This window comes from Lactuca saligna, chromosome 6 (genome assembly GCF_052625555.1).
Source record: "Lactuca saligna cultivar CGN05327 chromosome 6, ASM5262555v1, whole genome shotgun sequence".
NCBI classification, from domain to species: domain Eukaryota; kingdom Viridiplantae; phylum Streptophyta; class Magnoliopsida; order Asterales; family Asteraceae; genus Lactuca; species Lactuca saligna.
This window is the reverse complement of record NC_136422.1, coordinates 122061866-122133954: the sequence shown is the minus strand read 5'-3', so window position 1 is coordinate 122133954 and position 72089 is coordinate 122061866. Positions and strand designations below refer to the sequence as shown.

The 72089-nt window shown below is 36.6% G+C and overlaps 2 protein-coding genes across 2 annotated transcripts; both read left to right on the top strand.

Annotated features, from left to right (window-relative positions):
• The first annotated feature begins 28581 nt into the window (after positions 1-28581).
• Positions 28582-62813, top strand: LOC145002863 (uncharacterized). Its single transcript, XM_078962048.1, has 8 exons — positions 28582-28666; positions 60583-60617; positions 60774-60788; positions 60905-60916; positions 61027-61047; positions 61110-61128; positions 61701-62181; positions 62228-62813. The coding sequence occupies exons 1-8, from the start codon at positions 28582-28584 to the stop codon at positions 62811-62813; spliced, it is 1254 nt and encodes a 417-aa protein (XP_078818174.1).
• A 2979-nt stretch (positions 62814-65792) lies between these two features.
• LOC144999894 (uncharacterized) lies at positions 65793-69057 on the top strand. Its single transcript, XM_078959051.1, has 6 exons — positions 65793-67012; positions 67271-67380; positions 67478-67817; positions 67971-68159; positions 68298-68398; positions 68502-69057. Exons 1-6 carry the CDS (start codon positions 65969-65971, stop codon positions 68956-68958), a joined length of 2241 nt encoding a protein of 746 aa, XP_078815177.1. The 5' UTR covers positions 65793-65968; the 3' UTR covers positions 68959-69057.
• The last annotated feature ends 3032 nt before the right edge of the window (positions 69058-72089 follow it).

Here is a 72089-nt window from a genome sequence, read left to right as displayed (position 1 = left end):
TTAATAGTTCAAGAATTTGGTTTGACCTACACAGGGTTTTGAGTTCGATTTACAAATGGAGTTTGAATAGATGAACTCATGAATTGAATGAACTACACATAATTAACACACGAAAGAGATATGCCCTATATATATTAAACATATGGTTGTGTTACATCCGAGTTTAGACAATTTTTTTTTGACCTTTATAAAGGTCTCCGATTACAAAAAGTTTAAAGAAAATAATACTTGTAGCCGAAGTCCTAACTTATAACAAAATTTGAAAGTCGGGCAAGTACTACTTGCGGCGCGGGTTGCGTTTGGAGCTTGACTCCGTGTCTGACTATTTTGACTCCATGAGGCGCCTATCAAATGCGGCTTGTTGTTCCCTCATTTCCGTTATTGCTGCAATCGTGGCATTCAGTTGTTCTTGGAGGGCATTAGTGCGGTCTAGGCAATACCCTTGCAACTTGTCCAAACGGCGGATATCGGAAGTGTGCACTTGTACTTCCACATTGACCTCCCGGATCCGGTTGGCTTGAACTCCGGATTGATAGCACTGGTTGGCTAACTTGCCAATCATGACTGGGAGTGCTCGGTCCGCTAAACCCCCGCCTCTGACATCGTAGAAGTCTCGGCACATGTCGTAGGGGGGCGTAAGATTTGTTGTTGGCTCCAGTGGTGAAGGTGACTCCCCCACGTGGGAGTTGGTCCTTGGAAGTTCCTCACATAGACGGGAGGTTGTGGGGCCGGTGGATTGATTATCTCTGGCTCCAAATTTATACCAGAGTCCTCTCCTTCATCCAACTCTATAGGTTCCTCGTCTTCTTCGGGATCTTCTTCGATCCATCCTCCATTACCTTGGTTGGGGTAGTAGGGGTCACCGGGGTGATGGAATCCAACCATTGAGTTTATACGAGAATAGGGTTAAGAATTGACTATAAGCTAAAGCATATGAAATTTACCCTTAAGTTTAATGGTTGTAGATACTCAAATACTCCCTTGGTATTCTTTAACGATATGCTTTTGGTAAGTTTTAAATTTATTGTCCACTGCAGACACTCCTTGACATATGTTAGTCAGCACTCGGACAAATATAGTTGATCAGGCTATATTCTTTCCAGTTCCGATTACATGTCCCAAGGCGTACCTGCACTGCACAACTTATTTATAATACTTCTATAATGATCTATTTATGAAACTATTATTAGTATGCAATGAATGTACGCCTATTTTTACAGGAACTAAATAAATTTAATTTCAAAAGTATGACTCTTACTCAGAGTGTTTTGCCTAGTTGTGTTTATAGTTGTATACCAAAAATGGTTTTGATATACTAAATTCCTTATAAACAACGCTCTTATACCAATCTGTCACACCCCCAAACTAGAACGGTGGAAATGTTCGGGGGCGGAGGACATCATATTCAGTATCATAGCAGTTCATAAAAAGGAAAGTACACACCACCATATATATAAAGGTTTTCAAAATCTCTACATAATTGTATTCGTTACGTGATCAAAAGATAAATACATAAACATCTTTCAAAAGAAGTAATTAAAGTCAGCGCGTAAATTCCCAAAAGTTGATTTCCAAACCTGCTTAGCAGTTTCCTGAGAATACAAGTTATTTCAAAGAAAAAGTGTCAACAATTAAGTTGGTGAGTTTATAAGCGGTTTTGAGAAATTGTATGCCATTCCAAAGTTCGTGCGTTTTCCCAAGAAAATCCGTTATTTTCTTATAAAAGTATGAAATGCATGAGAATGTTTGTGTTGTAAAATGTAGATAGTTGAATCAAGAAAATCCCTTATTTTCCTATTAGTTTATTGTTTTGTATACAGGAAAATCCCTTATTTTCCTAAAGTAACAAGCAGTCTAATGTCCAAGACCAGAAACCGGAAGCAACTGACTTGCTTTAAAAGATTGGGGCATAGTTTCATATAGTAAAACTATAAGAAGATCGCAGTTGTTAGATGAAGAATTGTTCTAATAGCTACTCATTCATAAATCGGAAGTACTATAATAATTGTATATCCGATGAGTTTTATAACCATACTAAACATAATATGCCTGTAGCGACATTCTTTAGGCGTCATAGCGTTATGACAAACTGTCACCCCAAAGGACGGACTGTAGCTAACAGTCAGGGCGCGGGATCATAACTTCCCATATAGATCTATACACATTTGACACGTTCTCCCTATGGGAGACTCTGGTTATAGACAGGACTTGAAGTGGTACCTTTTAGCAAAAAGGTAGTATTTGAAGATGTAAACATCTCATGCATTCTCAACTAAGTCTGTATTAAAGTAGTAGTTTTGTATGCAAAGTTTATTCTTTTTCACAATGTTTGACAAAGCATAAGTCATAAGTTCTATGAATGCATAAAACGGTTTAACAATGATGGCTACTTCGGATACTATGTACTTTGTATAAATCTAATGCATGCAAAGTATAACAAGAGTTTTCGTATAGTAGTTATGAATTACATATGATTCATTTGATAAAAATGAGTAAAGTGAAACTTTATGTAACCCACGATAATAACCATGTGTTTACTTGTATTCTCCCCCCCGAAATGTATTAAAAGTACATTATAAAGTATTTGAAAGTGTATGAAAGGGGGTATGAACTCACTTAATTAAAGTGGTTGATTTGAAGTAGTCGAGAGAAGAATCGAGTAGAACTTCGACAAGAAGAGTTGAAAATAGGGGAAAATCTCGGGATTTTGGGGAATCTCGGGAATCTCGGGAACACAAAACATTCCTTCGGGACTTGAAGGTGAAAACCGGGGCTTCGGGAGCTTAACCGGAGAGTTTCAGCACGAGAGATGGAAGAATGGAGCACCTAAACCCGGCACCCCAAGAGTTCTATTTATAGGGGCATTTCTGGTGTGCCACGTCGTTGGTAGCAAGTCTTATCCTCTTCCGTTGATTAGATGCCCTCAGTCACTTGCCGGGTCGCGGCCAAGCTGTGCCACGTCGTGGGGGGGCCTGACAGCCTCGAATTTTGGACCCCGAACTTGTAAAATCCGTAACTTTCGCATACGAGGTCCGTTTTCGACGTTCTTTATATGCGCGCGTAGATAAAATATTATCTATAACCCTCGTTTAGACTTCATCGGCAAATTTTGACATTATTTTTAATTATTTATTTTTAACGGGTTGGGACAAGAAAAGTCCGTTAAAAATCCGTAACTTCTTCATCCGATGTCCGTTTTCATCAGACTTTTCGCCGTTGCGCTACTAATGTTGAGACCTTCGATTCTCATTTAGGTTGTTTTGGTCAAAAGTATCTCGAGCTCTATTTCGAGTTTTTAGCTGTCTACTGTTATACCTGAATCTTGGAAAAATCATAACTTCCTCATACGAAGTCAGATTTGAACGTTCTTTTTATGTACGCTCACGGTTTGATATTATCTATAACTTTTATTTAGATACTTAAGGCTAAAAACTATTGTATTGAAACTTCGCGTTTTTCGTTTAATCGGTGTTGCCGGTTTTGTCAGAAATCTTAGAATGGTCATAACTTCTTCGTTATAACTCGGATTTTAGTGTTCTTAGTATTTCTATACACCTTGACACATTATCTAGCATAATAGACATCACTATAGAGACTTTTACACATTTCATTTTTGAAGTTAATTTTATTATTTCAAAAGTAGCTACAATACTTGGCTTTTTAGGTCATTACATAGAGTTGAAATATCGGGTTGTCACACACACACACACACACACACACACATATATATATATATATATATATATATATATATATATATATATATATATAAACACACACACACAAAATAAATTAATATATTGTTATCATTCTACTTTTATTCCACAAATAACTAATTACGATTATAATGTAAATTATTTTAAAATAAACTAAATAAGTAATTAGATTTACATAATAATTATATAAATTTCAGAATTAAAACAACTAATAAAACAAAAAATTATGGTTTAAATTTTCCATTATTAACATAATACTAAATTTAGTGTATAAAGAGGAATAATATTGGTTTTTAAATGATTTTACAAAATGATTATTTAAAACCAATCATTTAAATGATTTTTTTTTTTATATATTTTTATGATTTTTAGGTTTTTTTTTTTTTTGTTTTTCATATAACTCATCCATATATATATATATATATATATATATATATATATATATATATATATATATATATATATATATATATATCATTACCTATATGCTAAAGTGTTTTATTACGGTACACGTCGATGAGTTCTTCTGTAACAGTCCGTCATTTCAAGTCAGTAAAAATCGAGTCCTGTAACCTCTTCGAGAAAAGAATTAACTTGTATTCTTAGGGAACCGCTAAGCAGGTTTGGGAATCAACTTTTGGGATTAACGCACTAGCGTTAATTACTTCTTTCGAATGATGTTTATGTATTTAACTTTTGAACATGTAATGAATACAATTATGTAAACATCTTGGAAACTTTAATATATATATATATATATATATATATATATATATATATATATATATATATATATATATATATATATATGGTGGTGTGTACTTTCCTTTCTATGAACTGTTATGATACTGAATATGACGTCCTCCGGCCCCGAACGTTTCCGCCGTTCTGGTTTGGGGGTGTGACAGATTGGTATCAGAGCTTTGTTTATAGGGAATTAAGTATATCAAAACCATTTCTTTTTGGTATACAACTATAAACTCAACTGGGCAAAAGCACTCTGAGAAAAGTCATACTTTTGAAATTAAATTTATTTAGTTTTAAGGTAAGCATGCACTCATTTTATACTAATATCAGTTTCATAGTAAATAACTTTAGAAGTATTATAAATAAGTTGTGCAGTACAGGTACGCCTTGGGACATGTAATCGGAATTGGGAAGAATATAGTCTGATCAACTATATTTGTCCAAGAGCCGACTAACGTATGCCAAGGAGTGTCTGCAATGGACAACAAATTTAAAACTTACCAAAAACATATCGTTAAAGAATACTAAGGGAGTATTCGAGTGCCGTCAACCATTAAACTTAAGGGTAAGTTTCATGTGCTCTAGCTTATAGTAAATTTTTAACTCTATTCTCGTACAGTCTAAATGGTGGGATTCCATCACCCCAATGACCCCTACTACCCCAACCAAGGTAATGGAGGATGGATCGAAGAAGATCCTGAAGAAGACGAAGAGCCTATAGAGTTGGAGGGAGGGGATGACTCTGGCACGGATTCGGAGCCAGAAATTATAAATCCACCAATCCCACAACCTCCCGTCCACGTGAGAAACTTCCAAGGACCCACTCCTGTGTGGGGAAGTCACCTCCATCATTGGAGCCAACAACAAAGCTTATGCCCTCCCTACGACATGTGCTGAGACTTCTATGATGTGAGAGGCGGGGGATCAGCCGACCGAGCACTTCCGGTCATGGTTGGCAAACTCGCCAACCAGTGCTATCAATCCGGAGTGCAAGCCAACCGAATCCGAGAGGTCAATGTGGAAGTACAAATCCACACGGCCGATATCAACCGCCTAGAGATGTTGCAGAACGACATCCACATTCGCGCCGAAGCATTTCAAGCACAAGAAAATGCAGCCTTCGCAGAATTGAGAGAACAACAAGCTGCGTTTGATAGACGCCTCATGGAGTCGAAGCAGTCCGACACGGGGTCGAGCTCCAAACGCAAAACGCGCCGCAAGTAGTACTTGCCCGACTCTCAAATTTTGTTATAAATTAGGACTTCGGATAAAAGTATTATTTTCTTTAAATTGTTCTGTAATCGGAGGCCTTTAGAAAGGTCAAGAACTTTTGTCGAGACCCCGCTGTAACACAACTATATGTTTAATATATATAAGGGTATATCCCTTTTCTTGCTGTTAATCATGTGCAATTCGTTCAATTCATTGGTACATCTATTCAAACTTTACTTTCAAGCTCAAAACATTGTGTCGGTCAAACCCAATTTCTTAAAACTATTAGAAATTAACTCAATATCATTCAACTCTGAACTGCCAAAACTTATACATCTTTCATTTTCCTTTGGCAGTGCGATGCCTCCTCGTCCAAACCTAAGGCCTAGGCCGGGCACGGCACCACCACCACCTCCACCACCAACTTATGATCCAACCATGGTCCAGGCTGCTATCACAGTAGCAGTAACTGCAGCCCTCTCGCAAATAAACTCCCACGGAAATGAAGGGGCGGGAAGCAGCACGAATCATCCAAATCATGGCACTGGTCATGGCCAAGTAAGAGAATGTACTTACAAGGAGTTCTCTAACGCTAAGCCAAAAAGTTTTAATGGAACTGGGGGAGTCATTGCACTAATGCAATGGTTCGAGAAGGCCGAAACGGTCTTCGAGATCTGCTCATGCCTGGAAGCAAGCAAAGTCAAATTCGCTGCTTGCACTTTCGTAGATCGAGCCCTCACTTGGTGGAAAAGCCATGTGAATTCGGTGACGCTCACTGTCACCAACGCCATGAGTTGGGACGATCTAAAGGTTCTACTACTGGAAGAATACTGCCCAAGGGGCGAAATGCAAAAGCTTGAGCAGGAGCTCTGCAATCTGAAAATGACTGGGTCTGACCTAGTCGCCTACACAGCTAGGTTCAACGACCTCGCTGCACTGTGCCCTACCATGGTCAACCCAGAATCAAAGAAGGTTGAAAGGTACATTTGGGGGATGTCACCCCAGATTCAAGGGCATGTCCTAGCTTCCAGCCCTTTTACCTACAACAACGCTAAACGCCTGGCTCAGCGACTCATCGACCACAAAGTAAAACACGGTATCATTTCAACAACCGCAAATCCACCTAGGGAGGCTCAGGGCCAGAGTAGGCCTTGGAACAAAAGGAGGGGACAAACCCTCTAGGAAAACCCCAAGAAACAACAAGTAATAGCGACCCACGGTATGACTGTACCTGCCAACCCTGCCCCCACAAGCTCATATAATGGGAAACTTCCTAAGTGCAACCGATGCAGCTTCCACCACCACGGTCCTTGCCATCATTTTCAATGCACCAAGTGTAATAAGAAGGGACATACAGCCCACTATTGCAAAGAGCCAACCCAACCATCCGTCCCCACTACTAATACCGGGGTAAGTCGCGCCTGCTTTGAGTGCGGAGACACGGGGCACTACCGCAGGGACTGCCCAAAGGCAAACAACCGGAATACCGGCGGAAGGGGCTGAGTTTTCGCAATGGGACAAGATGAAGCCATTGCGGACCCTACTGTTGTTACGGGTAAGTTTCTTCTCGATAACTCGTATGCATGCATTTTGTTTGATAGTGGAGCGAAAAGGAGTTTTGTGAGTCACAACTTTAAAGGCCTGCTAAAATCAATACCATAATCATTAAGTGAACCATTCATAGTAGAAATGGCCAACGGGAAAACCGAAGGCACTTAGGAGATATACTTAAACTGCACCCTAACTTTAAATGATAATCCCTTTTCAATAAACCTCATGCCAGTCTCGATTAAGAGTTTTGATGTCATCATTGGCATGGATTGGCTGAGTTCTCATCATGCGGATATTCTATGTTACGATAAGGCCGTTCGCCTTAATCTGCCAACCGGCGAAACTTTCATTGTCTTGGGCAACAAACCCAGTACCACTCTTCGTATCATCTCAAGTATCCAAGCTCGGAAATGCCTACGCAAGGAGTGTCACGCGTTCTTGGCACATGTTGTAGATGTGAAACGCGAAGTCCAGGACATCAAGAATGTGCCCGACGTATGCGATTTTCCCGACTTTTTTCCCGAGGACCTTTCGGGAATACCTACCGCAAGACAAGTTGAGTTCAGAATCGATCTGGTTCCCGGAGCTACCCCAGTAGCCAAAGCACCCTATCGATTAGCCCCGACAGAGATGCAAGAGCTATCCAGCCAACTGAATGAACTACTTGGAAAAGGATTCATCAGGTCGAGCTTCTCGCCATGGGGAGCACCCGTATTGTTCGTGAAAAAGAAGGATGGATCATTCAGAATGTGCATAGACTACCGAGAACTCAACAAACTTACCATGAAGAACCGATACCCCCTACCCCGAATCGATGACTTATTCGACCAACTCCAAGGAGCCAACTACTTCTCCAAGATCGATCTGAGGTCGGGATATCACCAGCTGCGAGTCCTGGAGAGTGATATTCCCAAGACGGCCTTCCGAACACGATACTGACATTACGAGTTCGTAGTGATGCCGTTCGGACTAACCAATGCCCCAGCCGTATTCATGGATCTAATGAATCGGGTATGTCGTCCATTCTTGGATAAATTCATGATAGTGTTCATAGACGACATACTCATTTATTCAAAGAATAAAGAAGAGCATGGTCAACATCTGAGGAAAGTTTTAGAGACGTTACGGACTGAGAGACTGTATGCGAAATTCTCAAAATGTTAGTTTTGGATTAGAAAAGTGGACTTCCTCGGTCACGTGGTCAGCAAGGAAGGAATCCACATGGATCCATCAAAAATCAAGGCTATCAAAAACTGGTCTGCACCAACTACACCAACAGAAATTCGCCAATTTCTAGGACTTGATGGTTATTACCGAAGGTTCATTCAGAATTTCTCCAGCATCGCAAAGCCTCTTACCGCCTTAACCCAGAAAGGTATGACCTACAATTGGGGAGAAAAGCAAGATGCTGCATTTCAGACTTTGAAACAGGCCCTTTGCAGTGTGCCCATCCTTTCTCTCCCAGAGGGGATCGAAGATTTTGTAGTGTATTGTGACGCTTCGAAGCAAGGGTTGGGCTGTGTACTAATGCAGAGGGGAAAGGTTATTGCATATGCCTCACGACAACTGAAAACGCATGAGGTCAACTACACCACTCATGATTTAGAACTTGGGGCGGTGGTCTTCGCTCTTAAAATCTGGAGACACTACCTATATGGTACCAAATGCACTATCTTTACAGACCACAAAAGCCTACAACACATCTTCGACCAGAAGGAGTTGAACATGAGACAACGACGTTGGGTCGAATTGCTCAACGACTACGAATGCGAGATTCGCTATCATCCCGGAAAGGAAAACGTCGTGGCAGATGCCCTTAGTCGTAAGGAGTACTCTGGCCGAAGAGTGAAGTCATTAGCCATGTCGATCTATTTGCACTTGTCAACACAAGTCAAGGAAGCTCAAATAGAGGCCTTGAAACCCGAAAACGTGACAGGTGAGACCCTTAGGGGAATGGAAAAGAATTTAGAAATCAAGAGTGACGGAGCACGCTACCTCATGAACCGAATATGGACACCCAAGTTTGGTGGACTTAGAGAGGTAGTTATGAGCGAGGCACACAAGACTCCATACTCCGTACACCCCGGGTCAGACAGGATGTATCAAGATCTCAAACAACTCTACTGGTGGCCAAACATGAAAGCAGAGATCGCTACATATGTGAGCAAGTGTTTGACTTGTGCCAAGATCAAAATAGAACACCAGAAACCCTCAGGACTACTCCAGCAACCTGAAATTCCTTAGTGGAAATGGGAGCAGATTTCCATGGACTTCATAACGAAACTGCCCAAAACTCAGGGTGGCCAAGATACTATTTGGGTAATCGTCGATAGATTAACCAAGTCCGCTCATTTCCTACCGATCAAGGAAACTGATAAAATGGAAAAGCTATCGAGAATCTACATCCGAGAGATCGTACGACTCCATGGAGTGCCAATGTCTATTATCTCTGACAGAGACAGCAGATTCACGTCTATATTCTGGCAATCATTGCAAAAATCCATGGGAACAAGATTGGACATGAGTACAGCCTATCACCCCCAAACTGACGGACAGAGTGAAAGGACGATCCAAACCTTGGAAGACATGTTACGAGCATGTGTAATCAACTTTGGTAAAGCATGGGATGTTCACTTACCTTTGGTTGAGTTCTCTTATAACAATAGTTATCATACTAGTATCAATACTGCTCCATTTGAAGCCCTTTACGACCGTAAGTGCAGATCACCTCTGTGCTGGACGGAAGTGGGCGACACACAATTCGCAAAAGGTCTAGTCCCTGATAGCACCCTCACTGGTCCAGAGATCATCAGAGAAACTACTGAAAAGATCGTGCAAATACGAGAACGACTGAAATCCTCGAGGGATAGGCAAAAGAGCTATGCCGGCAAAAGACGTATACCCTTGGAATTTCAGATTGGCGATCGTGTACTACTGAAGGTCTCACCCTGGAAAGGCATGATACGCTTTGAAAAATGTGGGAAGCTAAATCCTAGGTACATTGGACCCTTCGAAATAATTTCAAGAGTTAGTCCAGTGGCCTATAAACTCCGACTTCCAATCGAGCTTAGCAAAGTACATCCAGTATTCCACGTATCAAACCTGAAGAAGTGTTTGTCCGACGAAACACTGGTAATTCCACTCGATGAGATCGAACTAAATGAGAATCTTAACTTTGTGGAAGAACCCGTCGAGATCATGGATAGGGAAGTTAAACGAACTAAACAGAGTCGCATTCCAATAGTAAAGGTCCGATGGAATGCTAAGAGGGGACCTGAGTTCACGTGGGAACGAGAAGATCAAATGCAACAGAAGTATCCACATCTCTTCCTCAGCCCCTAAGACTCTTCTTTTGTATTAAAATTTCGGGACGAAATTCCCTCTAACGGGGGGATGATGTAACAACCCGTCATTTCAAGTCAGTAAAAATCGAGTCCTGTAACCTCTTCGAAAAAGGAATTAACTTGTATTCTCAAGGAACCGCTAAGCAGGTTTGGGAATCAACTTTTGGGATTAACGCACTAGCGTTAATTACTTCTTTCGAATGATGTTTATATATTTAACTTTTGAACATGTAATGAATACAATTATGTAAACATCTTGAAAACTTTAATATATATATATATATATGGTGGTGTGTACTTTCCTTTCTATGAACTGTTATGATACTGAATATGACGTCCTCCGCCCCCGAACGTTTCCGCCGTTCTGGTTTGGGGGTGTGACAGATTCCCTCCTCTAATAAGAAACATTGTGGGCGGCCATATTTTAACATTTATTGCTTCACCACCTCATAGATTGCTAGCTCTGTCTTCTCAGTTGATACCTCCTATACTACCGCCTCTCTTCCTTGTTTTATTCGCACATCATCGATGTATTTTCAATTTTATTCGGAACACATCTCTTTTCTTCTTCATGCCTCTACCATGGTTCCCAAGCTCTAATATTTTGAATTTACATGACACCCTTCGTCCGGGACAGCTGACGCTGATATTTCGCTGCCTTGTTTTCTCTAGCAGTGCTTTTTCTCTAAAACTTTTAATTGATTTTGGAGTTGTGTCGTGTGTCATCCGCTGTAGAAGCAATCCAGGCAGTTGACGTTGCGACTAAGTAGCTTTCTGGCAATGACAACATAAATATGTTTATTTTCCTTCTCCATCCTTTTTCTTTTATCGTAATCTTCAATTTATGACGCGCAAGTGCAATAAACAAAAGGGGTTTTCTCTCATACATCTGATGGTTGACGAAGGAAGATAGCTGATGTTGTTGGTTCAGGAATGATTTACTGATGGAATTATCCGAGAATAAGGTTTGATTTTGGATTCTTAGTTATAACTTCCTTGATTTTCTTTGATTGTATTGGTTATTAATAACTTTGATTGTGCAATTTTGATGTTTCTTTAGGATTCAGGTAACAAATAACTTTGCTGCTTCAATTAATGTGTGGTTTTTTAGTTCTAACGATAATTTACTTTTAGATTATCTTTCTATGTAATGATATTAGTGCAGAAATTGTTGGTTCTTTTTTATTGTTATTTTTTTTTTTGATCGAATTGAGAAATACTTGTTGCATAAAGTATTTATTGTTCCTTTTGCTACAATTAAATTGTTTGTCTATATTGAATTCAACTCATTTAATCTTCTCAATTGGTTCTTAACTATCTTGCTTAACTTTGAAACTTTTGCATCGGGTTTCTTGCACATATTATGTTTGAAAAAAATATCACAACCAAGTTTGGATAATAGCCTATCTTCTTAGTTCTTTCTTCTCCGTCCATCTCAATTGGAAACACGAAACTTTTAATTATGGTTTCAAGGTCAAAAATTGGTTTCTAGCTTTCAGATTTAATTACCATATTACGGAAATAGCATAGAAGCCAAATGTAGTTTACCTAAAAACCCCAGTGATTTTGATTTCTTTTTAATGCATCTATTTTTTCAAATGAAGAACCAGGGAATGATGTTTATTGTTCGCTAAATAATGTCATGATTGTTGGTAGCGGGTTAATGTTCATTTACTGATACTCCGTCGATTTGTGAAGGTGATGAACAAGAGGAAGAACCAGGGCTATAACTCCAAGTCTTCGGTAATGTTAAATAGAACAACCTAGCTACAGTCCCATTTTATTACATATGTTTATCTTCTTCCCTTTGTTGAATAACAACTGATTTCCTCTAAATACATGTAATTATTAAATATCTTAGTGTTTGAAGTCTAAGAACAAATTGCTCTACAAAATCTATATGATATGTTGATTTTATATACATGCTTACAATTTTGATATTTAAGTCGACACTCCCTACCAATCAAGTCGCAACAATTATTGTTATTCTGAAATGTACATTTTCTTTTTTATATTTAAGTTGTGAATTTTAAAGTAGAATTGTTTTTGATAAGGATTGATTGAGCTTCTTGAAAGTCTTCCTGGGCAAGACAACCTTTATATTAGATGCACAAAAATCTTTAAGGTTATCAAATATATGATCTGTAGGTTTTATGTACATGACGATTGATTGTACCGAATGATCATTTCCATTTTTTTTTTCTAATTATAAACAACTCTGAATTTTGTGATTTTTGGGCTCGCTATGACATTATAGGACATGCAATGCAACTGAGGTCAACGTGATGGGCTATGCCAACTCGGATCAAACTACAACCGGTCTTATGGCATCGATTTTCACCTACAAATGTGTGCATTTATAGTTGAACAATGGAAAGGAAACCACATGGTATTAGTAAATCTTGATACTTGGATGGCCTCACAACTTATAACTGAAGCATACTTGAAAGGTTGAAGGCAAGGTACTTAAGTACTTAACTGTAGTTCTATCTTTACTTCTATAACTTATAATTTGTAAACTTCTTGTAAAAATATATTTATGCTCTATCGGTACCGGGGAACTACAATGAATCGTGCAAATAAGTTTGTAAGTGTCTGATCGTATTAAAGGAACAATTGTATGTGTGAACATTTGTATATGCTTCTTTCTGATTGAATTGAAAATACAAAGCAAAAAACTAGACGTTGAAGTAAATGGCAAAAGAAGCATGCTAATTGACAATAATACCCCTAAAGTAAACAGAGACACTTGGCCTTAGACAGAATTAAAAGAGGTTAACACAAGATAATGACTCCAAAAGTGTAAAAGAAGTATGAATATCAAAATATTTGTATAAATGTAAAATATTGGACATCAGAAATGATAAAATTGCCCCTGAACTAAATAATGGCCAAAACAAACAAAGCATTGAAGATGAAAATAGTAAGTAAAATCTCCATTATGCCGATACATACATATAAGAAAAATATCCTTTTTCTCACGATTTTGATTTCTACAAAAAAAAAAAAAGATCAAAATGAAGGACCTAAAATCACACAAAACAATATAATCTTCAAAGTACAATGTCGTGATATGATAATATTTGAAGTATACTGCTATAAGTAGACAAATTTTCAAACTAAAATGCACAAATAGGAAAACAATCTACAAATAAACGAACCTATATTACCGTTTCTCACAAGTATCCCTAACTTATTAATACACTATAATCTAAAAATCTACCCAATTATGATATTCTATCTTCATTACATAAAATACTCAAGTTACACTCGATAGGATTCTGAAAACAAAGCACTTGAAACCAATTATGGAGCGCTACTGTAGTATTTGGGTTCTATTAATATGACATTGAATATCAGGATCCCAACTACTGTTGGACATAAATTCATAATTTTTGGTTAGATTTCAAAGGTACTCAAGTAAAAGATAAGATATTGTTGCTTATCATTTTCATATGTCATTATATATTTTAGTATCTCTGTGCACTTCATTGGTGGATAAAATTACATGTAGAAATGTCATTCTTTAGTCTACCTGTCTCTCTCTAAACCTTCTTTTTTAACAGTGTCTAAACCATCTCCTGTTGATATCACTCTTTTGTAAAAAATCTCTATTTTTTTTGTCGTTTTTCCATAACAATGAATCCTTAGACCTGTGCTTCTATCATCTTCAATGAAGTTATTTATTGACTTTCAATTTGATTTGTGGTTTGCCTAAAAAGGTTTTTCATTCTTATTCTTGTGTTTTTGATAAAACTTAGATCTAAAATCGATTCTTTTGGGCCGTGATTATCACGGCCCACCTAAGTTTACTATATATATATATATATATATATATATACAAAATAAATTAATATATTATTATCATTCTACTTTTATTCCATAAATAACTAATTACGATTATAATGTAAATTATTTTAAAATAAACTAAATAAGTAATTAGATTTACATAATAATTATATAAATTTCAGAATTAAGACAACTAATAAAACAAAAAATTATGGTTTAAATTTTGCAGTATTAACATAATACTAAATTTAGTGTATAAAGAGGAATAATATTGGCTTTTTAATGATTTTACAAAATGATTATTTAAAACCAGTCATTCAAATATTATTATTGTAAAGCAAAAACACAACTGTCAAAATAGCTATTAGATATTTCATAAATAAAAGATAAAACTCTCATTTGTAAGTATTATAAATATTTATCATTTGTACATGTTAAAGTAGTAATTGTACATGTAAAACTCTCATTTACGATATACCTAAATAATCAAATGCATAACAAATCGATAACATTAACTGAAAATGTTCAAGGTTTAATGTTGGAAGTTCGATCTACAATTTGAGAATTGATTCAAGATTTACTACAGTTCAATTTGCATTGCCTATTTTGGAGGATTAATTAAAGTTGATTGCTAATATTAGTGGGGTCACTAATATGGTTGATGGTATGATCTTGGTCAATGTGATATGTTCTTCTCAATCATGAAATCAATGTGGATAGCCTGCAAACCATGTGTTGAGTAATACCTAAGTGAAGCATTTTGACACATTTATAACAACATAAATTCATTACCTTGCATGGGAGAGTTTGGTAGGGTCAATCAATTATTACAGGAAGACCTTATTACAATAAATTAAGAACATTAGGTTCTGAATATGCAATATTGTTTTGTATATTAATTGCATTCTTTATGCTAAAAAAATCATTCAAAGGTTTCTTGGTAATGATCATTAGAAAGTACAAAACATGTCAAATAACATTTTAGTTTTATTACATCTCAAAGTTATTTCATATGCTATTTCGAGAACATCTAAATGGTGTGTCACATACCAAAATGAATAAAGATTTTAAATAAATTAGGTTTGTCAAAACTTAGTTTTTCTTTTTCTTGTTCAGGTATTCATATCAGGATTTTATCCTTTTGCAAAAAGTTTTCTCCACATATGTTCATCAAGGTAGGCATTCAAGGAATCTACATGTAGTTAAAGAATTCCAAAAAAAAAATATATTTTTTTAAAAGTACAATGCTATTAATGATTTTTTTTTTTGCAAAGTTCAACGCTATTAGTGAAATTCGCTTCCAGAACATTGCCCTACAAATGAGCTTTACTGCAGGAAAAAACGAAACGTTTCAATCTCATCTAAAAGTAATCCAAAATAATATATTTTTTAAAAGTATAATGTTGTTAATGAACTTTTTTTTTTGCCAATTTCAATACTAAAAATAATTTTTCCCTAGAAAATTGTCATGTTAATGACCTACTAAATAACATTTAAATTTATATATTACATAAATGGTTCACTTGTGAACAAAAAAAGTACATTAATGGTCCATATTTGAAATGTTTTTTTTTACATAAATGGCCTATATGCGAATGAAAATGAAAATCTACTTTCCATTAACAAAATGTTTTTAAAAAATCCTATTAATGAGCTCTAACGTATAGAAAAATAAAACTTTTCTAGATTAGCCAAAAAGAATACAAAAAAAATCATTTTTTGAAACTACAATGCTATTAATGTATTTTTTTTGCAAAGTTTAATGTTATTAATGAATTTTTTTTTTCCAAAAAACAATACTTTAAATGAGCTTCAATATTCAAAAAATGTAACTTTCTATATCAACTAAAAATAATCCAAAAAATTCATTTTTTTAAGAGTATGATGCTATATATGATTTTTCTTTCAAAATCCAATTCTAAAAAAACAATTTTTTACAAGAAAAGTTGCTAATATAAGGCTAAAAGAACATACTGTAAAATACTTATCGATGTACATGAGCAAAAGTTAAATTTTTCCATTAATACCCAATAAGGCATATAAATCATGCCTCATTCTGTAATGAATTATAACGCCCCACAATGTGGAATCCTCTCAGTAGTAGCATCCTAGAACTCAAACCATATTGGATAATCAATATCGAGAGAAGCTGCAATAAAAAAAATAATAATTGTCACCATTTCATACATATATTAGAGATTATTGGGGCGTTAGTGTAATAACTTGCAATTAAATATAATTTTCAAAGAGAACATGGTGTGAGAAATTAATCAAGGTGACCAAGGGCCAAATGAGGCGTTATATCTAAAACATAAACAAAGAAATGTTAGTGATGAAAAAGAAAACTTTAAGGAGAAAACATACAATTTTAAACCATGAAAGATAATAAAAATCCACAAGTATATTTTTAAAGTAATTTAAACCGGTATATTTTTGAAGTATTTAAAAAAAAGTAATTTAAACTAGGTTGTAGGTTTATCCCAATATTGTTCCCTTAAGCATTTAATCGAACAGGTAGCAGACAGGTAGACCAAAGAAAATTTCCAACTATCCAAATCAAGGTCTCAAATCCTAACACATCCTAACAAACGAAAAAACAAATCATATTTGTGATTTTAACAACCAAAAGCGGAGGATATGGCATAACTTGTGTATGATTTCATTGTTTATAATTGGTTTGTTCAACTTATTGAACATTCTGTAAAAAGTATGAAGAAAATGGGGAATCCCATCGAAGGGTCGGATTCAAATTTATAAATAGCATAACTACGACAATTAATTTTCAAACCACAAAATTTTACACCCTCATAGCATAAAAATCAAAATATATTTTACATACATTCACATTAAAACCCAGATGAATTCGACCATTTGTGATTTTTGTCAACTCCAATTTTGACGTACAAGAAATCTAAAAAAAATCAAGCAACTGGAGTAACAATCATTTTCATGTTGTCGCAACTTTAGCACAAATATCGATGAAGAGTACAAATATCAGTTATCAAGAAATAAGCATATATGAGATGACTAAGAAATTATCAAGTGGAATTTGAGTTACTTGTTTTCTTACCTTTCCTGATGTGATTATAATTCCAGTTGTTCGACTAAAAATCTAAATTGTTAAGTAAAAGTCAAAACAACCTGCTTTCTGTGTATTTTTTAGAGAATGGAGAATGGAGATGATCAATAGCCTGATAAAAGAAATCATCAATGGTTTATCGAAATATACAAAGCGGAAGGATACCTATCGGTTTTAAATATGGATAAATCCCTGATTTCTCGCATATGTAATGCAATTTAAATTTCATTTATGATTTTTTAGAATAATTAATCGTTACATAAAAGATTGATTGGGATTAACAATTTGAAAACGGTCTGTAACTCTTACAATTCCAAACACCTTAAAATCATAAATTTAGATCAAAAAAATATTATGACATATTGAATAAGCATAATCAAAATGTGGTAATTATGTTGTTGACATAAAAGGTAATAAACAATTTATATTAAAAGGACCATTATACCCTTTCCTCTTTCATAAGGAACCAAAAGTTAAAAATATTTGTTTGCACTCTTTAATAGAGTGTAATATTTAAAGAGTTACCAAATTACCCATGATCCACCTTGTAGCCATCGTATGTAGAACATTTAAAAATATATACAAAAAAACGTTATAAAAAATAAAATATTATTATGATATATCTTCTAGGGTACATATGATTATTGAAATTAATGCCAACAAAAATCTTTAATATTCAAGTGGTTCTAAATACAACTACCATCCAATTTTAGGGTCATTGACTTCACTCTACTCCCAAGTAGAAACTGTCCCTCAAATACTTAAAAAAAACTACCTAAAAGATTAAAATATACACACAAAAAGATGAAAAGGTTAAAATGAACTTTCAAATATAACAACAATATTTTATAGACAATACTACAAACAAGCTAGAAACATGCAAATAGAGACGACAAAACATCATAATTAGATTAACACCATACACTCATTTAGTCTTATCTTTCTTCTTCCCTTATAAGAGTTTATAAAACATTTTCTATTTTGTGATGGATTTCTGAATTAATTTTTTGAGATATGTGAGGCTGCAAAGAATGGAATAACAAAGAAATGAAATGGATATGTAATCATAAAAGAAAGATAATAGAATGAGTAATTCCATTCCAGAAACATGTTTGTTAGGCATGAAATGGAACATAATGAAAAATTCATGCGATTTTTATGTAATATATTGCTTAAATTATAAAGATAATCTTTCACATATCTTTGTTTAGTTATTATTATGTAATTAAAAATAGTTTATATTGCAACTTTTATACTAATATTTTCTCTTATTGCTGAGAAAACTTTGATACTCACAATGTTCCCAACACTATTTTCAAAAGTGTAGGGTGTACCATTTTATCATTGAGAAAGTAAACTTAATAAGAAGATTCAAATTAGTTAAACAAAAGAACAAGGTTGTGCAAGGTTCTTACTATACTTCTTGGCTTGCCCAGACAACGTAAGTTAGCCAAAAAAAACCCCACCAATTAACCACTATTAATCAATCTAAACATTTTCCAATAAGATTTATCGATGTAATCTATTTACATGGTATACTAAAACTTTGTCTTTTCTTTGATATTGAGTCTAAAAGATGTTTTTTTTTTATAATATTAAAAAAGGATTGGTGAATAACATATTTCTGAAAGCGTAATTTGTATTTTTATAAAAAGATTTTTTTTACAATAAATCAAAACACATATCACCACTCGATTTTGCTGAGTTGTAGAATACGTGCATCACTCACTGGTATAAGGGTTTGAATTTAATCTCCAAATTCAGGAAGCAATCGAATGAGTAAAGCATTATAAACATTGACTGGAGTATATCTTCCATTCACAAGTTGGTAAGCCACAAAAAAATCATTGACTATATATATATATATATATATATATATATATATATATATATATATATATATATATATATATATATATCAACATATACAAATTCACTACCTAGTGGACATATCTTCCAAATCGAAACAATGGATGAGAGGTAGTGGTGTTGCTATGTCCATTATTTTGCTCTCCAGATACCTATAACTTAAAAAATCAAAATCAACAATATAGATCATAAGAACAAAAATCGAAACAGATCCAGAAAACATAACCATTATGGATTTAAACTTAAATCGAAAGGTTTTATAGATTGGAACTTCATAGTTGAAACTGAATAAAAGAAGCATATTCTAAAACATGCCCAAAATCGATCTAAACTACGATCAAATTAAAGTAGGATTCAATTTTTTTTATCTATATATCATTCCTCCTTCCATGATGATCAAATACAAGACTAATCCACGTAGATTGGAGCCCACATATATTTTATGTCTTCTTCTCCCCATTTTCTTCTGCACTATAAAATTTAGGTTAGATAAATCATGTAAAGAAAGGAAGGAGAGAACGTAGGGGTACTGGTAATGAGGGGTGGTGCAGGGTATTTGTTTCATTTTATTTTTGATGAGATTTAATTTTCATTAATAGAATTCCAAATTTAATTCATTTTATTTTTAATGTGATTTAATTATCATTAGTAGACTTCCTAATTTAATCCATCTTACTTTTGGTGAGATTTAATTGTCATTAATAAAATTCCTAATTTAAAATGTAATATATATGTAATAAAATTTGTGGACAAAAACAAAAGGGTTGACAAATATGATATCAGTAAATAATCTAATGGTGGGAAATATAGGACTGAAATCCAATTAATGGCCCTGGTTTCTTCAATATAAATTAAAGGTTCTTTTTTAATAATATTTAGAGATTCTATAATTTTTTTTTTATTTTTCTTATAAATTCAAACTTCTTAAATGTTTCGAATTTTATATTTAATTTTTCTTTTAAATAAATTTATGGAATACATGGGTCTTGCACTTAGTTTATTATACCTTTATATTATTTGTTGCAGAATTTTAATGTGGGCTATCATGATCGTATGTTCTACATATAAAAACTTGGCAAAAGTTGTTATAGTAGATGGCTTCTACCGTGAGTAGAAAAATGAGGAATATTTGTGAGGACGAAGCCATTAAGGGTTTAATTAATTAATATAAACTTCAAGGCTTAAGGGGCTTAAGTGTAAAGTTTTAAAAGTCAAATTTTGTGGATAATTACTTAGTGACCAAATGATTATCCAATAAGGATTTCTAAGTGAGAAAACCCTAAATTCAGCGGCTCCTCTCCCACTCAAAGACACAATCATATTATCGTCTACATGTCGCATGGAGTGCTCTGATATGTTGCTCGCCTCGAACAAAACCCTAATTGTTTTAGGTTTAGTGCTTTAGTTTTGGTGAATGTTCATGATGCCTTCCCTGGGTGCGCTACGAAAGATGAATCATTTGTTGGGTTTTAATCATTGCTACAATTGGCGAGAAGAAAACAAGAGACTTTGAGGGTATGCTACTTTTCATTCTATGGTTGTTTACAGTTCCTTAAAATTTCTTTGAACTTGAGATCCTGATGAATTTTGGGATTTGTTTGTTACTTATGCTTCCCTTGTGCGCCTTTGTGGTCTTGTTTGAATCTCAAATTATCCTTTCTTCGTGAAATTCTTTTATATATGAGAAACTTAAAAATCTTGTCTTTTTCCTTAGTTACTTTGTTAAAAAAAAACAAAAAAATAACAATTACCCAAAAATAACTACGGAGACCGCGGACAAATCCAAATCGTGTGTGATTTCCTATCTTGTTTGTGGTCTCGTGGTAGTCCATAAAACATTTATCTTTTCACACATAATCGCATATCATATATATATATATATATATATATATATATATATATATATATATATATATATATATATATATATATATATATATATGGTTATGATCTTTGAAAACTCATATATTCATGTGAACTCGAGAATCATTTCGTCTGTATATTTTAGATTTTTTTTTTAAATTTATTAACTTCTAAAACATCCATATATAAGAAGTTTCGATAAAAGAATTTCCAAAATATGTATATATGCACATTATGTAACGCATATATGTACAACTAAAATATGCTTATATGTACATTTCATGTGTACATATTATTTTTTTTTAACAAAAGGTCTAATATATGTAAGTTTAAAGGTGCATCAACTTTTATTTTTGAAAAAAATCTACAACAAAAAAGGTTCTCGAGTTCTGAAAAATAAATGAGTTCTCGAAAGATCATATATATATATATATATATATATATATATATATATATATATATATATATATATATATATATATATATATGCACATTATGTAACGCAAGGGTTAGAGAGAGAGAGAGAGGAAGAGAGTTAGCTTCAAATGTTTCTACTATCTATTGTATGCATGTAGGATTGATTATGGACCAATCATTTTAGTAATTTTAAAAAAAGTAATTCATCATATTAAATGCTGAAGATTTAATTAATACTCATTATATCTTCAACATGTAATATGCATTAATTACGTTCTTAAAATAACTAAAATAATTGGTCCAAAATCAATCCTATATGTGTGTGTGCGTATGTGCGTGTTTATATTACTATAGTCCAACCAACTTTTATTTTAGTTTAAATGGTCATCAAGATTATGTTCTTGCTTTCTAGGAGTGTAAGCTGAAGTTTTTCAAGTCTAAAAGATCACTTTGTGAAGGAGTAACTTGGTTAACTATTGTCATTTCATCAAATAAATATGCAACATTGACATTCCTAGAACCTCTTCTCCTTCAACATGAACTTCTTATTCTTCCCTTTTTCTCTTCTCTACGTAAACCTTGTGCAACATGTACGCCACTATAAAGGCAACTTCAACTTCATTCTGATGGCTACCTCTACCATCAAATCATCCACTACCACCAGATTCTCCATCCATTTAACTAAATTTCAATGTTTTTTATGGATTTGATTTAGTTCAAATGGAGATCACTTCTACCTCATCATTGACTACATTTGTTACCGAAATACAATTAGGCTTTGCCATCAATAATTTTTCATTTTCTGTCCTTGTGCTAGAAGTATTCCGGGGACCAATTTTTGTAGGGCTTTTATATTTTCTCAGTTTGATTTTTACCTCCATCTTCTATCACTATATATGCAATGATTTTTCAAGGTTTGATTTTTGTTGTGTTTAATTTTTGTTAGGTTTTATTATTTCTACCATCTACTACCATTATCTCTTCAATTTTTTTTTGTTTAGGTTTGATTAAGATTTTATTTGGGAATCAATGGTTGTGGAATACATTTCTGAACTCTAATTTTATTCTCACTGGGAAATCAGTTTTGTTTTCACCGTTATAATCGATGATGGTGTTGGTGATGGAGATGGAATATATATATATACATATACTTATATATATATATATATATATATATATATATATATATATATATATATATATATATATATTCTTGAAGGTATACCTAAAATCCGAATATTGTAGGAAATTGACAGCATTGGCATGTAGAATTGATAGTGGTTGGAATTCATCTTGATTCTTCTTCTACAACTTTGTATATGCATGCAGGAAAAAATATAAAGAAATGAAATTGGTAAATATATCTATGTGGAATCAATGTGGTGTAAGTAGGCAGGTACATCATTGCTATGTAACCAGCCATGATAGCAAGAATGGTTAATTGGCACGAGTAAACGGATGTAAGCAGGTCAATATTGATTTTGTGCCCTTTAGAAAGCAAGAAATTAAGTTCAGGGACCATATTAACCCATATATATATATATATATATATATATATATATATATATATATATATATATATATATATATATATATATATATATATGTTGACTACAAAACCAAAGCTAAAGAGACGAAATTGCATTCTTGAGAAAAAGAAAATAGAATTTTAATTTTGGGTTTGCTCATTTTTAGTTATTGGATTTTTATGGGAGTTTACTTTACTCATTATAAGGTGGCAATAAATTTTTTAAACAAATCCAGTGACTAATGCTAGTTTAAACAAAGTATAATGACTAAAATAAAACATTTAGAAAAAACTCAAGATGTAATTTTCACCTTGACGATGTCTTTCGATGTTGATATATTACTTGCACTAACTATTATTGGTATGAGTGACTAAAGTAAAAAAACATAAATAAACAAGTTTAGTGACCAATTTTAACTTTAATAAAGTACGATTACTAAAATAAAACACATAAAAAAGTTTAGTAACCGAAAATAAGCTAACTGTTAATTTACTACTAGTCTATCTGAGATTTCAAATTAAAATTCAAGCTCTACCCAGTTTCCATACCAACCCTTATCCCACTTTATTATAATTTCAACCTAATATGGCTAACTTACAATAGGAAATTAAATCATACATGCAATTATTGTTTGATTAAGGTGTTTAAGTTCATAACTAAATTGGTATATACTTGCAAATAGAAGCAAAATCCTTTTTGGGTTTCCTTAATAACCAAAAATAGCTATACATGATATTAGGAGAGAGTGAGATAGATAGATGGATAGATAGATAGATAGAGAGAGAGAGAGAGAGAGAGAGAGATGATTTGTTAATATATTAGGTGATTTATATTAATTGGAAATAGATAATTGATATGTTAGTTTATTATGTGATTAATAAATTAACATGAAATCAATAGTTAAATAATTGATTTGTTAGTTTATATGGTTAATAAATTAATAAGAAATCAATTAGAATTAATTAATTACTAATTAGAATTAATTAGAAATTAATTCGAGACTACTTGGAAAAAATTAAAAGTACAAGGGGTGAACTGTAATTAGTCAATACTTGAACAAAACAAGAAATTATAGAACCTTCATGGCATTGATAATTTTGGAGGGCTTTTGAAGCTTCCTAGATACAGATAAAAAAAAAGATTTGAATTAAGATTAAATATATTATTTAATTAATTCAAATATAACTTCACCTGTAAGTTACCTAAACCATAAATAAGACACCAAATATTAAATCCTAGACTTTTTTCTATTGATTGTGCATAATAGTGACTGGATTAAATGTAAGGTTTATAGAAATTAAACCATATAGCCTTGAAATTTCGACCTGAGTAGGGTTTCCTATAAACTTAGCCACTGTTACACCCACGAAAACATTCAGGGGCGGAGGACGTCATATTCAGTATCATAACAGTTCATAGAAAGGAAAGTACACATCACCATACATATATAAAGGTTTTAAAAATGTTTACATAATTGTATTCATTACATGTTCAAAAGATAAATACATAAACATCTTTTGAAAGATGTAATTAATGCCAGCGCGTTAATCCCAAAAGTTGATTTCCAAACCTGCTTAGCAGTTCCCTGAGAATACAAGTTATTTCAAAGAGAAAGTGTCAACAATTAAGTTGGTGAGTTTGTAAGTGGTTTAGAAAAATTGAACGCCATTCCAAAATGGGTGTATGTTTTCCAAGAAAATCCCTTATTTTCTTATAAAAGTATGAAATGCATGACAGTATTTGTGTTGAAAAATGTAGATAGTTGAACCAAGAAAACCCCTTATTTTCCAAATAGTTGTTTGGTTTGTATACAGGAAATTCCCATATTTTCCTAAAGTAATAGTTTGTTTAATGTCCAAGACTAAAAATTGGAAGCAAGCCACATGCTTTAGAAGATTTTAAACATAGATTTATATAATAAACCTATCAGAAGATTTCCGTTTGTTAGATAAAGAATAGTTTTAATAGCTACTCGTTCATCAATCAGAAGTACTATAATAATTGTGTATCCGATGAGTTTTATAACCATACTAAACATAATATGCCTGTAGCGACGTTCATCAGGCGTCGTAGCGTTATGACAACTGTCACCCCAAAGGACGGACTGTAGCTAACAGTCAGGGCGCGGGATCATGACTTCCCGTATATATCTATACACATTTGACACGTTCTCCTAACGGGAGACTCTGGTTATAGACAGGACTTGTAGTATTACTTTCTAACAAGAAGGTAGTATTTGAAGATATACACGTCTCATGGATTCTCAACTAAGTCTGTATTAAAGTAATAGTTTTGTATGCAAAGTTTATCCTTTTTCACAACGTTTGACAAAGCATAAATCATAAGTTTTTAGAATGGATAAAATGACTTAGCAACGACAGGTACTTTGAAATCACTAAATACTTTGTATAAGTCTAATGCATGCAAAGTATGACAAGAGTTTTCTATAGTAGTAATGAATTCCAAGTGATTTATTTGATAAAAACAAGTGAAGTGAAACTTTATAAAATACACGATAATAAATGTATGTTTACTTGTATCCCCCCCCCCCCCCCCCCCCCCCGGTAAAAGAGTAGAAAAAAATTTAAAATGTATTTAAAATGTGTTTGAAGGGGGTATGAACTCACTTGATAGTTTGAAGAACGTGTGACGAAAACCGAGCAGAACTTTGGCTTGAAAAAGCGGATTTTCTCGGGATTCTCGAGAATCTCGGGAGTATAAACGACCTTCGGAACTTGAGCTAAGCGACCAGGGCTTCGGGTTTGCACGGGAACGGAAAACGAGGAGAAACGCAAGAAGAACGAGAGGAAATGAGCAAGTTTTCCCGGAACCCTCGCATCCCTTTTTATAGGGGCTGAGAGGCCTCGGTACGCGGGGCGTACGGGCATATAGGGGGCGTACCCGTGCGTCATGCATGACCGAGTCCTCGACTGCCCCGGAGTTCGAATGGGATGGGGCGTAGCTCGCATAGGGGGCGACGTGGACGAACCGGGGCCAAGGCCTTGAGTACGCTGGACGTACTCGTGTACGCAAGGCGTACTCGCGTGACTCAGACTTCGGATAATACCGAAGTTTTCAATAAAAATATATATTAATTATTTATCAAACTTCAAAAATTCATATCTCCTTCATACGAACCCCGTTTTCGACTTTCTTTATATCCACGCGTAGGTGAGACTAAGATCTACAACTTTCATTTAGATTCCATCGGTAAATTCCGAAATTATTTTTATTATTTATTTTTTAAAAGGTCGGGGTAAGAAAATTCGTTAAATATTCATAACTTTTTCATACGATGTCCGTTTTGGGTGTTCTTTTTATGTACATTTGTAGTTTAACGATATTTATGACTTTGGTTTAGACACCTAAGGTCAAAAAGTATTTTATTGAAACTTTGCGTTTTTACGTAACTTCGTATTATCGGTTTTTGTCGGAAAACTTAGAATGCTCATAACTTCTTCGTTATAACTCGGATTTTAGTGTTCTTTATATGCTTGGAAACCTTAAGACGATATTTACTACATAGCGTACTCCAAACAGAGCTTTTGAATACTTCATTTTTCGATGATATTCTAATCCCTTTTTCAAAGAGGTTACAAGACTCGATCTTCAATGACCTGAAATGACAGGTTGTTACAGCCACCACCCTTTATTTTTGAAAATCCTAGGGTTTCCTTAGGGTTTTCTAGTTTCCTTAATTATTGTTTTAAAAGCCTTAATATTTGATTAATTAAAATTGGATAACCCCAAACCCTAATTTCGAAAATTATAAGGGTTTTGGATAACAATTAAATTTGAATTATTTTATTAACTGTTTAATAGAAAATAATTATTTAATTCCTAAATAATTTAAGGTAATTTAATTAAAAGTTAACTAAAAGATAAAGATTCAATCATAATTGGTTTAAATTTAATTAATTAAAAGTTTAAACCTTGTATTTTGAAATGTTTTGAAATACACCTTTTATATATATATATATATATATATATATATATATATATATATGGCTAGGTTATTGTGTTCCTAGCATCTATTGTGTGATCGTAAGCAAAAATCTGGACCAATAGATGAAATTAATCAATGTTCAAGATCTGAGAGTGTATAATATTACAATGGGATAACTTGTATCATATAATCACACAAATTTCAGCATAAGAGTATTTTGCACAATTAACAATTTTTTAAAAAAGGAAATTTTCGGATATTTAGGGATAATTAATTCTCCTAATTTTAAAAATATGAATTTTTTAAATTATTTTAATTTTAATTCCAACATAATTTGTAAACATAACCGATTTGATTCTATTAGAATTTTTTTGTTCCAATGATGTTCTTTCAGAATTTTATTCTATTAGAATATTATTGAAAAATAACAAAATCCTTGAATCTTGGTTTAAGAATAACAACATTCTAACATATTCTTATACATCCGAACATAAATACAAATTTATACATATTCTTACAGACTAAAAGTCTTATACATTTTAATATAATTATACATATTCTAAAAGAATATAAAAAATGAATAAAATTCTAAAAAATAACAAAATTTTGCTAGAAAACTAATGTTCTCTATATTTTCTTCATTTTCCACATCAATGGCAGCCCCTTAAAAACCTAAATCCAAAAAAAAAACAATCAATTTTAAAATATTAAAACTCTCAGTATATTCTAAAAGAATAAAGCCATATATTATAATAGAATGTGATAGACATTAAAAGACTTTTAGTTTACTCTAACAAAATGTAATACTCTAGTCATTTGATCAAGTATTCCCCGAGTTACTTAATCCAAATAATCGACTTAATCTAATTAAGCTAACGCAGAGGACAATACTTTGGAAAAAGGTTAGCTTATTACAAGCTAGAATGTGGTAAATATTACAGTTCAAAGATCACAAAAATTTCTAAACAAAGTAAAAGTGCTAAAAATACAGTTGTAACATCGCATGTTTGAAGGACTATAACTCAAACAATATTAATCAAATTAAAATGACATCAGAATCTAACTTGTAGCTAACACAAAGGAGAATATGCATAAACAAAATTTAGATAAGTCCAATCTAGTATGAGAGAGATATGATAGTTCAAAGATTACAAAAAAATTGGCTGAAATATTTGATTCAAGCATTTTAACAAACATTTGGCAAGCAAAATCAGATGCTCAAATCTTTATACTCCATTTGATGAAACATACAACATATGTAATTAATAAATACATGAATCTAACTAAATTTACAATAAAAGAGTGTATACCTTCAAATAGTAATGAGTAATTTGAGATTTCATGCCATAAAATCGAGATTCCATTCTGACATAATTAGATCTTTGCCTTTCGTTGTTAATTTGGCGCCTGAATTGGTGGTAATTGGCTGTAATGTTGGTAATCATCACGAAGATGATGAAAGCATGGAGGCAAGTTTAAATTGGGTAAAGAAGATGAGGTGATTGTTCATCAATTTATCATGGCGGCTTGGCCACACCCACCGATAATCGAAAATCAAGGAATAGGTGGGTTGCGTTCTGTTCCTGCTAGAAAGGGTACAAAATGTATATGAAGAAAGTTAGGGTTAATGTGTTAGTCAAATACATTTGGTCAAAGAGATTTTAGTAACGTCCAATATTTAAGGGACTATTTTTGGTTTCTAAAGTTGATTATATATAAAGTTCCAATAATACCCTTATATGCATTATTAAATATTTACTTTTTTTTTTCTAAAATTTCATTGGTCCTTAAATGTATACAATAGTAGTAGCATTTGAACCTACCTCTCTCTCTCTCTATATATATATATATATATACATATATATATATATATATATATATATATATGGAGAGAGAGAGAGAGAGAGAGATAGGTTCAAATGTTTTTGACAACTATTGTGTGCCTGTGTGCACCAATAGGAATTTAGGAATAATTAAATAATAAAAAATGGTAATAAGGGTAATTATGTAACTTTAGCATGCTAATTAAAATAAAATCCCTTAATTCATGGAAATTGCCATAAAAATCTGTTTGACCAACTATTTAACCCTAGCCTTCTATATCATACGTAATATGCCTCCTCCAATTTTCTTATGGACGAATGAAGATCGTCTGATCAAAAGAGGTAGTCAAACCTCTTGCTGGAAATCTGTTTCCCCATTCCATTGATTAAGAAGATGTTATTCTCGGTGGCTCCATCTCCAATCGAAGCTAGCTTCAACATCAAGGCAATTTTGGAGTCACAAGAAGTCAGTGTATGTTTCTGCATCATTGTTACAGTTCCTTCGATGATCGGTTCTTTAGAGCTTTTCCAAATCGAGCAAACTTCGTATGCCCTTATTTATCCGGTAACAACTCTTCAATTCTCATTAATTATGGATCGTTAACTTGTGATTCAAATTATCTATTTCTATTGTTCGCTGAATTGGATGGTTAAGTAACGGAAAACCTAACGTGTTCAAGAAGAACGAGCTATGCACATAAGGTGCTCGACTAAATTCCTGAAAGAAGAACCAACTTGCTGTCTTAGTGAACTGTTGGCGGAATTGAAAATATTCCGATTTGCACACCAACTGTTTGTTAAAATGTCTCAGTGAACTTCAGTTACTTATTCCAAAATTTGTTCTTTCTTGCTTAATGAGTCACTTTCAGTTAGAAGGAAGCATAGAAAAAGATGTTAGTTCGTATGGTTCCAGCTCTTGTATCAGGGCCTTATAATGTAAGTAACATTCTTTATTCATGTGTTCAAGTTGATGAGTTTCAATTTCTTTTATGTGGATGCTCTTCTTTCTTACAAAATAATGTTTTCAAATCTTATATGAAAACCACGTTTCTATGCTTTAATGGGTCTGCCATATATTTTGTTTTTCTTTCGGTTATGGAATACAATTCTAGGTTGTTTGTGCCTTTTTATTTTTCATCAACACAAATTAATTTACTCTTTGAACCTTGTGGTATGCATTCTAAATCATGTTGCTGGAAATTATGTTTATATGTAAACTTTTGCATGTAAATCAAATATGCTTTTTGGCTTGTTTGATGATAATATCTAACAAGTGTTTGTTGAAATGCCTGAAAGAGTATTTAAAGAATTTAACCTTGTGGTATGCATTCTATGAGAATTACTATCAGAATAAAATCGATGTATTCTGCCAGAATGTATTATATGTATTATATCATATTCTATGTATTCTACCAGAATATATTAAGTTATAGATAATTGTAAGTAACATGTTTTTAACAAGTATTAGTTTTTGTTGTATTTGTGATAGGAATGGCTGGAAGAAGGCGTTGAAGGCCTTGATATTTTTTTAGAATATGTATAATTATATTAGAATTTAAGAATATGTATGAATTTGTATTAAGTTTGGATGTATAAGAATATATTAGAATTGATTCAAGAATTTTGTTTTTCTTCAATAATATTCTATTAGAATAAAATCCTGAAAGAGCATCATTCTAACAAAATAATATTCTATTAGAATAAAATTCTGAAAGAGCATCATTCTAACAAATAATATTCTGATAGAATAAAATCGGTAAAAAACTGAAATTGAATTAATTAAAAAATTTAGATTTTTTTTAAATTAGGAGAATTAATCATCCCTAAAAATCCAAAAATTTCCTTTTATAAATGTAGTTAATTGTCCAAAATACCCTTTTACTTAAAATTGTGTGATTATATGCTACATGTTACTCCATTGTAATATCATACACCCTCAAATCATGTTCATTGATTAATTTCATCCATTGGTCCAGATTTGTGCATTCGGGCACACAATACTTAGTAAAAACAAAATAACCTAAGCCTATATATATATATATATATATATATATATATATATATATATATATATATATATAGAGAGAGAGAGAGAGAGAGAGATAGGTACAAATGTGGATTGACATCTATTGTGCAGACAAGTGGACAATGCTATTCTAAGAGAATGATAAAACAAATATGTTGTTTGGTAATGTGAATACGTTCGATCTTACATAACTATTGTGATTATCATGCATTCTCACTAATTAAATTATCTATAAGGTTATTTTAGATTTTTTTGTAACAAGTATAGAAACCATGCCAATTTATAACTTTTTAATTCATTTAAAAACAAATAGTTATTACAAATTTGTTTTCAAAATAGTTTCATATAAAAGTATCCTAGAAATGAAGATCATAAAAATGTGAGGAGGTGCATAATGATGCGTTCGCCTTCCCGCGATCACCTGAAGTACCCGAAACAAAATCCAAAACTATAAGCCCGAAGCTTAGTGAGTCCCCCCGCCCCAACCAAGAAAAAAAGAAATACTCACACAAAAAATAACACACATATAACAATAGCATACTATGGGCCCAATCAACCATCGGGATGTAATGCCTAAGGCCCTCAATCATCGGGTTGGAATGCCAACATACTATGTGTCCAATCATCCTCGGGATGGTACCCCCCGCCCACAACCATCAGGTTTGAATGTTCACATACTATGAGTCCAATCATCCTTGGATGGAATACTCTCAGCCCACAACCATTGGTTTGGAATTCCCTGGTCTGATGGCTCTCGCACAAAGAAAATAAGCCTCAACCACCAAGCAATAATGTGCACATATATCAGATTATCACATACAATCTACAGATAGACAAACCGATCTATAGATCACTAAGCATGACGACATCCTATCTATGAGGATACTGATCTAACTGATCATAACCACATAGCAACATCCTATCTACCAGGATACCGATCAAACAGATCACACTAACAATAAAGCAGGATAACAATCCAAAGGGTCAGCCTTGGTGCCTTCGACCCTTAAGTATAGTGAGGGAAACTCACCTCATAAGTAGCCCGAGATGATAATGTCAAACTTCCCAAATACAGCTCCAAACTTAATCACCAACATCCACCAATGGTCGACTTCAATAAGTTTTCAAATTACTAAAATACCCCGAGAAGTCAAAGTGGTCAACCCTTGGTCAATGTCAAAGTCAACGGTCAAGGTCAATAGTCCATGTTGACCCAACTCCTCGAGTGTATCTCACTCACTCGTCGAGTTCCTTCAGAACTCAAGAAACGATGAGAACCCTAGTCGACTCGCCGAGTTTCCAGACAAGTCGTCGAGTCCATGTAGTGTCCAAAATGTCGGGAAAACACTAACTAACTCGTCGAGTCATCTTATTAACTCGCTGAGTCCATGCAGAAACCAAAAACAACCAATCTTCATACGACTCGTCAACTTGACCATGCAACTCGTCGAGTTCCTTCAGTCCATTTTGCATTCAGATGCTTTTATGTGAAACCAAAGCTCCAAACTGTAGATCTAGGATCCTAGGGTGTTGTTATCACATAATGTTGCTAACTTTACGTATATGCAAGGATGCATGAAGCTAAATCATTGATAACTATCCTTAGAAGAAGATTTTGGACATGAGGAAGGGCCAAAGCTTCATAAAGTTTGATGCTTTATGTCCATAAGGGCCTAGAGGAGTCCAGATCTGAACCATGCCCTTATGACAAGTTCAAATCCGAAAGTTACCGCCACTTTGCACCAAAATGCCCATATTCTCACCTAAGAAGAGATCTAACAAATGGAAGGTCAAACTAAGGACTTTTTACCTTCAAATGCAAGCAAAGACGATGTAGACACTAGATCTACAAGCTTCTTCTCATTCCAAGCTTCTTAATCTTCAAGCTTCTTCATCAATGCACCAAAAACACACTTTAGCCTCTAACACAATCAAGAATAGGTTTTAGATCAATTAGAGTTGCTTTTGGCCGTCAAAAAGTGTTAAAGATGCTGGAGGAAAGGGCTTAAGTTACTATAAACAGGGTGCAAACCATAAAAATTATGGTTTTCATTTATAGCCTCTACTCGTCAAGTCGGGGTCCTCCAACTCGTCGAGTAGAAGTGATAAACCACGCGGGCTGACTAGGTTCGATACGATGAGTTGGGGGCCTCCAACTTGTCAAGTTCCCTCAATAAAATGAATATAAAGCTTTCTATAATTATACATGGGAGTCGGGATGTTATAACTTTGCTCCACTTGAACTAGACTTCGTCCTCGAAGTCTGTTGTGGCAAACAACTACCATGTCACCAACCTGGTACTCTAACTCAGATCGGCGCCTATCGGCGTAACTCTTCTACCGACTCTGAGCGGTCTGTAGTCATTATCTGATCTAATGAATCCTCTTGGTAGTCTGCAAAACTACCTCTATCCGTCCCATCACCTTGTGACCAATCTCACCCCAACTGATTGGGATGTGACATTTCTGTCCATACAACAGCTGATGTGGTGGATCACCACTACTGGAGTGAAAGTTGTTGTTGTTGTAAGAGAAATCTACAAGAGGTAGGTAGGAGTCCTAACTCCCACCGAAGTCAATAACGCAGGCTCTTAGCATATCGTTGAGAGTCTGTATGGTTCGCTCACTCTGGCCGTCTGTCTGTGGATGATAGGTTGTACTGAAGTGCAGTCACGTCCCTAGTTCCTCATGGAACTTTTTCCATAAATGGGAGGTGAACCAAACATCACGGTCTGCGACAATAAAGACCAGTACCCCATCGCGAGCAATGATCTCGCGAATATACAAGTCGGCCAACTTCTCGGCCGATGAACTCTCCCGTATCACTAGAAAATGGGCGCTCTTGGTAAATCAATCCACGATGACCCAAATTGCACCGAAACCCTTATCCATCCTCCATAGCTTGGTGATGAAATACATCATGATCTGCTCCCATTTCCACATGGGAATCTCTAGAGACTGTATTTGACCATGCAACATCTGATGCTTAGCCTTGACCATCCAGCAGGTCAAGTGCCTCTCGACGTACCATGCAATCTCCCTCTTCATCCATGGCCACCAGTAAATCAATCGCAAATCCCGGTACATCTTGATGGCCCCCGGGTGAATAGAGAAGCGAGACTTATGAGACTCCTCTAGGACAATCTATCTGACTCCATCAGAAATCGGAACCTAGACCTGACCGCAACGGGTCAAAAATCCCTGGCTATCCTACACAAACTGGGTGTTCTCACCCCTAATCCTCTCAAGCTTCCAATTCTCCTGTTACATACCCTCATCCTGAGCTTCCTTGATCAAGCTCACAAGTGGAGAATCTACTAATATCCTTAGACACGTCGTTGGAGTAGAAGATCCACCTGACATGCAACTTAGAGCGTCCACAACCACGTTCGCTTTAGCCAAATGGTAAAGGATATCACAGTTATAATCATTGACTACCTCGAGCCACCTGCGCTGTCTCATGTTCAGGTTCGGCTGATCCATGATGTGTATCAGACTCTTGTGGTTTGTGTAAATGGTACAGCGGACCCCATAAAGATAATGCCTCAAAATCTTAAGAGCGAATACCACCACTCCCAGCTCCAAATTGTGTGTGGGGTATCTCGTCTCATGCGGCTTTAATTGTCACGATGCATATGCTATAACCCATCCCTGTGCATGAGGACCGCTCCCAGTCCTGTGATGGATGCATCATAGAACAATACAAAATCCTCAACTCCCTTCGGGAGAGTCAAGATTGGGGCCTCGAACAGTCGTTGTCTGAGGGTCTTAAATACCCTATGCTGCTCATGGCCCCACTGGAAATCCACCCCTTCCTTTTCAGACGAGTGAAGGGTACTGCAATCTTGGAGAAATCTTATATGAATCTCTGGTAGTACCCAACCAATCCCAAGAAGCTCCTGATATCCGAGGGAGATTTCAGAACTTCCCACTACATAACCGCCTTGATCTTGGCCAGATCGACCAAAATCCCCTCCTAGTTAATGAGATGTCCAAGCAACTGAACCTCTCGTAAACAAAACTCACATTTTGAGAACTTGGTATATAGTCGTTCTTGCCTCAAGACTCCTAATAGCTACCGCAGATGCTCCTCCTACTGCTCACTGGTTTTGGAGTACACTAAGATATCATCTATGAACACGATTACTGAGCGATTGAACATCGGTATAATGACCCGATTCATCAGGTCCTTAAACATTGTCGGTGCGTTGGTGAGCCCAAACGGCATCACCACTAACTCATAATGTCCGTAACAAGTTTGGAACACGGTCTTCTTCATGTCCTCCTCCCTAATTCTAACCTAATGGTTCTCGGACCTTAGGTCTATCTTGGAGAACCAAGATGCTCCCTACAAATAATCGAAAATATCTTCTATCCTTAGAAGTGGATAACGGTTCTTCACTATCAAATTGTTCAACTCCTAGTAGTCAATGCCCATCCGATGTGAACCATCTTTATTCCTGTAACATCCTGAGTCCAGGAGTGCAATTTCGGGGTTCAAAGTGTAAATTTGAAGGGAAACTAGGCGAGTCCATGGGTGGACTCAGCGAGTAGGGTCGCGACCAGGTCGCGTGTTAAGTGGCCAACTCGGCGAGTGCCAGGGTGGACTCGGCGAGTAGGCGCTGAGTGAAGAAAACCCTAATTTCAGGGGATGAGCCCTATATAAAGGACATTATACCCTCTCCCCAGCCTCCTTACCTTCCCTTGAAGTCCAAAAAACCCTAGAAGCGTGATTGTGAAGGATTTGAGTGCATTTGAGCCTTGGAGAAGAGATTTGGAGGAAGATCTTGGAGAGTTAGGAGGCTTGAAGCAAGGGGCTTTGCTTAGATTCGGATTTCCTTGTTGTTGAGGCTTCCTTTTGAGGTATTATCTCATTTTTGGGCTGCTATTCATCTAGATTCATCATTTTTGGGATGTGTGGGAAGTTTAGCTTGTGGTATTTAGAGTTTGAAGGTTAGATCTGAGGTGGCTACCTTAGATATGGAATGGAGATGGTCTAGAGTGCAATAAAGTCCCTGTTATTGAGTGTTTGGTGAAGCCATCTTGTCCCAAACCCTATCCCTAGAGTGTAAAATGCCTAGATCTCTTTATATTCACGTAAAGTTTTCCAATTTACGTGATGTAAGGGTTGTAGCAGGATAGATCTACGTTTTGGATCGATTGCATGGCCTGGAAGGCTTCTGTATGGGTTAAGAGCTAGTGGTAATCGGTGAGTCATAAGGGTGTACTCGGGGAGTTTCTTGAAGGAGGGTAGGAACTCGACGAGTTGGAAGAACAACTCGGCAAGTTGGTTGAAGATAGCCTTGGACTCGGCGAGTCTGGTCTTGAGGTTTTAGCCTTTCCTGGTTAAGCTAAGAATCGGTGAGTCAAGGGATGACTCAATGAGTTGAAATGGGTCCTTTACAGTGTTGGGGGACTCGGCGAGTAGAGTCAACCAGAAGGTTGACTTTGACTTTGACTTTGACCAAGAGTTGACAAGATGACTTTTAAGGGCATTTTGGTAATTGTTGGCTTTTTTTGAGTTTAGTGTTGATGCTAGCCAGTGGTGGAGATCGTGTCAGTGGTCGGAGCATCTCGGTCTTATCTTTCCAGTCAGCGGTTGTGAGGTGAGTTATCCTCACTATATCAACAGGGTCTAAGGCACCAAGGCCAACCCTTTATCGGATTGTAATCCGGGTATTGTTATGTTGCTTTTTTACTATGTTTGCATCCTGGTAGTTAGGATGGTATTCGTTAGATACCTGGTTAAGGTCGGTATCTTGGTATATAGGGAGATGCTATGCTAGTGACCGGTTAGGTCGGTATCCTGCTTAGAGTATGTTGTGTTACGTGATCTGCTAGATCGGTTTGATTGAATGAGAATTGTTATATGACTGTATGTTTATGTGCACATGGTTGTTTGACTGGGGTTGGGTTGAGGCGGGACCTGCTTTGTGCTGTAGGCCAACATACCCAGGGTGAATCGGTTATTCCGAAGGCACAGGGAGCGGTTCGAATAGGTTGTAGGCCCCACGAGGGCGGACCAGATGTGCTGAGGCTCGGAGAGTGGACCAGGCCGACTGAAGGCCCGATGCGGGCAGACCAGTCATATTCTAGACTCATAGAGTGGACCAGGTCGGTTGAAGGCCCGATACGGGCGGACCAGTCATACTGTAGACTCAGAGAGTGGACCAGGTGGGTTGAAGGCCCTGTGCGGGTGGACCAACCACACTGCAGACTCGAGGGACATGACTAGACTCGGTGGGTGGACCAGTTGGACTGAAGGCCTGACACGGCGGACCAGTCACACAGTAGACCCGATATGCATGGTTGTTCTGCGATTTGTTGTGATATAGCATGTTATGTGTATGGTATATGTGGTTGGTATTTTGGGGGTGTCTCACTAAGCTTTCGGGCTTACAGTTGTGGTTTAATGTTTTTCAGGTTCTTTAGGAGACTGTGGCAAGGCAAAGGCCTGATTGTACCGCTCCTCGTGTTTGTGATTTATGATATGTTTCTGGGAATAATCTGATAATAAATGTATTGAAAACCTTTTTGTAATAACATGATTAAAATGGGTTGTTTTTGAAAAGTTAAATTTTGTTGAAATTTTTGGTCGTTACAAGTCGTATAAGAGCCTTGGTTTGAGTGAATTGGAGGAACATTCGTGTGAATCCAGTCTCAAATCAGGGAGAGTTTTTAAAAGAGAATTTAAAATGGTTTTCAAATTAAGTAAAAGGAGGACGTGGAGGTACGATCAGCCGGAGCCAGTAAGTAACCCCAAAATACCATGCATGATATTTGTTTTCGAGCTTTGATAGAACAGCTTGCTAGTACTAGGCTAGGGATCTTCAGGATTTCATGATAATGTTGCCTGTTTTATGATGCCTGCTAGCCTAGGGTTTCCTTCTGTACGAGATTTCCAGTGTTCCTCTAGGAGTGAGGATGGAGCGCTTGCTATGTATATTTGTCACTATGGTGTTGTGGTAGTACTTCATGCAAATATAGGTAGGTGTGGAACGTAGTATGGGCTCGTACTACTGAAAGCACTGGACCCATACGCGTATCAGGGAAACCATGACCTCTAGGGTTGAGTTGGGAGTTGGTTCCCGGGTTAGTGGGAAGTATCTGAGATTTGGTGATGTTTTTCAGTATGGTGGTTACGAGGCATGCTGGGAGTAGATCCGGGTCAGGATCGGGAGCAGGAGAGGGAGGTCAGGGCGGGTTAGTACCGCCCGAGGTTATTGGTCAGATGAGCACATGAGAGTTGGATGCTAGGGTTCATGAGATCCTGAATGATGAGGTTGTTGTGTTGTTTCGGGCCGAGTTATCGGAACTGTTTGGGTCGATCAAGACCGCCATGGTTGAGTATTTTGATGAGTGTTATGCGACTCTCACAGAGATGGCTGCCGCGGCGGCTACAGCGGCTGTAGCAACGGCAGGGGGAGGAGCTGGTAGAGGTTTCCAGTATCGGGACTTCGATAATACGAAGCCCCTACTTTGATGGAGTTCAGGACCCGATTGTTGCTATGAGATGGTTGTCAGACGTGGAAGGGTGTTTCTTCACGTGTTCATGCCCTGCTGATCAGAGGGTGAAGTGTGCTCTGAACCTGTTGAGGCTTGGGGAGAAGGATTGGTGGAGATTGAGCACGGGGTCATATTCGGATGCACAGAGGGCTGCGGTTTCATGGGATCAGTTTCGAGATATGATCAGCACCCATTATGTTCCGCGAGTTGAGAGGGAGAGATTGGCTCAGGAGTTTCTTGAGCTGAAGTAGGATTCGGAGTCGGTGACAGAGATCACCAGGATGTTCACTGAGAGGGCGATTTTTTGCCCCGAGTTTGCTTCGGAGCAGGCTCAGATGTCCCGATATCTGTGTATGCTCAAGAGGGATATCAGACAGTTCGTGTCTGCGCAGAGGTGCAAGACCTTGTTAGAGTTGCAGGAGGCCGCCAAGCGGCGTGAGTTGGAGATTGAGTTGCAGTTGTGAGAGTAGAGGCAGGCTCCGGTGTAGTCGCAGCCGGCACCGAAACGGTCTAAGACCATCGATTCTAGATTGGGACATTAGAGCAGCCATACTTGTGGGAAGTGTGGGAAGGTTCACACCAGAGTTTGTCGGTCCGGTGGTGCATGTCGCAAGTGCGGAAAGGAGGGGCACTACGTGAGGGATTGTCGGCAGGCAGTCCCAGGTCGGGATTTGAGGATCTGTTATCATTGTCATCAGGTTGGGCACTTGAGGGTCAACTATCCACAGCTTGTTGCGGGACCGGTGCAGGCTCCAGCTGTTGGGTTTTGAGCATTCTAACACTCCTAAGTGTACATGCAACCCTAAATACCTTGGATCTATGTTTTCTCTATTATACATGCAAATAAGAATATCCAAGGTATTATCCTAATCTAGCATACAAAACAATGAGTGTAACAAGATAGAATACATACCTCTTTGATGTAGAAAGTCTTCATGAAGCTTGAGTGCCTAGCCCCAATAGTGTGGAAGCCTCAAATGGAATCACAATCATCAAAACACTTAGAATAACTTGAGAGAGTTCTACACTTCATGAAATCGGCTAGCCCTCTCTATAATAATACTAGTGGCCGATTTTTGTCAAGAATAAGATCATTATATAGTGTTACAATTAGGGTAAATCCTTAATTGCCATGGCTTTCCATTTCCTTGGATCCATGGGTTCAAATACACCATGGAGCATCCATGGACCATCCTATGGGTTTTAGCCCAACTTGATTATCCATGGAGCATTAGCCCACTATATAAGTATGGATGATTTACACAATCAACCCATATATTTAATTAGTCTTCTTTTGATCACTTAATTAATCCTAGATTAATTCTTGATCAATACTAATTAAATAATCTTATTATTCTTATTATTAATATACTAGAACTTATAATATATTAATAACCATAAGTGTCTTATTTCTCTCATTATAGTCTTTCCAAGCGCATGATGGTATGCAACCCAAATGGACCATGCCGGGTCGGGTCAAGTCTTACCAATTATAGTTATGGACTTAGACATTAATCCAACAGTCTCCCACTTGGATAAGTCTAAAACTATTATTGCGTATGACTTCAGGAACCAACTGGCAATCGTAGCTCTCAAAAGCTTCTGTCGAACTCTGACCTTGTAGATGAACTCTGACCTTGTCAATGACTTGTCCATTAGATAAGGGATCATATAATCCTCTGTTCTCATGATATCAGTCGGACAAATACATGGAACAACGTCGCGCTTATTGTCCAGCAGTTTGTTTCCCGATTTTCGATTCGTTTGACAAAGAACTTAATCGAACACATCAATTCAGTTCTGACCGGCCGGTACATAGGTCACAACAAAATCATCGAGGGGCCCAGATATCGCTTCTATTTCTAGAAGGAACAGATAAACTTCAACTCATATGCTTGTTCTACTACTTGTTGAATTGTACACAAAGGCACGTTTTATAACATCAAGTTACTGATGCGTTTACGTGAAATCAATGCACAACCAACTCATAGGTAACAACTCATATCTCTAGGTTTGAAGATTTATATGATATTACCGTCTCACGATCACTCGAGATAAATTCCATGAAGTGATACAAGTGAGCGTGGGTTTATTCCAATACTCATAACTTATGAGCACTCATGAATGTTGTAGCAACCATTGCCATGACTAAACCCATTTAGCCATCTACAAACCTGATTCATGACAGTCTTGATTCATACCTACTTCCAACATATGAACGACTGTGGAGTGTTTAAATAACTTAGTCATTCGAAAAGAATAACCTAGCAATTTTGGAAGTCAAAACATGCAAAGTGAAACACAATAATAATCGAATCCAATATGGTCTCAGAACCCTTTTGAATATAAATAAAACCACCTTTTATTTATCACCATATTGATTATACATTATTCAATGTTTCAAATAATCAACTTAAGACTTGAATAAAAACAACAATCGTCCCATGCTCCTAGCATGTACACTTTGTTTTTCTAAACAATAGTTATGCCATACCCCAAGTATGCACACTATGTTTGTCTATGATCCTTACATTGTGATGTAGATCAATTGAACATGATTCCAATGATACTCATTTCACAATCCCAAATCCTTATTGTAAATGTGAGAATCCCCGATTCCTATCATTTACCAAAAAAAAACTGTCAGACTTTAAACTTATATGCATTGTTTCTCTTGTAATGATTATTCACAAAGTCACCAAAACCTTGTCACTAGTCATTACAAAGTATTCCAAAGAAGGTCAACTTCTATGGAACGGAAGTCTCATATTCAAAGTACATTGCTTTGAACATCCTTCTTGCATTAAGGTTTTCTAATCTTACATAGATTGAATAACTTCCACCTATGGAGACATTTCCATAGTCCCATTTGACTATCACTTCCGAACAAGAGTTACCTCTTTTCAGAAAATGTCAATATGGTCCTACCAAAATTAACACTAGGCTTCCAAATGTCCCTGAGCAGCCAATCTTTGGCAAACCTCAGATTGTCCTCGACAATTGCTTAATCACTTTATTCATATCCAGTTCTAGACTCTTTCCCTTCTTAATGCCCAGGCATTTGGAAAATTTTAGAAAGGATGAATATTATAGCACATGAAATCGATCCTATATCCGAAGCATATGGGACACGATTCATGATGTTTGACATAAAGACATGATACTAGACCAGTCTTTTGCTACAATATATTTTTTTTATTTGCCATGTTTTCAAAATTTAACTATGAAGAGGGATGCCGTAATCATAATCAAATTTTGAAAATGCAATATATATAGAATTTCTTCAAGTTGAACCATTCCAACACAAAATTCATATATATTCTTGACTAAAGATGATTAAAATCTCAATCTATGCTTTAGAATTGAAATGAAGTATAATTTCCTCTCCCTTAATTATAGCAAAACAAGTTTTCAACCCCTGCAACTTCACGAATTGAAACTTTGTTTTCTATAATTAACATTGCTAACTTGCAACACTAAACATAGTGATCATGCTCCCACTAACATGATGATTATCAACATAACACTTATGCTCCCACTAGCTCTGACATATTTTCAGAAATCTGCTGGACTTCTGAAATTTAGATTCATACATCCTTTCTTAGATAGCTCACATGTGTGTCTAAACAATTTTCAGAACTATGAAAAGGGATGCCGTAATCATAGTCTCAATTGCTTAGGCATTTTCCATTTCTCACAATGTAGCACCTGGTTTCCGGTATGTGAATTTTATTTGAGCATTGCCCTAATTTAGCCTTGGACTCGGCGAGTCATAGGGTCCGACTCGCCGAGTAGGGACGAGACTCAGGACACGTTTTAAGTAGGCGAATCGGCGAGTCCACATCCTGGACTCGGCGAGTCACCGTTGCTGGATGAAACCCTAAGTTTCAAGGGTTTGCACCCTATTTAAACTCTCATTCCGCCCCAACTCGTCCCCATTCACCCCCAGAACTCCCCCTACATCGTTTTCCCTTGTTTCCTTGAGAGTTTGAGGTGTTCTTGGTGTGTTCTTGAAGGTTTTGAGGAGTAAGAGGAGTAGATCAAGAAGAGGAGAAGGAGATCAGCCATCTTTGTGTCATTTCAACATTTCCTTTGAGGTATAACCCGTTTTCCCCTTGATTCTATGCTTAAAACTTCATTTGGGTCCTTCTTGGTCAATTCCCCAAGTTTGTATGTGCATTATATGTCGTAATAAGGCGTTTGGCCTTTGGATCTATGCAAGATTGAGCTCCAGGAGCTCAGATCTGTTAGCTTTTTGGCCCCATGAGGCTTGTTAGCCCTAGATCTACCCTTTTGAGACATTTTGAGCCCTATAATCCATATTGGTGAATATCCACACGTAAAGTTGGAAACTTTACGTGTGATTCGTGTCCTAGAAGTCCAGATCTATGAATGGCATGGACTGGAATCGAGCAAATCGGTATATTTAAGGAGTGCATGGCGACGACTCGGCGAGTCGCATAGGTGACTCGGCGAGTCTGGTCGCGAGTCACCGATTTGGTCCCTTCATCATGTGTCGAGTTGAGCCATGAGTCACAGGGGGTGACTCGGTGAGTTGGGAGCCGAACTCACCCATGTTAGGACTCGGTGAGTCAATGCCCTGACTCGGCGAGTCCAAGGCAATCTTCATAGATCAAGAACAGACTCGGCGAGTTGTTCATACAACTCGGCGAGTCTTAGCATAAAGTGTTCATCGGATGAAGATGAACTCGACGAGTTGTTCATACAACTCGGCGAGTAGGATGAAGGAGTTGAATGACGGTTAGAAGGTGAACTCGTCGAGTCATAGCCCGACTCGACGAGTAGAACCAGGGACCCAGGACATTGGTTTGCTAGGGACTCGGCGAGTGGTGATCCACTCGGCGAGTCGGGTCAACTGAAAGTTGACTCTAGCTTTGGCTTAGAGCTAGACCGGGGGCAAAATGGTCATTTTACCTGAAGGTCAGTTAGCAGTGTTTGATTGAGTATGACGTGGGAATTGCAGCCGGAGGACTCCCGGAGCAGCAGCAGTCAGTTAGTTCCCGATCAGTTCAGCAGCTACTTTGAGGTGAGTTACCTTCCAGTAGTAGTGGGTCTAAGGCCACAATGCCGACCCACCAGTAGGAGATGTATGATAGATGATTGTCTTTGTGATATCATCTAAGTTTGCTATTACCTGACATGTTATATGCTAGCATGATATGTTGTATGTGATAGTAGTAGAGTTTGGTTGTTAGGACCGAAGGGTAGTCAGACACCCCAGATACGTCTGACAGTATGTGATGATATGTATGCATGCTGGCTTGTTATGTTATATGTGATCGTAGTAGTAGGGGGTGAAATAGTCCCCGAGGATCGGTTGTTAGGACCGATGGGTAGTCAGCACCCCAGAATGGCTTGACATGGGTAGTCAGCACCCCAGAATGGCTTGACACGGGTAAGACGGCACCCCAGAATGGCCGTATGGGTAGGTCGGCACCCCAGAATGGCCGTACCGGGTAGTCAGGCACCCCAGAATAGCCTGGCAGTACGTATGTTATGTGTTTGTATGGTATGCGGTACGTTGGGGGAACTCACTAAGATTTGTGCTTACGTTTACAGTTTTGTTTTCAGGTACCTCTGCATCGAAGGGGAAGGAGCCGGCGCGGTAGCGGCACGTCATACACACACTCTTCGGTTTCCGCATTTATGAGATTTACTGGGATTGTACTCTGATATGTTGATGGGATGTATGGCTTGACTTTTTAGAACATGGCTGCGATGTGTTATGGTGTGAACAAACAATGTTTTTATTTATTAATGTTTTCTAAAGTAATACCTTAAAAATGAAATTTTCGGACGTAAAAATTGGGGCGTTACACACAAGTCCATGTTAGTGTGCCGGTTAACCACACGCGCTCCACTAACGACTTTTGAAAATGCAAATAACACAATTGCTATCTACGTAAAATCTACTTAGTGAAAGCGTTTCCTCACCATCATTTTCATGAATTGGAGAGAAACCTTATGACACTTAGATTTTATAGTGTATGAGTTCCTATCCATGCAAATTTGTCAAAACCATAATCACAAGGTAAGGTTAGTGACAAATTCAGCCTTACATGGATTAAACTTATTCAATCTTACTTTCTTGTCACCTTGGTAGCTCAAGGCCCACCAATGCTTCCAAGTTGAACTCTGATAACTCACATGCAAATCCAACTTATTTGAAGTAGGTACAGAAATAAGAATTATGTCAACATGATAGGTTGCAAACCTTAAGTCGTGTGCTAGTGATAAATTACAGGTTTTACTCTTGATTAAATCTTGAAACTCTTTCAGGATCTTTAAGGCTCCCACTGTCCCCTTGCCATATAAGTTTTCCTAGTCAAGAACCATTCCTTGACAAAAAAAATATTCAAGAGATAGTGCGGATTCTTATCAAGACTAACACTTCACACAATTGGTCTTAGTTGGTCTTTGTCTCATTCAAGACATCACAACTTACCAATCTCAAATGTACAAGAGTAGAAACATTTCACACTACATTTGATAAGTGTTTTAAACCTTACTTTATGTCACTCAATGTTACAGTCTTGGAGTATGAATCTAAGAATTGTTTTGGAACGAAGTATGACTCATCTCCTTGATCTTAACCAATTCAACAATTCATGACCTCTCTTCTTAGCCATAACAATGCACTAAGATGTCCTTAGAGTATGAATTTGTGATATGGTTTCTAAATCATTAAGATGATCAAAAAACTGATACTAAAGTACTCTCCCATCTTTTTAGATTTGAGAAACTTTTATCCTTCTGCCTAATTTGATTCTTCTTATTCGCTCTGCAATACATTGGAACCTTTTTCCAATGTCTCAGAGTTATACTTAAGCTTGTAAGTATAATCCTATTTACTGAGCTTCAGTAAACTATGACGAATAGTCTTATCAATCTTTTGTGGTGGACTTAATCAGTGCACAAGACTATGTAATCGATCCCTTAGTCCATTACTTGACTCACATATACATGTGATCAAAGAATTAGTCTTAATTCTCAAAGATGAAAATTCTCATTCATCATACAATACAACTTGTATGATTCCAAGTTTCTATCCAATTGAAACTTGGGTGATGAAAAACTTTCTTCATTTGGTAAATTCAGACACTACCACAAATGAAAGAATCAAATCCACTTTCCAATATTGCTATTACTGGAAACATATAAGCAACAATTTTCCACAGATGCCATTGTAAGGATATTTTTTTTAAAATAAATAAAATTAAAACCCCTTTTTTTTCTTTTATTTTAAAACTTTGCGGAAAAACTTATCCTTACAATCCACATGAAAACCTTGTTGTTATCTATTCACAAGCAATATATTACAACTCCTAAGAAGTAACTCAAGAATCCGGTCTTCAAACTACGCGATAGAAATCCATCTACGCGATCAGATTCAGCATATTCTTTCTTTAAGTTTCTTTACCTTTTCTTTGATTCTTAAAACATCACCATGTGACCCAGTCACATCATGTAATAAGAATCTCCAAATAGAAACTTAATAGAGTTAGTTAGTGGACTTTACCTGAAGTAGAGTCAAACTTATCGACTTTAACATCCTTAGGTAAATTATGGCAGCTTTGCAACCAATGCCCCTTTCTTTGGCAATATAAACATATGGACCCTTTGATAATGGTACACGGGACTATCACAGACTTAGTTTTTCTCTTTACCATTCGGTCAACCGAGTTGACTATGGCCGATCCCTTTCCATTGGGAAAAGAATGCTTTTCTGGATTTCCTGTGTCACTATTGTCAATGTCCATCAAGTTTTTAGGAAGTTGATCTTAACAAATAGATAAAATCATTAAGGGTCTTGTCATAGTCTTTTTCATAGGTGTTCCAAAAGAACTCACTATGTGACTTAGAAAGTGATTGAACCACCAACTTTCTCAAGACTTTGACACCCAACTCTCCCGGCTTGTCAATATGTGACTACATCTCCAAAATGTGACCACACCAAGACCTTTACTTGCCAATAGGGCTCGAGTGACTTTAAACTTTTCAAGAACTTGTGGGTGAGGGAGAATAATTGGAGGAGATAGAGGAAGTGAAGCATGATGTTGAGGAACATCATCTTCATGAGATTTGGGAAGATCATAAATGTCTAAACCATACATGTTTTGGGAGATCTTCAAGATAGTTGATTTAAAGTCCTTAATATAACACCCAATATGAAATATTAAGGCTAGGACCCAACACAATATTTTATAACTTGGAAGAAGGATGCCGTAATCAAAGCTATAAAATATTTGAAGGTAGGCGAATGACGATTCGCCAATTTCCACCATGAAAAACGAAATAATTTATTAGGTTTTAATTGGATTTGAAATTCCTAGATCTTTTGAGATTCATTGAACTTTTCAATGGCATGTTTCAATCTCGAGTGTGCCCTCTCAAATTTTGTGACTGGGATGCCGAGGATCACAAAACAAGGTGTGAATAACCATACCAATTCACTTGGTACCCTTAATATTATCACCTAATCAATGTGCCGGTTAACCACACACGCTCCATTGATCTATGACAAACATTAAGTCACCCTTCGTGGTCCTTACTAGTCAAAGTTAGTGTGCCGGTTAACCACACACGCTCCACCAACGACTTGGTAAGGTACAAAGTGTGAATTCCATGGACTAGCACCAAATTCACATTTTTCCTAAAGTAACTAGATTGGGAATTATTAAGATTTTAGTTACTTTAGTATTTATCATTAATACTTTTAATGAAGGGAGAATTTAAAGTCATTGTCCTACCCGTTCGGCTAACGACCCTCCACCAGTCAAGCAAGCGGTGGGTGAGAGTATACACCCATTAAGTCGCCATTTTATAGGCAACAACCTTATACCCACCTTATAGACCGGCTTCGTGAATTAGGCCTACTAACGGTAAAACGACTTGTTCTTATACATATATATAATAATTAACCATTAATGTTATAAATAGTATAAGTGTTGAATTTTAACTCTTTAGAATTCTAAGGGCTAACTTGGAATTAAAGTATTCATAAGTGAAAACTTTTCAAATTCCAAAACTTGAGGGCAAGTTTTGAAACTATTCAAAACTAATTAATTCCATAACTTATGTGTTTAAAGTAGTTTTAATCCAAAAAACTCTTCAAGTTCCATAACTTATGGAAGACTTTAAACTAATAAGAGAATTAACTTTTCTTTATTTTTATAACTTATGGAATTAATTAAGGTTACACTTTATTTATTAATGAAGTGACTCTTGAATTTCCATAACTTGAGGACAAGTTATGGAGTCATAAAAAAAAAATTCAATGACACAAGACTCTTCATTTTTGTAACCATTACCAACTTTTATGAGTTTTATGAGTCTTTAATGTGACTCTTCATGTAACTTGAGGACAAGTTACACAAACACATTTTATACTCAACTCTTAGATTAAAATGGATTGAAAACAACTATTTCAATTAACTTTTCTATTAATCTAAGCAACTCATAAGAACAAGATAATTCATATCAAACTTCCTCATGTAATTAGTCTAAACCTTAAACTAATACAAAACATGAATCTATTGACAATTATCTTTGAAAATGGATTAGCATGAACATTACCACATTAAAAAACAAGTTTATAAGTTCAAAAACAACGTAGGGTAATGTTCCTAGTCCATTTCTAGCCAAAAACCTCGAAAATATACTGTCTGGGGTCCAACTCGTCGAGTGCATGAACAAAACTCGGCGAGTTGGATGCATTTTGCCTTGGACTCGTCGAGTCCCTTCATGGACTCGGCGAGTCTGCTGGGCTGACAGCATCAAAACTCGATTTTTCAACTCCATTTGCAAGTATAACAAGAAAACAAGCCTAGGCTCTGATACCACTGTTGGGTTTTGAGCATTCTAACACTCCTAAGTGTACATGCAACCCTAAATACCTTGGATCTATGTTTTCTCTATTATACATGCAAATAAGAATATCTAAGGTATTATCCTAATCTAGCATACAAAACAATGAGTGTAACAAGATAGAATACATACCTCTTTGATGTAGAAAGTCTTCGTGAAGCTTGAGTGCCTAGCCCCAATAGTGTGGAAGCCTCAAATGGAATCACAATCATCAAAACACTTAGAATAACTTGAGAGAGTTCTACACTTCATGAAATCGGCTAGCCCTCTCTAGAATAATACTAGTGGCCGATTTTTGTCAAGAATAAGATCATTATATAGTGTTACAATTAGGGTAAATCCTTAATTGCCATGGCTTTCCATTTCCTTGGATCCATGGGTTCAAATACACCATGGAGCATCCATGGACCATCCTATGGGTTTTAGCCCAACTTGATTATCCATGGAGCATTAGCCCACTATATAAGTATGGATGATTTACACAATCAACCCATATATTTAATTAGTCTTCTTTTGATCACTTAATTAATCCTAGATTAATTCTTGATCAATACTAATTAAATAATCTTATTATTCTTATTATTAATATACTAGAACTTATAATATATTAATAACCATAAGTGTCTTATTTCTCTCATTATAGGCTATCCAAGCGCATGATGGTATGCAACCCAAATGGACCATGCCGAGTTGGGTCAAGTCTTACCAATTATAGTTATGGACTTAGACATTAATCCAACACCAGCATCAGCCACATTGAGGATCACGGGTGGAGCGGAGCCCCCAAGGGCTCAGGGTCGTGCTTTCCAGCTTTCAGCGGAGTAGGTCAGGGCAGTACCGGATGCAGCTGCAGGTATGTTTCTTTCTTGATGTCTGGTTATCTTGTGATTAATGTGGAATATTGTTCATTTGCTAGTATCGTTGTGCGGTTTTCGGTATTGTATTCATTGTTCCTTGAGGGTTATGGTATGGTTATGGGTTTAGTGTTGGAAATTTCATTGGTTATCATTCATGAGGTTTGTGCGTGGGAATCTGGTGTTGGTCTGGATATCGGGTAGCATTTGCATTCTGAGGAGTGGTTAGCTGAGGATCGAGTTTCTTTCGTGCGTGGGATGATCAGCGTTGATATGTGATTGCAAAGGTGGCTTGTGTCAGTGGAAACCAGTTCGTATGTAAGTGTTTGTATCGTGAAGGATTGTTGAGGGAGGTCGGTGATGGCGACCGGTGGTTGATAGTCAGTGTTTTAAAGTAGGGGAGAATTGGAGAATTCTCCGGAAGATCGGTGAGCATGAGAGTTGGGTTAGCTGCGTGGGACTCAACAGTGTTTCGGTCAGACAAAGGCGTAGGCTGGTATGAGTAAGTGGCAAGCATGCGGGGCGGGATACAGACCAAGAGCGATTGATTGTGGAAGGCCTAGGATCGGGCCAGGACTGAGTATATGGGATGGAGGTAGATTTCGGAACCCCTAGGGGGCTAGAATAGTATGAATGGGTGGAGTTTCCCGAAGGAGTAACTCAGAATGTTGGAGTGCTAGTTTAGTGGTCCGGGTAGACTGAAGGCTGGTCGGCGTACAAGTCAGGCCGAAGGATCGGAGAACGGTCCAGCCAGACTGAAGGCCCTGAAGGGCGGTCCAGGTCTGCTGAAGGTTCTGAGAGTGGTCCAGTTTGGTTGAATACCTGGTAAGGCGGTCCAGTCATGCAGAAGACTCTGCATGTATCGTTAGATTGGTACGAGGAAATGGATCGAGTATGTCGCGATATGTTAGCGTTATACAGTCTGGCCCCGTGTATTGATCACGTTTAGTGGAGGTAGTGTAAGGACTCGAGAGTCCCTGCAAGCGGATTCAGGGTACGTGTGGTGCATGGGATAGCGGTTATGCCAAAAGGATATGGTGTAGTATTGGGTGAGCACCGTGGCACTGGTGGTAGTGTCCAGGCAGCCAAGTGAATCTCCTTGGTAAGGAAAAAGGAAAGGAATGTAGCTCCGAGAGGGAGTATAAGTTCACGGAAGTGAAAAAGGTAGTGCGAAGTTATATTAGAGTGCTTCAATTGTGGTTATTGCACTGTGTGTGCGGCGGTGATATGGAATCAAATTCGGTTTAGATGTCTACCGAGGTCACGGAAGGAAATTCCGAGGGTGTAAAGTCAAGAGGCTCATAAGGGATGTAGAGATGGAGTCTTTGATTCCCAGCTCGATTTTGGTTAAGAAATTGTGTATGTAGTGGTAATTCATCTTGGGGAATGTTTGGAGGTATTGTCAGTGTATCGGGTTTTCCAACCCGAGGTGCTAGATCCAGTTCAGCATGGGTATGAGATTGCGGAGGGGAACTCATGAGAGTTCCTATGAGATTAAGGGATGTATCGTCCTGTCAGCATGGAGGGGGTAAAGTTGAATTCAGACCGGGTTTTTGGTGGTTCAGGGATTATTTCTAGCTCACATGAGTCAAATGATTGTTGTGACTTGGAGCGAGCGACGTATCAGGGAGTGGTACTCGGTGGTTAGGTGTGGTTATCAGAGAATAAGGTCGGTGGCTAATTTGAAGCGGGGGTCAGAACACTGCAAGAAAAGAGAAAGTTGGGATTCGGGTTTCGATGGCTGTGAATTGAGGAATCCGGTATGGTTAATGCCAGGAGATGCACTGCAAGAGTAGTTCTGGAGTTGTGTTGCCGCAGGCTTCGAGGATGAAGCCTATTTTAAGTGGGAAAGGGGGGGGGGGGAATTGTAACATCCCGAGTCCAGGAGTGCAAGTTCGGGGTTCAAAGTGTAAATTTGAAGGGCAAATCGGCGAGTCTATGGGTGGACTCGGTGAGTAGGGTCGTGACTCAGGTCGCGTGTTAAGTGGCCAACTCGGCGAGTCCCAGGCTGGACTCGGCGAGTAGGCGCTGAGTGAAGAAAACCCTAATTTTGGGGGATGATCCCTATATAAAGGCATTATACCCTCTCCCCAGCCTCCTTACCTTCCCTTGAAGTCCAGAAAACCCTATAAGCGTGATTGTGAAGGATTTGAGTGCATTTGAGCCTTGGAGAAGAGATTTGGAGGAAGATCTTGGAGAGTTAGGAGGCTTGGAGGAAGGGGCTTTGCTTAGATTAGGATTTCCTTGCTGTTGAGGCTTCCTTTTGAGGTATTATCTCGTTTTTGGGATACTATTCATCTAGATTCATCATTTTTGGGATGTGTGGGAAGTTTAGCTTGTGGTATTTAGAGTTTGAAGGTTAGATCTGAGGTTGCTACCTCAGATCTGGAGTGAAGAAGGTCTAGAGTGCATTAAAGTCCCTGTTATTGAGTGTTTGGTGAATCCATCTTGTCCCAAACCCTAGCCCTAGAGTGTAAAATGCCTAGATCTCTTTATATTCATGTAAAGTTTGCCACTTTACGTGATGGAAGGGTTGTAGAAGGATAGATCTACGTTTTGGATCGATTGCATGGCCTTGAAGGCTTCTGTATGGGTTAAGAGCTAGTGGTAATCGGCGAGTCACAAGGGTGTACTCGGCGAGTTGCTTGAAGGTGGGCAAGAACTCGACGAGTTGGAAGAACAACTCGGCGAGTTGGTTGAAGATAGCCTTGGACTCGACGAGTCTGTTCTTCGACTCGGCGAGTTTGGTCTTGAGGTCTTAGCCTTTCCTAGTTAAGCTAAGAATCGGTGAGTCAAGGGATGACTCAGTGAGTTGAAATGGGCCCTTTTCAATGTTGGGGGACTCAGCGAGTTAGGGGGCTGACTCGGCGAGTCAGCGGGCTTACTCGGCGAGTAGAGTCAGCCAGAAGGTTGACTTTGACTTTGACTTTGACTTTGACCAAGAGTTGACCAGATGACTTTTAAGAGCATTTTGGTAATTTTTGGCTTTTATTTCGAGTTCAGTGTTGGTTCTAGCCAGTGGTGGAGATCATGTCAGTGGTCGGAGCATCTCGGTCTTATCTTTCCAGTCAGCAGTTGCGAGGTGAGTTATCCTCACGATATCAACAGGGTCTAACGCACCAAGGCCGACCCTTTATCGGATTGTAATCCGGGTATTGTTGTTATGTTGCTGTTTTACTATGTTTGCATCCTGGTAGTTAGGATGGTATTCATTAGAGACCTGGTTAAGGTCGGTATCCTGGTATATAAGGAGATGCTATGCTAGTGACCGATTAGGTCGCTATCCTGCTTAGAGTATGTTGTGTTACGTGATCTGCTAGATCGGTTTGATTGAATGAGAATTGTTATATGACAGTATGTTTATGTGCACATGGTTGTTTGAATGGGGTTGGGTTGAGGCAGGACCTGCTTTGTGCTGTAGGCCAACATACCCAGGGCGGACCGGTTATTCCGAAGGCCCAGCGAGAGGTCCAGATAGGCTGTAGGCCCCACGAGGGCGGACCAGACGTGTCGTGGCTCGGAGAGTGGACCAGGCTGACTGAAGGCCCGATGCGGGCGGACCAATCATACTGTAGACTTAGAGAGTGGACCAGGTGGGTTGAAGGCCCGATGCGGGCGGACCAGTCATACTGTAGACTCAGAGAGTGGACAAGGTGGGTTGAAGGCCCGATGCGGGCGGACCAGTCATACTGTAGACTCAGAGAGTGGACCAGGTGGGTTGAAGGCCTGGTGCGGGTGGACCAACCACACTGCAGACTCGAGAGACATTACTAGACTCGGAGGGTGGACCAGGTGGACTGAACGCCCGACACGGCGGACCAGTCGCATAGTAGACGCGATATGCATGGCTGTTCTGCGATTTGTTGTGATATAGCATGTTATGTGTATGGTATATTTGGTTGGTATTTTGGGGGTATCTCACTAAGCTTTCGGGCTTACAGTTGTGGTTTAATGTTTTTCAGGTTCTTCAGGAGACTGTGGCAAGGCAAAGGCGTGATCATACCGCTCCTCGTGTTTGTGATTTATGATATGGTTATGGGAATACTCTAATAATAAATGTATTGAAAACCTTTTTGTAATAACATGATTAAAATGGGTTGTTTTTGAAAAGTTAAATTTTGTTGAAATTTTTTGTCGTTACGATTCCCGACAAAGAGAATCGGGGCTCCTCATGGAGAGCTGCTCAGACAAATAAACTGCTTGCCTAGAAGTTCCTGCAAGTGTTATGACAGCTCCTGCATCTCTAGTGGTGCCAATCGGTACGACGCCTTGGTGATAAGGGCCACACCTGGCACTAGGTCAATCCTAAACTCCACCCTCCTCTCCGGAGGAACTCCAGAAAACTCCTCCGGGAACACGTCAACAAAATCCCTGACTACTGGAACCTCTAAAACTGAGGTCTGATCCCTGACCTGCGTATCTACCACCTACGCTAGATAACCAACACATCCGTGTTGAATATATCGTCGAGCCCTAGCGGCTGAGCAGAACCCTGAACCCAACCTGGTGCCCTTGCCATAGATAACCAGTTCTCCCCCACTTGGGGTTCTAACTACCACCCACTAACCCTTAAAGTTGATTATGGCACCGAAGCAACTAAGCCAGTCCATACCTACAATCACACACACATCCCCCATGGGAATCAAAATCAAGTCTATCAGGAAAGATACCCCGAAGATCTCCAACATGCAACCCTGATGGACCGAAGAAGCGAAAATCATGTGTTTGTTGGATATAGAGACTCGCAATGGACACTCTAGCTCTCCCATTAGAAAACCGAACTCCCTATTCAATGACTGAGAGACAAAGGACTGACTTGTCCTCGAGTAAAATAATACCAAAGTAGGTAAGTAGTTTACTAAGAATGTACCTAACATGGTACAACACATATATGCATCAAGAAATATAATCAATGAGATAAAGGATAGAAACGTACCAGCACCCACATCCGGTGATGCCCTGTCCTTCTCGACTGTAAGTTGGAAGACGTGTCCCTAAGCCCTCGGGGGCCCTGATCTTCCCTGACTCCCATTAGTAATCCTTGGTGTAGCAGGAGCAGGAGCCTGCATCGACTTGGCGGCTAGTAGTGGTCACTAGGCCTTCATATGGCCCACCTGTACACAATTGTAACAAAGTCTGACCCCAGAAGCTGAAGTCTATTGCCTAGAATCCCTAGAAATGTGGCCCTACTTTCCTTACTTGTGGTGCACACTACTAGATCGGTAAACCCCGGAATGAGCCTTCCGACACTTCCCGCAAGTGCTGTCGGGCTGAGCTCCAGACCTAGAATTAGCGGTCTTGGACTGCATTGGCGCCGACTGTTACTGCACCAGGGCCTGCCTCTGCTCCCGTAACGGTAACTCGATCTCATGCTCACGTCGCCTAACGGCCTCCTGTAGCTCCAGTAGTGTATTACAATGCTGCTAGCAACAACTAAGGGATATCGGTCTAGAGCGTGCTCAAATAACGTGTCATCTAAGCCTGATCAAAAGCAAACTCCAGGAAAAAAATCGCCCTCTTAGTGAACACGCGGGTGATCTCTGTCACTGTCTCTGTACCCTGTCTCAGATCCAAAAACTCCTGTGATAGCCACTTGCACTGGACCCATGGAATGTAGCGAGCGCGGAACATCTTCCTCAATGGCTTCGAAGTAACCGTAACTCTCTGATCATCAGTATATGACCCAATCATCAACCTCCACTAATCCTTTGCCCCGGACATCAGCAAGTTCAAGGCACATTTGACCTTCTGGTCAGCAGGACATGAGCACGTGATGAAACATCCCTCCATGTCAGATAGCCACCTCACGAATATGATCAGTTCCTAAGTCCCGTTGAAGGGTTGGGGCTTTGTGTTATCTAGGTCCCGGTACTTGAAAGCTCGCCATATCCTCGTACCTACAGCTGCCACGGCTGTAGAGGCTGCAGTAGCCGCAGTCTCTTCAATGGTTGCGTATCTGTCATCAAAATACTCCATCATGGTGGTCTTGATAGACCCAAACATTTATGGAATCTGAAACCCGACAATCTCGACCACCTCCTCGTAGATGATCTCCGTGACACGATCCTCTGTCAACGCTGGCCTATATTGGCTGCCAGCTCCTGATCCTGACCTGGATTTGGTCTCAAATCACCTCGTAACCACCATACTAAAAATACACCAGGAAAATATTAGATAATCTGCATAAATAACGGGGAACCAACTCCCAACTAAACCCTAGGGGTTGTGACTTCCTTGCTACGTGTATGGGTCTTGTGCTTTCAGTAGTACATTCCCATACTACCTTCCACAACTACCCATATTTGTCTTAAGTATCATCACAATGCCCTAATGATATACATAATCATGGCGAGCGCTTAATCCTCACTCCTAGAGGAAGGCTAAGTATCTCATAACTGGTTGACTGACCCCGCACAACTCACCCATGAAACTTCCACCAACCTTGCATTACTAGTGTATGCTAGTCATACATAATGTTGGACCCTGTTGACTTTCAAATATCTGATCCTACCGTAATACCTTCATCAAACAAGAACAGGAAATAAGGCCAAACCTACATTCTCAGGCTATAAAATCCTAATTATGTACAACTATGATGCATACACTAAGCAACTATAGTATTGATGTCAATTTCCTATAAAGAAATCATAGGCTATCAGGCATCATATAATCAGGCAATTCTATCATGCAATTCTTGAAGATGCCTAGCCTATTACTAGCATGTTGTTCTGACATATCACAATATCGAATAACTGCATGGTATTTTGGGGTCCACTTACTGGCTTCGGCTAATCATACACTCTGCATCCTCCTTTAATACTTTGAAAACCATTTTGAAAATCATTTCCTTAGTTTGAGACTGGATTCACAAGAGTGTTCCTCCATTTCACTCAAACTAAGGCACTAATACCAACTTGTAACATCCATAAAAATCATGCCAATTTAAAACTTTTTGATTCATTTTAAAACCAATAATTATTAAAAATTTGTTTTAAAATTACTTTCATATTTAGAGTATCCCAGAAATCAAGATCATAAAAATGTGAGGAAGTGCATGATCACGCCTTCGCCTTCCCGCGATCATTTGAAGTACCTAAAACAAAATACAAAACTGTAAGCCTGAAGCTTAGTGAGTTCCCCCTAAAATACCTGCACAACAAATAACACACATATAATATAACAACATACTACGGGCCCAATCAACCATTGGGTTAGAATGCCCTAGGCCCTCAACCATCAGGTTGGAATGCCAACACACTATGGGTCCAATCATCCTTTGGATGGTATACCCTCGACCTACAACCATCGAGTTAGGATGTCCACATACTATGAGTCCAAGCATCCTTGGGATGGAATACTCTTGGCCAACAACCATCGGGTTGGAATGCCCTAGTCTGTTGGCTCTCACACAAAGAAGATAAGCCATAACCACCAAATCAATAATGTGCATATATATCAGATAATCACATACAGTATACATTAAGACAAACCGATCTACAGATCACTAAGCATGGCAACATCCTATCTACCAGGATACCGATCTAACTGATCATAACCACATAGAAACATCCTATCTACTAGGATACCGATCTAACAAATCACATTAAAAATAAACCATGTTAACAATCCACAGACGTTGGTGCCTTCGACCCTTGAGTATAGTGAGGAAAACTCACCTCACAAGTATCTAGGGATGATAATGTCAAACTCCCTAAATACAGTTCCAAACTCAATCACCTTCCTCCACCAATGATCCACTTCCATAAATTTCTATAATACTAAAATACCCCCAGAAGTCAAACTGGTGAACTCTTGGTCAAAGTCCAAGTCAACAGTCAAGGTTAACAGTCCATGTTGACCAAAGTCGTCGAGTATAGCTCACTAACTCATCGAGTGCCTTTGAAACTCAAGTAAATGTGAGAACCCTATTCGAATTGCCAAGTTTCCAGAAAACTCATCGAGTCCATGCAGTGTCTAAAATGTCAGGAAACCCTAACTAACTCGCCGAGTCATCTTACTGACTTGCTGAGTCCATGCAGAAGCAAAAAACAGCCAATCTTCATCCAACTCGATGAGTTGACCATGCAACTCGTGGAGTTCCTTTAGTCTATTTCTCATTCTGATGCTTTTACGTGATACCAAAGATCCAAACTGTAGATCTAGGCTCCTAGGGTGTTATTATCACGTAAAGTTGCTATCTTTACGTGCATGCATGGCTCCATGAAGCTAAACAACTCATAACTAGTCTTAGAAGAAGGTTTTGGACACGAGGAAGAGCCAAAGCTTCATAAAGCTTGAGGCTTTATCTCTATAAGTAGAGGAAACCGGATTTGAAACCATGCCCTTGTGACAAGCTGAAAGTGACCCCCATTTTGCACCAAAATGCACATATTCTCACCTAAGAAGAGATCTAACAAATGGAAGGTCAAGGTAAGGACTTTTTACCTTCAAATGCAAGCCAAGACGATGTAGACACTGGATCTACAAGCTTCATCACGTTCCAAGCTTCTTAATCTTCGAGCTTCTTCAACAAATGGACCAAAAACACACTTTAGCCTCTCACACACTCAATAATAGGGTTTATATCGATTAGGTTTGCTTCTGGTCGACAAAAAGTGGTTAGGAGGTTGGAAGAAAGGGAATAAGGTCCGGTAAATAGGGTGCAAACACTAAAAATTAGAATTTCCATTCACAACCTTTACTCGTCGAGTCGGGGTCCTCCAACTCATCGAGTAGAAGTCATAAACCACACGGCCTGACTAGGTTTGACATAACGAGTTGGGGCCTCTAACTCGCCGAGTTCCCTTAATAAAATGAAAATCAAGCTTTCAAAAACTATGCCTGGGTGTCGGGATGTTACATTTTTTTATCCTCATTCTGTCAGAAATGAGACACTTCATGAAATTGGCTAGCCCTCACCATTCCTTCATAATGACCAATTTTCGGGAAGAATAAGATGCTTATATAGTGTGTCACAATTAGGGTTACACTGTGTAAACCCTAATTTTCATGCCCTTTCATTTCCATGATCCATGGGTAGAAAACACCATGGAGCATCCTATGGGTTTTAGCCCAACTTGATAATCCATGGAGCATTAGCCCACTATACAAGTATGGATGATTTACACAATCAACCCATATATCTAATTAGTCTCCTTTTGATCACCTAATTAATTCCATATTAATTCTTGATCAATACTAATTAAATATTCTTATTAATACATTAAAACTTATAATATATTGATAAACCTTAAGTGTTATTTCTCTCATTTTAGTTTATCCAAATGCATGATGCCATGCAACTCAAATGGACCATACCACTCGGAAATACATACCAAATATAATTATGGACTTAGACACTAATCCAACAGTCTCCCACTTGGATAAGTCTAAAACTATTTTTGCGTATGAGTTCAAAACCCGACTAGCAATCGTATCTCTTAAAAGTTGTTGTCGTTGAACTCTGAACAAATCAATGATGCATCCATTAGATAGGGGATCATATATTCCTCCATTCTAGATATCATATGGACTATGACATGGATTAAAATCATTCTCTCTATCCATTTGTTGTTTCCCGATTTCCGATTTATGACGACCGACTAATTGACAAATCAAATCAGTTCTAGCATGAGCAAGCACTTTGGGGTGTCATCACTAAATCATCAAGGGGCCTATAGATATCGTTTTTATCCCTTTAAGGGTGAAAGGAATGGATAAACTTCGACTCATAGGCTTGTTCTACTACTCGTAGAATCATACACAAAGGCACGTTTTATAACACCGAGTTACCAAATACGGTTTCGTGCAATCAATTTATAACCAACTCATAGGCAACAAGTCATATCTCTAGGTTTGAAGAATATAATATATTATCGTCTTATGATCACTCGTGATAAAATCCATGAAGTGATTCCGGTGAGCGTGGGTTGAATCCAATACTCAGAACTTATGAGTACTCATGAATGTTGTAGCACCACTTGCTATGTCCAATACCTTGGACATCTACAATCCAGCTTCATGACAGTCTTGATTCATATCTACCTACAACATATGATCAACTATGGATAGTTTACATAAAATAGTCATTCAGGAAGAACAACCAAGTTATTTTGGAAGTCAAAACATGTAAAGCGAAACACAAGAATAATCGAATCCAATATGGTCTCGGAACTTATGAATATAAATAAAACACCTTTTATTTATCATCTTATTGATTACACATTATTCATTGCATATTGTTTCAAACTATAAACTTTATACTTGAATTAAAACAATAGTTGTTACATGCTTCAAGCATGTACACTATGTTTTCTAAACACTAGTCATGCCATACACCAAGTATGCATACTAAGTTTATCTATGATCTTTACTTTGTGAAAGAGATCGATTGAATATAATTCCATTGATTCTCATTTCACAGTCCCAAATCCATACCGCAAATGCAAGAATTCAAAATTCATGCCATTTACCGAAATATTGTTAGATTTTAAACTTATATGCATTGATTCTCTTGTAATGATTATGCACAAAGTCACAAAGACTTCTCAACAAACGTTACAGAGTATTTCAATGGAGATCAACTCCATGGAAACATCCTTCTTGCATTAAGTTTTTATAATTTTACACAAATTTAATAACTTTCGCCTATGGAAACATTTTCATATTCCCACTTTGACTATCACTTCTGAACAAGAGTTGCCTCTTTTCAGAATATGTCAATATGGTCCTTCCAAAATTAACATTATACTTCCAACTGTTCCTGAGCAACCAATCTTTGGTAAACCTTAGATTGTCCTCAACAGACATTACAGAGTATTTTAATGGAGATCAACTCTATGGAACATCCTTCTTGCATTAAGTTTTTATAATTTTACTACAAGATTTTATCCACACTTATTTTTTAATAAATGTAGGTAACTATTAGTTTGACTAACGCATAATATTTATTCATAAATTTTTAGTTAAATAACGTAAACAAAAATTATCTTATTTTACAAAATGATATAGAAATTTAGATATCCACTCATCTCATATAAAATTGTATTATGTGTATCAATAGAAAAAAAATTACATATTAATTTTAAAATAAATTAGATTATAAGATCTTTTGTATTTCAACTTTAATTTTGGCTTCCACTAAATTTGGATCTCGCCTCTGCCTTTTTTTGAATTTCATAATTGCCCCCACCAAATTTGAATTTTCCAAAATTTTAAATTCCACTATTCCACACCCATAAAACCAAAAATCTCTGTGCCTCAGCCCTGCTCCACGATTCTTTCGGCTCTTTTGCCTACATGTGTTCGATTTTTTACCTTCTAGTTTTCCACTCTTTCTTTCCCTATCTTTCTTCTTATAATATCATCATTTAAATCTCGTAATTGAATATTTGTATTCTTTTGATTTTCGTTAAAAATTGCAGATCTTGATTGGCTCTTGTTTGTTGCTAAACCACTTGTATATTTTAAATTCTATGTTTCGTACACATTAGGGAATCAATGTATCATTTAGATTTAATTCATACTGATATATATACTTCTGATTTAGCATCACCTAGAAGTGTATTGTTGATAAAAATGTTTTTTTTTTTCTTTTTTTTAATATTATATTCAGGTACCAATTTCCATTGTTAGTTCAACCATCTACTAGGATGGCCAACAATTTTATCCTCCAACTAGCGACAACACTTACTCTCCGTGTATGGTTCAAGTCTCCTATAAACACCTGATTTAATCTATTTGTAGGGTGTTGTTCAAGTAAATATGTGGGTAGTTCGACTTGAGAAAAGCTGATGAAGATATGGTAGAAGCAACTGTTAAAATTGTTTTAACAACATTATTATTAGGTTATATTTATGTTTTGATAGGGTAGGTTAAAGTTGGATGATGTAATGTTTCTACTAAGGAATTATGTGTTACTTTTAAATATTAATATTAATTTGTGTATTAGCTTAGTTCATCCACCTACTGTATTTTCATTATAATATTAATAGTAATATTTGTATTAACTATATTTTTTATCTACACATATAAAAATCAATACCTACACATAAAAGTATCTTTACCCACACATATGTTATGACACGTTTCACCCGCTCTTTGTGGGTAAGATGCCATGTAACTTGACACATCACATATGTAGCCCACATCATTGTCCATGTCATTAGACATGTCATCAACCATCACAACAAATTGTAATACTTTTATCCACACATACTTACTAGTTTTATCCACACATTAATGTGTAGGTATAGCTCGTTCTATACCCACACATAACGAATTTGTAGGTAACGATCTTTATCTACAGAAATGAGCCAACACATAACGACACTTAATTTATGTGTGGGTAAAAACAATTACCAACACATATAAGGCATTTACCCACTCATAACGTGTGTGGGTAAACACCCAAATTTCTTGTAGTAATGCATGCATGCTTATTATATACATTGTTTTGCCCATCAACTGCAATGGGCTCTAGTTGCAGCGTCTAAAGATGTGACTGAGGTACATAACTTTTTTAAGACTTTAAACTTTGTAGTTAATGTCATATCTTCTTCTTCCAAACGTAACGATCAATTGCATGATGTTCAAATTGCTGAGATTTCTCATTTAACCGAGGTTGGAGAGTTTGAGAGTGGAACATGCACAAATCAAATACGAGCACTGCAAAGGCCTGGAGATACTAGGTGGAGTTCTCATTTCAAATCAATATGCAGTTTGATGAGATTGTTTGGTCCATCTTGTGTAGTATTGAATGAAATTGATATAAAAGGTTCTACATCTTCTCAAAGAGGTGATGCGACATATGCAGTTACACATGCATTATCATTCGATTTTGTCATTGTTATGCATATGATGAAAGAAATAATGGGGATAACTGACAAGCTTTGCCAAACATTACAACAAAAATCTTTAGATATTGTTAATGTTCTGGCCTTGGTTTCTACAACAAAAATATTGATTCAAAAGTTTAGAGATGAATGCTGGCAATCTCTTTTGGATCTGGTGGTTCGTTTTTTGTGACAAAAATTGCATTATTGTCCTTGACATGAATGAAACATATAGATATGTAGTTCGCCAACGTCGTAACAAAGACAATGTAACCACAGAGCATCACTACCGGGTTGAACTATTTATTGCTGCTATTGATAGTCATTTGCAAGAGTTGAACTCCAGATTTAATGAGTATGCAACAGAGCTTCTTCGTCTCAGTGTTATGTTAGATCTAAGAAAATCCTTAAATGTTGAGGATATATGTAAATTGGCAACATCATATTATCCTCTACACTTTACAGATCATGAAAGGAATTTGTTGAAACTTGAATTACAACATTATGAACTAGATGTGCAAAATCATCCACAACTGAAAAATTCTTCTACAATTTCTGAGTTGTGTAGAGGCCTACATGAAACAGGAAAGTCGGGTACTTATCATTTGTTTGATAGATTGATTCATCTTATATTGACTCTACCTGTTTCTACTGCGACATCTGAAACAACATTTTCGGCAATGAAACTTGTGAAAACACGACTTCGAAATACCATGAATGATGATTTTCTTAAAAGTTGTTTGCTTGTTAACATTGAGAGAGAGATTGCTGATACATTTCCTACGGATGAGATTATAGAAGATTTCTATTCCATGAAATAAATACGAGCACAACTTAAAGTGCATAAGGTACTATTTCTTATGTTTATATATATTCTAATTTTCTAAAGCGAACCATATGTATATGTGTTCTAACTAATTATTTGAATACTTGCAGGTTAATGGATGAATATGAGTCGATGCTTATAAATGCTAATAGTTAGTTGAAAACTTTGGAAGATTGTGGTTACTAGAGACAAGTTTTTAATTCTTGGTGATTTTTTCTTTGAAAATTTTAGACATATTACTTTATCCAGGTATAACACTATATTTTAAATATATTATTATGATGATGTGAGCCTGTCAGCCCCCCTTATTCATAAATCTTAGCTCCACCCCTGTTGTTATGTCTCTGCTATCTGTAACAAGATGGGCAAGATTAATATCTATGATCCAGCTTGAAGGGGAGTGTTAGAATGTAAATAACGTATCTATTAGTTTTAGCCTATCTAACCCATGGGCCCCTAGGGTTTCCTTTGTCTAGGGATCTGGCATCTATATATAGTCTTGTACCGCCTCATTGTAAAGTAAACAGTCAATAACGTACTTTCACTCTCAATTTATTCTTGTTTTACACTCGCAAAGCACTATATATTTCAATTGCAATGCACCGGATCACCAAAAATGATTTAACAAACTGTTTTTTCATAGATCTTTAATTAGGAACCAACACATACATGTATGCGTGATTTCCCTTTACATTAAATATTGGCATGCATCATAAAACAAAAAGCAAAATAAGCCAAACCAACTTGAGCTCTCCTAATGGACACAATTTTCCAAAATTCCATTTTGTTCAGAACTCAAACACATATGACAACATAATTTTTCCCCACATATCACTTACAGGGTAAATACAATACTGTGTACGACTGGCTGGGAGAAAATTTCTTTAACATAATACTTTGCGTAGATGAGAGAAAAGATGTCTGAATTGCATAAGTTTGCTAGCAAGTGGAGAAACGTAGATCTTGAAATTACGTTAAGATGCCGACTTCTATAGACGGTAGAAGGCATCGAATTTCAGGCATTGGAGGGAATAAGCAGACAAATACCAGGCTAGTAATGTAGAATAAGAGTTCTCTTACATAGTCTATCAAAGTCTAATGTGTAAGTTTTATGGTAAAGCATCAAATGTAAGAGGATGAGGAGGTTGATATGCTAACCATATAACATTTACACTTATTTGGAACAAAAATTCTTAATTGATTATGAAGAGATAATTAAGTGGTCAAAAGATAGTGGGCAATGACAACAAAAAAGGAACTCTACTCTATTCCTTGCAAAGAGTTCCACGCAAAAGTTGTGAAGAGGTAGATCAGATATGATTTTCAAGTCATTTTAATTGCTTACTTTCCATGTGTGCATGGTTGTTGTTGAGCCCGTGAACACAGTTCTACCAAAGTATAAAGGGAATTAAGGACTCCCGGATAATGATAACTAGTAGTTACACATTCATTGATTGCTAGCTAGTGCTTTGTCTTGCAAAAAATGGGAACAAATATAATATGCTATCAACTTGTAGCCATGTCTACGCATGTGTGGTAAGAATTTTGGGTAACAAGGAGTGCAACCGATGTTGATATGTCAATTGCTATCAACTTATAAATTTGATGTTGATGTGTCAGTGGGGGGTCATTGTTGACTACTTATTCTTATTGCATTTATGTGATGATTATTGCAATAGCTATTAAATATTAAATAACGAATATTAGAAATCTTTTTAATATAATAAAGATAAATAATGTATTTTATGCACACCAGATTTAGTAAATCAACTTATTCATATTTTTCTTATAAATGATATTCTCCGCTGCATTACACCCTTCTGGCCACCTTGATTGAAACCCACATAATTAGAACTCGGATCTCCTATGAGAAGCCATGTCTTACAAGGTGAGCCATTAGGTGATAGCTAATTAACTTGCTCATCATAAACTTAATAATTTAATCCATGTTACCATAATATATGTATATTATTGTTTTCAATGGAGTACAAATGTTCACCGGTGGAACTCAAATGAGCGGATTCAATGAACTAGGTACAAGTATAAACACGTTTTGGTTTAGTTGGATAGTTTTTTAATATGAATTAAAATGGGTAGGGGCAAGATACGTGACTCACCGACGTTTTTTTGGATTTTATAAAAATCAATATGTTGAATATCTTTACAAGGTCTATATATTTTTATATTATTAATAAACATAGTTGTAAAGCATTTTGAATAGTTAATCTCTTTAGTTTGCTTTGCTGCATCCAAAGCTAGGGTTATGTGCGGTCTGATTCTGATAAGTATGAAGTGGAACAGGTAAAAGCCGAACAAAGTGAAAGATGTGAATGTAACAACTTTATGTAATGGTTGTTTAGTGGTATATAAAATAAAAGAAAATAATGTGGATTGACACCAAAAAGAACAAAAAAAAAAACGTTATACCAGAAAAGCTATTGCCTATTATGTATACAGCACGTGTTATCGATAAAGCGGGCTATCGTTAACGTCCAATTCATCAATTATTGGTATTTGGAAAGTGCCAAAATCAAAAGCAAACTAAAAAGCTAGTTCCTGTGGACTGTAGAGTCTAGTGCTTAATCGCTAAGACATCATCATTTATATCATTGCATATTAAGAACTTACATAATTGTTGATTATATTTTAATCATTAATGTATCAACTATTACTTGTATATATTAAATTGACGCGAAATCAATATATAAGATCCTTGGATCTTAGAGAACCCATTACGAGGTCCAATATTTAGCACTAAATAAATCAGAATCTCTGTGTTTTACGTAATAACAACTTAACAATACAATAAAAGCTAATCAGGGTCTAAATTCTAAAAGGGTCCACTTGAGAAACATTTGGACTTTAGTGAAACTTCTGAAAATTTAAGTGTGGGAAATTTGGTTTTCTTTTTCTTTTTTCATATCTTTTATAAGCAAATACAAAGTCCTTAAACTCTATCTCAATTATCCTTCTCTCAACATCAGTAAGGTTTCTTAACTCAATTGTTTTGATGAAGTTTTAGCTTTTGTCTTTTTATGTAAGTGGGTTGTGGATTCAAAACACTATTAGATCATCTTGTTACTAACAGGACTTCTTAGTCTTATTAGTTCAATTCTGATTATAGTTATAATCAAGAGTTTTTGTTTGTAAATGGAGGCATTCATGGAAGAGTTTCAACATCTTAAATTCCAACTGGAAGAGATAAAGTTAGCCACGACCAACTTTGATAACAACAACGTTATTGGGAAAGGTGGATTTGGGAATGTGTACAAAGGAGTACTACGCTCTCACTGTGAGGGGAGAAATGTGGTGGCTTTTAAACGTCTTGATCGTAGATATGGGCAAGGAGACTCTGAGTTTTGGAAAGAAGTCTTAATGCTTTCTCGTTACAGACATGAAAATCTCATCTCTCTCCTTGGATTCTGTGATGAAGATGGTGAGAAGATCCTTGTGTATGAGCATGCATCTCATGGAAGCCTCGATCACCACTTAAGTAGACCTACTCTCACATGGCAACAACGCCTAAAGATATGCCTTGGGGCTGCAATGGGACTGAGCTACCTTCATGATCCAAAAGGGACACAACAAAGAGTTCTCCATCGTGATATAAAAAGTTCCAATATTTTACTTGATGAGAATTGGAATGCTAAAGTTTCAGACATGGGATTATCGAAAGTTGGACCTGCTAATCAGCAGCACACTTTTCTTGTCTCCAATGTTGTAGGCACCTTTGGGTATTTAGATCCGATGTATCTTGCCACAAGCATTCTAACAAAAGAATCAGATGTATACTCTTTCGGTGTGGTCTTATTTGAAGTATTGTGTGGGAGACTATGTTTTGAATATAACAAAGGTCATTTGCGAAGTTTAGTGCACTTGTGGAAAAAAAACTACAAACAAAAGAAGTTGGATGAGATTATCTTTCAAGATTTGAAGCAACGGATTGATCCAAATTCATTGGAAACATATTCAGACATTGCCTATCGATGTTTGCAAAAATCACGTGATGAAAGGCCAAAGATGTGTGAGGTTGTTGAAAAACTTGAGATCGCTCTTCGATTTCAGGAGATTTTTGAAGAATCAATGAACTATGAAGAGATTGTTAAGACTGCAATACCTCCTCTTGTCTACAGATCCATTGAGGAGCTAAAGATTCTTCTTTCAAAAGGAATATTCCTTAACCGGGGTAGAACGGTAATTAATTAGTTATGTCTGTATGAAGTATAAACCACTGATTTATATTTTTGTTTATGAATGATAAATTGTGATTCATGAAATTATATTATAGCTTAATCTGAGGGTTTTCGCATTTTCAAAACCAAATAATGCTTGTAAAGTATAAATTTCTCCAACAATTATATAATAAAATGACATTCCATGCAACCCTACTCTTGTAAAAGTACTCATATCCTACATCAGCCGAATTAACATATGATCTTTTTTAATGGATAGAGGTTTTGGCTAAATAAGAATGGAGAACATTGTGAAACAATATCTGCAGCAGAATGTTTGATTCCTATTCGCACTGTATCTGAGTATTATTATCGACGAACTAAACCAAGGTTACATTTGCTTCTACTTTTTGTTTCCATGTTTTTGAGACTGTTTCATGATTATATATATATATAGTAATGTATTATTTGTTGCAATTTGATGCAGATTTATAGAATCTTCATGCAGATTTGCAGTGAATGGCCATCAACCATTATGTATGGAATTCAAAACACATATCAGACCACAATTTTTGTCACAGTATACTACATACACTGTAAACCTTGTGTTCCAATTGAAGAACACAAACTATTTAGGCCTCTGTTACAGATTGGCTGAGGAGACAAAATCTTGGACCTCATACTTAGTAGAGAAAAGAGACGATGGATGTTTGATGGCAGAATTATATCATTTTACTAGCGACAACAAAAATTTTGATCTTGAAATTACATTTCTATCCGAGGAACCATTGATAGTTGAAGGCATCGCGTTTCTGCCCCTGGATAGAGTAAAACCGCAAATACTGGTTTATTTATTTATATATTTTTTTAGTGTAACAGAATCGATATGGGTCACCTTGTTCGTGGTATCAAATAAATCACATTTGGAGAATAGTTTTTTTTGCAATAATCAATCAATACCTAATGTGTAAGTTGTATAGGTGGAGCAGGAAGTGGTAGGGGATGAGGAGATGGATATGCAAACTGATTCAGACACATATTGGGAAGAAAAGTTGCCACGTGATTATGAAGACATAATCAAAACGTCAAAAGATAGTTTGCAATGGACAACAAAGAAGGAGCTCTACTATGTTCTTTGCAAAGGGTTCCCTATCAATGATGGTGACCAGGTATATTTCTGAAACATATAGTTCGTAAACTTATTTAATTCTCATATGTAGCCAAGCTATGAACATGGTTTTACTAAGTTTATGGGAAGAACTCTAGAATTATAAAACACAAGTAGTTACACATTTGCTGAATTACAGTGGTTTTCTCTTGCAAAAGATGGGAAGAAATGTTATATGTTATCAGCAAGAGTGGCTTTGACTAAAGGCCATTGGAGTTGGCGATCTTTACCTGAATCAAGGTTCTTTCATCTATTCACTCAACCTGTTTTCTTTTACCCTTAATTTTGAATGAATACATTATCCTATTCTCTCATTTTTGTTAAACATGATGTCTTTTTGTAGATTTGGAGTAGTGGCTTATAGTCCTCGATGCAACTTTTCGATATATTGCTTATTCAGAATGTTGCCACCTCAAAAAACGTATGCAGCTTACCTTGTTTACAAATTACAAGCATACCATTCTCGTTTTGAGTTGCCTTTGAAAGTGAGTTATGGACATCATTCATGGTATATCTATTTACTTTGTCCTCAACTCCCAATTATTAGAGGAAAGGTTAATCAAAACACCTACAACCCACTAAAGAGACGCAAAATGAATGGCATTCCACAAAAACGGAATGATGGTTGGATGGAAGTACAAATATGGGAATTTCAAACCACCATGGATGTAGAAGTATGGGAATTTCATACCTCCACTACTTCTGAAAAGATTTTAATGGATTGTGGATTGAACTTTTCTGCTAACGAGTCACTTGAAGGACTTATTCTACAAGGCATTGAGTTTAAACCGATGAATTAATTAATTGTAAATACTAGGGATGAATAAGGCACCATAGAATTTTTTTTTTCAATCTGTATATCATACCAAATATAGCTAGATACAAATTATTTGCTATCAGTAGATTACCAAAAATTGTTCTAACCAACTTATTCAGCTACCAGTAAATTTGGTTGCTACAAATTGATAATTGTATATACTAACTTTATTCTAATTTTCTTGTATAAGAGTTAACATGAGGTAACTTTGTTGTCTAATAAAGAAATTACTTATTTAATTCATTTAATTTACTAAATAATTTTAAAAAAGTAACTTTTTAATTTATAATTTAACGTAGTAATAACTATTGACTAATACGGCTAAATGGCTACTATTCATGCTCTGAAAATTGTTAAACACTAAACACACTTGACAGTTGATATATATATATATATATATATATATATATATATATATATACACACACACACACACACATATATATATATATATATATATATACACATGCGTACATACATACATACATTCATATACACATTTTTTTGAACAGATCTAATTTACTCACAAACTACTCCTTAATTCCACTAATGTCCACGATGTGATTTGAACTGTCGACCTCAGAGAGGGAGGGCAACATCTGATACCGTTAGGTTAGAAGTCTCTTGGTACATACATACACAGATATACAAATACATACATACATATAGGCATACATACCAACATAAATACGTACATACATATGTACACACGTAGATACGAACATATGTACATACATACATATCAAGGGTGTAAAAGTCACTAGACAATGGTCAGGCGGTCAGCACAGGTTAGAGGATTAGTCGTTCAAAGTGGGGATTAAGCGATGCCTTCACAGAGACCATTAATTTTAATATAATTTATTTTTTTTACAAAAATGAAAATTACATAATGTAACATCCAGTTTATGATGTTTCTGATTTCGGGATAGTAGACTATAATTTGATCGAATAAAGGTTTTGGGCATCAAGGGAATACGTTTTAGACACTATTGGATGATGACAATATTGGTTATGTGATTTAATCCCATTAATTATGCATTAGAGCCAAAGGGTAAAATCGAAAAAGTTATATTTCGGGGTTCTTGTATGAATTAATGAATTTATTTCGATATGTGATATGTTAAGAGTAATTAGATAGGATGATAGTGTAAGGTGGATTTGGGAATGTGTACAAAGGAGTACTACTCTCTCAGTGTGAAGGGAGAAATGTGGTGGCTTTTAAACATCTTGATAGTACATATGGGCAAGTAGACTATAAGTTCTGGAAATAAATCTTGATGCTTTCTCATTACACACATGAAAATCTCATATCTCTCCTTGGATTCTATGAGGAAGATGGTGAGAAGATCCTTGTGTATGAGCATGCATCACATGGAAGCCTTGATCACCACTTAAGTAGACCTACTCTCACATGGAGACAACGCCTAGAGATATGCCTTGGGGCTGTAATGGGACAATGCTACCTTCATGATCCAAAAGGGACACAACAAAGAGTTCTCCACCGTGATATAAAAAGTTCCAATATTTTACTTGAAGAGAATTGGAATGCTAAAGTTTCAGACATGGGACTATCGAAAATTGGACCTGCTAATCAACTGCACACCTTTCTTCTCTCCAATGTTGTAGGCACCTTTTGGTATTTAGATATGATGTATCTGGCCACGAGCATTCTAACAAAAGAATCAGATGTATACTCTTTCGGTGTGGTCTTAGTTAAAGTATTGTGTAGGAGACTATGTTTTGAATATAACAAAGGTCATTTGCGAAGGTTAGTGCATTTGTGGAAAAAAAAAAACTACAAACAAAAGAAATTGGATGAGATTATCTTTCAAGATTTGAAGCAATAGATGGATCCAGGTTCATTGGAAACATATTCAGACATTAACTATCGATGTTTGTAGAAATCACGTGATGAAAGGCCAAAGATGAATGAGGTTGTGGAAAAACTTAAGATCGCTCTTCGATTTCAGGATATTTTTGAAGAATCAATGAACAATGAAGAGATCATTAAAATTGCGGTACCTCCTCTTGTCTATAAATTTTTATAGGAGCTAAAGATGCTTCTTTCAGACACATATTAAGAAGAAAAGTTGCCACATGATTATGAAGACATAATAAAAACATCAAAAGATAGTTTGAAATGGACAACAAAGAAGGAGCTCTACTCTGTTCTACGTATCATAATCGAAAGTTCACATAAAAGTGGTTATAATACATACCTTTCAGATTGCTATTGTAAACAATCTTGAATACTTGCTTGAAATACTTTTGGTAGCAAGCACCACAAGTCTCGTACCTCTAATGGCTCACAAACAAACCAAGAAACCAAGGAATACATTAGACAGAGAAAGGTAGATCATAATTTTTGGCCAAAGGCACTTAGCATCAATGGTTAGCCAAAATTTAACCTAAAGTAGGGTTTATATAGGTGTTAGGAAGGTATTGGATAAGGTAGGTGTATCGAAGATAACCCTAATCTCTTAACTTCCTCCCTAATGCATTCAAGGCACCCTTAGAGCCCAAGGAAACTCTAGGAACACCCTAGAATTCATTCCCCACTTTAAGGAGGTTCTAGAATACCCGATGCTCAACTATTGAACATTGTCACCTTTAGTCCCTGCAATTTCATTTAATTCCTTTAATTTAAAATTAATTCCAAATTAATTTCTGATTAAATGTTTATTAAATAGTATGATTTTTAATTAATATATTATTTCCATAATACATTAATAAATCATTCATTTTGATTTCTAATTAATTTATAAATTAATAAATCATTCTTCTCTCCTTAACAATTATCCTTATTCAACTGCAAGGTTTGAAGGCAACCCAAAAGGACATTGTTACTATCAATTCAAGCACATATCAGCTATAGTTATGGGCTTAGACACCTAATCCAATAGCCTTCCACTTGGATAAGTCTAATAACTATAGTTGCCAGTATGACTTAAAAAATTGACCAGCATATTGTAGCTACCAAAAGTCGTTGTCGAACTCTGGCCTAGTCAGTGATGTGTCCTTTAATAAGTGATCAAACATTCATCCGTTCTACAAGATATCGTATGGACATGATACGTTGATTATAATCATTCTCTCTATCCAATATTTGTTTCC

What these genes read in the sequence shown, in the direction of transcription:
- LOC145002863 (XM_078962048.1), top strand. Translation starts at nt 28,582, where the DNA reads ATGGCGGCTTGGCCACACCCACCGATAATCGAAAATCAAGGAATAGGT. An exon ending in TGCTAGAAAGGGTACAAAAT is followed by an intron (nt 28,667 to 60,582) that starts GTATATGAAGAA and finishes TAAAAATTGCAG; the next exon opens with ATCTTGATTGGCTCTTGTTT. An exon ending in GATCTGGTGGTTCGTTTTTT is followed by an intron (nt 62,182 to 62,227) that starts GTGACAAAAATT and finishes TGAAACATATAG; the next exon opens with ATATGTAGTTCGCCAACGTC.
- LOC144999894 (XM_078959051.1), top strand. Translation starts at nt 65,969, where the DNA reads ATGGAGGCATTCATGGAAGAGTTTCAACATCTTAAATTCCAACTGGAA. An exon ending in TCCTTAACCGGGGTAGAACG is followed by an intron (nt 67,013 to 67,270) that starts GTAATTAATTAG and finishes TTTAATGGATAG; the next exon opens with AGGTTTTGGCTAAATAAGAA. An exon ending in CGTTTCTGCCCCTGGATAGA is followed by an intron (nt 67,818 to 67,970) that starts GTAAAACCGCAA and finishes TAAGTTGTATAG; the next exon opens with GTGGAGCAGGAAGTGGTAGG.